General features: G+C 38.9%; 2 protein-coding genes across 5 annotated transcripts in view; both read right to left on the reverse strand.

Moving 5' to 3' along the window:
• Positions 1–344: 344 nt before the first annotated feature.
• On the reverse strand, positions 345–32,471 carry LOC140727596 (T-box transcription factor TBX19-like). Of its 4 annotated transcripts, none has more exons than XM_073045132.1 (8): positions 32,187–32,471; positions 24,629–24,893; positions 14,912–15,046; positions 12,519–12,580; positions 10,377–10,438; positions 7,906–8,049; positions 5,139–5,268; positions 345–2,428 (listed from the first exon to the last, which is right to left on the reverse strand). In XM_073045132.1, the coding sequence occupies exons 1-8, from the start codon at positions 32,369–32,371 to the stop codon at positions 2,188–2,190; spliced, it is 1,224 nt and encodes a 407-aa protein (XP_072901233.1). In that variant the 5' UTR covers positions 32,372–32,471; the 3' UTR covers positions 345–2,187. The 4 variants fall into 4 exon arrangements, with proteins under 4 accessions (XP_072901233.1, XP_072901231.1, XP_072901230.1 ...); XM_073045130.1 differs by having other exon boundaries at positions 5,139–5,256; positions 7,906–8,094; XM_073045129.1 differs by having other exon boundaries at positions 7,906–8,094.
• A 20,627-nt stretch (positions 32,472–53,098) lies between these two features.
• Positions 53,099–61,122, reverse strand: part of sft2d2a (SFT2 domain containing 2a) — a 22,629-nt gene continuing 14,605 nt past the window's right edge. Inside the window, exons 5-8 of the mRNA XM_073045136.1 lie at positions 59,487–59,522; positions 59,340–59,398; positions 57,739–57,768; positions 53,099–56,204 (exon numbers count right to left, since the gene is read on the reverse strand). Coding sequence (XP_072901237.1) covers positions 56,165–56,204; positions 57,739–57,768; positions 59,340–59,398; positions 59,487–59,522 — 165 coding nt within the window. The 3' untranslated portion in view covers positions 53,099–56,164. The remainder of the gene's footprint in view (positions 56,205–57,738; positions 57,769–59,339; positions 59,399–59,486; positions 59,523–61,122) is intronic.

Genomic DNA, 61,122 nt, shown 5'->3' on the forward strand with positions numbered 1-61,122 from the left:
CATGTAACACCATGGTCCCGAAAAACGCTGTCTCATTTTTACTATGTATTGTACCAGCAGTTATGGTCGAAATGACAATAAAAGTGACTTGACTTGATTTGTGAAGTTTGTATGTAGCTTCAAAAGAAAGCATTGTCTATACTTTGTAAATATGGAATTGTCCTTTGTGTTTAGCAAATAAATATCGAGCCCCACGTTGGACCAGCAGACCTTTCCACCAAAAGCGTCTCCATATGATGCCTGCTGTATCTTGTTTTGTTGAATAAAGAAGCTGCTTTGTATCTACCAGTAACTCTCTCTCCGGTGATTTCAATCACACAAGAAAATGGACTTTGAACAAACCCTAAAGTTATTTTACACTGTTTTAATTTAAGAATCACGATTGCCAGTTTGCATATAGCAAGTACTATAAACTGAAATGCATCAGTGACCAGATAATCTGTTTTAAAGAAAAAAATAGACAAAGATTGGCTTTACTTGTCACACATACATCAACACATAGTGAAATGAGTTGCTTGCATCAATGGTCAATGCAATCCAAGGATGTACTGGGAGCAGCCCACAAGCATCAGCACACTTCTGGCATCAACATATCCTGATCACAACTTACTAACAATGACTAACCTGCATGTCTTTGAAGTGTGATAGGAAACTGAGACATCCAGAGGAAATCCTTGTAGTCATAGCAAGAACATGCACACTCCTTACAATGAAGCCTGATCGTTGGCCCTTTAAAGTGTTACACTAGCTGCTACGCTGCCATGTAATGTATAATATTGACTGAGGGATTAGTAATGAAGACAACTCGGCAACTCTTTTGCTCGTCTTCAGATAGATTAAATAAGACCATTGGGTCCAGCAGAAAAAAGGGACAGGACTCAAGCTTAAAATTTCATCAAAAAGTATCTCTGATGGTGATGGACACCTTCAGTGCTGCAATGAAAGCTGAAAAAATATTTATATATAACAGTCAATTTCTTAATAAGCTAAATATCTAAAAAACTAAAAGCATGTTCTGTCAGGCTTAAGTACAATTTATTTTTCACTGTTATAAGATTATCAATTTTTTGATAAGATGGTCTCTTGACCTCACAGTCTACCTGGTCATAACCTTGCACATTCCTGTCTGCTTATACTACACTTACTTTGCAATTGTTACACTACGGTTCATGCTGTCATTGCCTTTCCTTTTACTACCTCAATGTAGTGATAGGATAAAATTATGTATATAAATGGCATGCAAAACAGATTTTCCACTGTACACCAGTACATGTGACAATAACAAATTTAAAAATCACCACAAAAGATAGAAAATTATTTTCTTAACAAACAAATAGATGGGTGTGCGATCACCAATACATTTGATTTGGAGCTGTGGCTAGTTTTGCGGGCACAGCCAGCTATTGCCAAATCCATCTACACCAAATGAAATTTTTTGCCCAAAGTTCAATCCTAAAGTTTATACAAATTATTATGCAAGCTGAACCAGAATGCAAAACTGCAACCGTATGGGGATTTGGGTCTGGATAAACATTGGCAAGGTATTCTGGGGTTAAAATAAAGGCCACTACAAATGGAAGATGAACTCATTGAGACATCAGAGCCTTCACCCCACTGACTCTGAACTGATCAGCATTCTATTTGCCGAACTTGTCAACAGTTATTATCCTCAATTTCAGTATAAAACCAATGCATGGAGTTGAAAAGATTTCATTTGGTTGCACGTCATCCATTTCATTTGTCTTTTTAAGGGTCTTTTAAGAGACTTTTAGATAGGTACACGAAGCTTAGAAAAATAGAGGGCTATGGGGAAGTCTAGTCATTTCTAAGGTAGGGACATGTTTGGCACAACTTCATGGGCTGAAGGGTCCGTACTGTGCTGTAGGTTTTCTATGTTTCTATCCTTCTCCAATTCAAATTTTAAGACATATTTAGTTTTACACTCTGATCATAGGTTTAGTGGAAACTAAAAATTAATCATTCAAGGTTTTGTTTAGGATTAATTGGGACTGGTTGATAGAGGAGTTTACCAAACAAACAGGGCACCCTAACCCAATATGACAAATATCCCTTTCTCACATTTAAAAATTTAAGGCTAAAACGTGACTAGATAAACGTATGCAGACAAAAGTTAATTCTGCTGAAGGAGATGGTGACAATAATCAATCATCACATATAGTAAATTTTTTAGAATGATGGAGATGAACTTGTGCTCCAAGGAGATACCACAAGCCTGGTTAGTGGGGATTCACTGATCATCTCTACCGCGGCTCCGTTTGAACTTGTCACAGCAACAAAGGATGAAGGAGTTGTTGGCAAGCTCAGGTTTCCTCGAATAAATGGACTTTGAGGATTGACAGCAGCTGAGGTCATTTGGTTAGTTGGACTAACTGAATGATTGCCCACGGCCCAGTGGCATGTATACTGGCTGAAAATAATGCACAGACAATTATTACAAAACATTTTAAAAACCACCAAGTAACATTCATGCATTATGTGTAATTTGATCAAAGATTTCAAAACAAGTATTTTTAAATCATTTTCTAGATTAATTGTAGACAACTATATCACAAGGTAATGACTAAGATCATAAATTCATTTCTAGCTGCAGTTATCTTCAATGTGGAAAATGTTTCTTAAATATGGAAGGATTCCAGTTATCAGGTGAGAAAGGGAATTGTACACACAGGTTGAGTTTCAGGAAAGACAAGACCATTTGAATGATTATCAGTGCCCTACTTTAATCAATTAACTTTCACTAGCTTGGCGGCTTGTTCTTTTAGATTTTAAATACCACTGAAGATTCAAAAATTTTTTCTTGTTTTTCTCCGTTTTTCTTTTCTCATTTATTTGACTTTGTTATCTGGGCATTGTCGACAGAACTAGTATTTATTGCCCACCTTGAATTGTCCTTAAAGGTGTCAGTGAACTATCATTTTGAATCACTGCACAAAGTACTCCTATACTGTTGAGGGGGGGGGGCGGTGAATTTTAGACTCAGTGATAATAATGGAACAATGATATAGTTCAAATTCAGGATACTACTCAGTTTGGAGTGAAAGGAGGGAGTTCTCAAAACCCTACTTTAAAAAGTGCAATATTCTCATCAACTCATGAAAATCTTTGGCCTGAATGCTCAAAATGCTGGAGAAGCTAAAGATAAAACAAGTCAAGATCAGTATGGCTTCTGTCATGAGAAACCTTGCCTGACAAATCTTAGAGTTCGTTGAGAAAGGAACAAGCAGGGATGCCATTTACTTGGATTTTCGAATAGCATTTTATGAGGTTTCCCACACAAGGCTGCTTAACAAGACAAAATGCTATGGTGTTACAGGAGAGATACTGGCATGGACAGAGGAATGGCTGACAGGCAGGAGGCAGCAAGTGGAAATAGAGGGCCTTTTCTGGTTGGCTGCCAGTGACTAGTGGGGTTCCTCAGGGGTCAGTGTTGGAGCCGCTGCTTTTCACATTGTATGTCACGATTTGGATAATGGAATTGATGGCTTTGTGGCAAAGTCAGCGGATGATACAAAGATAGATGGAGGGGTAGGTAGTGCTGAGGAAGCAATGCAATTGCAGCAGGGTCTAGACAAATTGGAAGATTGAGCAAAAAAGTGGCAAATGGGATACAGTGTTGGGAAATGTATGATAATGCATTTTGGTAAAAGGAACAATAGTGCAGATTTTTTTATCTAATGGGGAGAAAGATCAAACACTAGATGTGTAAAAGGACTTAGAAGTCCTTGTGCAAGACTCTCAGAGGATAATTTACAGGTTAAGTCTGTGGTAAAGAAGGCAAATGCAACGTTGGCATTTATTTCAAGGGGAAATCGAATATAAAAGCAAGAAGATAATGCTGAGGCTTTATAAGACACTAGTCAGGCTGCACTTGAAGTAGTGTCAACAGTTTTGGGCCTCATATCTCAAGAAAGGATGTGTTGTCATTGGAGAGAGCCCAGAGGAGGTTCACGAGGATGATTCTGGGATTGAAGGGGTTAACATGCAAGGAGCATTTGGCAGCTTTGGGCCTGTACTCAATGGAATTTAGAATGTGGGGATTTCATTGAAACCCATTGAATGCTGAAAGGACTAGATAAGGTGGATGTGGATTGGATGTTTCCTATGGTGGGGGTATCTAGAACTAGAGGGCACTGCCTCAAAATTGATGGGCAACCTTTCAGACCAGAGACAAGGAGAAATTTTAAACCAGAGAGTAATGAATCTGTGGAATGCTCTGCCACAGGCTGCAGTGGAGACCAAGTCTGCTGGTAAATTTAAGACAGAAGTTGATAGTTTTCTTCACTGTCAGGACATCAAAGGATATGGTTAGAAGGCAGGTGTATGGGGTTGAGGGGGATCTGGGATCAGCCATGATGCAATGGTGGAAATAGGCTCGATGGGCTGAATGGCCTAATTCTGATCCTATGTCTTCTGGTCTTATGGTCCATGCTTGAGGGAAGGCAGTAAGCACAAATTTCTCCAGGTGTACATGAATGCAAAATAATCAGCTGGAGAGCTCACAGGTAAGGGGCTTGATTTGTTGGCAGTGTCTTGCTGAACATTGTGGGAATGCCACGTTGATGCTGAATGTATGGCAACACTTTTGGGCATGTTGGCTGTTACCAAAAATTACACATTTCAATGTACCTTTTGATGTACACGTGATGAAAAAAAATCTGAATCTGCTGTAAGAACAGGTGATGGAAGATAGGTAGTTTCAGACTCGAGACTCTTCAAAACTCTAAAAACCTGAAATTAAAGCAGGTCATCTTCAACCCTGAAGGACTGGCTTAGCAGAAGAATTAGGCAGTTGAAACAAATTGTTTTTAAAAAGGGCTTGCCACAGAAAATAGGATGACTTTGGGGATTGTGGGGAGTCACAAGCCAATTGTTTTTGGAACAGTTGAATTTCCACAATGGAGGAACATCCACTTAAAAATGTTAAATTGCAAGCAATCCCTACTTTTCCCAATCACAAGCAAGAGAAAGTCTGCAGATGCTGGAAATCCAAGCAACACAAACAAAATGCTGGAGGAACTCAGTTGGCCAGGCAGCATCTATGGAAGAGTAAACAGTTAACAGTTCAGGCCCAAAACTCATTTTGTGTGTTGCCTAGATTTCCAACCCGTTTTCCTCACCTGGAATTGGATCCAGTTCCAGATGCATGAGTCAGTGGTAACGTGTTGGCATGTGGAGGTGGTGGCAAGGTTGGCCAGTTGTCATGTCCTGGTAGAGCCTGAAGGTTGTTAGTGTTTTCTGCAAAGGGCACTTGTTAGAAATAAAATATTGTTCAATAACCAGAATTTTTTAGCATTATAAAGAAATAGGAAAAACACAAATCCTTACTACCTAGTGTAGTCATTCTCAGAGAAAAACTCCATGATAAACTTTGGAAAAAAGAAAATCCTATTCCTTTCAGTTAAATAAAGAATAAAGCTGGAATCTTTTGCAAGCCTCCATCCTCTAGAAATAGAATTAAAACTGGTCATCTAACTATGATAAAAATTATTTAGATTTCTCCAGTGTACGTTTTGCCTATAATTAAAGTCATTTTCTATACACATAGATTATCCCTAGGGTTTACATCAACACATTAGTTATAAAGTTAGAGAGCATTGAAACAGGCCCTTTGGCCTTACTTGACAATACTGACCAACTTTACTAGCTGAGCTGGTCCTATTTTGCCTGCATTTGGCCCATATCCCTCTAAACCTTTCCTTTTCATGTATTTGTCTAAATGGGTTTTAAAGTACACTTGTACTCAGTTCTAGCACTTCCTCTGATGGTTTATTCCATTCACCTAGCACCCTCAAAAATTAGTCCCTCAGATCCCCTTTAAATCTTACCCTTCACACTTTAAATCTCTGCCTCTAGTTTTAGACTCCCTCATCTGGGGAAAAAGACTAACCATTCATCTTATCAATGCCCCCCATGATTTTATAAACCTCTCTAATGTCTCTGCCAAGCCTCTTGACTGCAGGGAAAACAGGCCTGCTGCCTATTTACCTGCTCTAATTCAATCCCTCCAATTCTAGCAACATGCTCGTGAATCTGTTCTGCACCCTCTCACATCCTTCCTATAGTACAGGAAATTGTCACATTCCATAACTAGGAACTCCTCACTAGCTTTTCACCTCACATATAGCAAGAGTCCTCCCAGTCTGTTATAAAAGAGGGAAATACTCAGCAGTGGGAGATGTGTGGAGTGAAATCAGAATATTGTCATAGAGAAATACAGCACAGAAACAGGTCCTTTGGTTCCTCAAGCCAATTCTGAACCACTTAAGCTGCCAACTCCCATCAACCTGCACCAGGACCAGAGCCCTCTATACCCCTAGCATCCCTGCATTCATCTAACCTTCTCTTAAATGTTGAAATCGAGCTCTCATGCATCACTTGCACTGGCAACTCATTCCACACTCACAACCCCGAGTGAAGAAATTTCCCCTCATGTTACCCTTCAACTTTTCACCTTTCACTCTTAACCCATGATTTCTGGTTATAATCCCACCCAACCTCAGTGGAAAAAGCCTGCTTGCATTTTATCTATAACCCTCAATTTTGTAAACTTCCATCAAATCGCCTCTCAATCTTCTACATTCCAAGGAGCAAAGTCCAAATCTATTCAGTCTTTCCTTATAACTCAGGTCCTCCACAACATCCTTGTAGGTTTTCTGTATTTTTTCCAACCTTATTTATACATTTCCTGTAGGTAGGTGACCAAAACTAGACACAATACTCCAAATTAGGCCTCACCAATTTCTTATACAACCTCAACACAACATCCCATCTCCTGTACTCAATGCTTTGATTTATGAAGGCCGATGTGCCAAACGCTTTCTTTATGACTCCGTCTACCTGTGACACCATTTTCAATGGATTATGGACCTATATTTCCAGATCTGAGTTAACCTTTTAGGTAGAAGATTGCATTATTTCAAAAAAGTCACTGACTATCTTTCTCTCTCCCTGGAGACTCTGAACCTGCTGCACTTTTCCAGAATCGGCAGCACTTGGTGTTAGTTTAGGCAACAAGCACCTTACAGTGGTGCTTGTTTTGTTTTGACTTTGTATTGAAATATTTAGATCAAAATTCTTGTTTGAATTTAATTGGATTCTCAAGCCACCTAATCCACTACAGACTAGTCATTCACCTATGAAAATGCAAATTAATTTTAACTAAAATACCATTCCATAGAGAATCCAAGCCTGTGCAGTTAAACTTTTCCCAAACATCACCAACCCCCACTTTTCCTTAGATAATTGCTTGTCATGCTTGGCCAATTCAACTAACTTGCAACATCTAATAAGCACATACAATGTAGATTAATAATGAGGAAAAAAATCCCTTGTTTAATGTAGTGCTAGATTTCACTTGTGACTCAAATCCATTTTATGATGGGAGTTTAAAAACGCAAACACGAGGAAATCTGCAGATGCTGGAAATTCAAGCAACACACACAAAATGCTGGTGGAACGCAGCAGGCCAGGCAGCATCTATAGGAAGAAGTACAGTCGACGTTTCATCTGACGAAGGGTCTCGGCCCGAAACGTCGACTGTACTTCTTCCTATAGATGCTGCCTGGCCTGCTGCGTTCCACCAGCACTTTGTGTGTGTGTTGTTACGATGGGAGTAACAAGTACATTAACAAAATCAACACTTCATAACAGTTTAGAAATCCATTAAAATCAAAAGTTATTTAATAATTCAAAATTTTTATCTTGTCTCTTATGATATTCATGTTACAGAAGCTGAAATGATTAAAGTTTTAACATGCTTAAATCAGTCATGGATGTTTTGTTTTATTACCAATATACCTTGAAATACAAAACTAATTTTGAAATATTCTGATTTACTGTATATACTTAATATCTCAATTAGAATCTTAACAAATCAGAGCTTACCTGCTGAGTAATTTCTATGTACGTATGATGTTGGATATGGAGTGGCCAGGTGGCTGCATCGGGAGCTATATCGTTCACTGTTGTGGAATGTGTGGGCACCACTAGGAAGTGGCAAGGCAGAATGGTACTGATAACTTGGATTTGCTGGGATACAAATAGTCTCACCATTAGGTATCAACCAGCTGCTTACTGGAGAGAATAAGATCAGTAATAATTCAAAATCATGGAAAATAACTACCAGAATTTATTGACTTATTGTGTGAAATGCCTCACCGACAAGAGAATTTCAAATATCTGGACCATGGTGTATAGAACATTGTCACCTTTTGGCTGACAATGCTGTGTCAAACATTTAACCTACTCCCAGGTCAATCTAACCCTTCCCTCTTACATTGCCCTCTGTTTGTCCATCATCCATGTGCCTTTCTAAGAGTTTCTTAAATGCCCTTAACATATTCGCCTCCACTACTAACCCTGGTAGGATTACTCTAAAATACTTACTTCTGATATCCCGCACTCACGATTTTTATTCCAATCACCTTAAAAACATGCCCCCTTAAATATTAGCCAGAGCATTTATATACTCCAATCGAACAGCATTGACGTTTTCTTAATAGCCAGCAAATCAAATATTTCAGATCACATGTCAAAATTAAAATTTGGTAGTTTCAGAATAAGAAAGTTATGAAAACAAACCTCATTTAGGGGATTCAATAAAGGATTCAAATTTTCTAATATCTAAGAGGTTGCCACTATTAGTGGCAGGATGCTGAATTAGGAACACAAGCACAAAGTAATAATGGCTTAAAAATACATCACCTTAAAAATTAAGGTTGATTACTTCAAGATACAAGTTATTTTATCTATTTAAATCATGCACAAGTACAAATTTGAAGATCAAGGAATAGAAAATAGAGCTGCAGTAGACAGTTCTAGTCAATTAAGCGTGTGCTGCCATTTAGAAGATCATAGTCAATTATGTAACCACATCTCTGCATTCCCACCTACCTCTGGCATTCTTTTAACCAGTATTTTTAATCAAGATCCTGCCTCTACCTTAAAAATATTCGAAGACTCAGTTTCCACCAGTTATCAAGGAAAAGAGTTTGAAGGATTCATTTGCCTTCAAGAAAAAAAATGTAGTCTCATTTGCCTTAAATGGGCAACTGTTAGTTTTAAATGACAACCCCATTCCAAGTTAAATTTACTAGGGGGAAAAAAAATAATAAAATCACTCTCCACGTCCACACTATCAACATCACTCAGGATCCTACATTTCAATCAAGTCCCCTGTCACTGAGCTCCAGTTCACAAGTGTCCCATTGTGATGAATGTTCATCAAGCTGAGACATTGATTCTCATCCTCTATCCACAAATGCCACTAAACTTCTGCATGCCAGGCATTTTCTGGTTTGACTCTGTTTGTATTCTGAGCAATAATCAGAACTAATCAAATCACAGAGTCACTGTCAACAGGGATACAAATCCTTTAAACTCTTAACTACATCAGAACCTTAAACTAAACGCAGGGAGAAATGGCCTGTGGGTAACCAGTCAGCCATTACAAACCAGAAGGAGGTGCAGCAGATGTTTAAACAGCCCATCGGTACTTTTTCCTCATCTGTCATCACACTCCTGTTTTCAGAACTGTGATTCTTAACACATGGTGCATTTCTACACCTTCAAAAATCCTACCATGTTATTTGTGCATCTTTGAAATTTAAAAGCTCAAGTTAATACTTTACAATATTAATATGGTGAGTGTAGTTCAATCGTCAGCAAATATCCCTGCTTCTTACAACTGATGAAAGGACATTGATGAAGTAGCTGATGGTTGACCGCAGGACACCCTGCAGAGATGCCCGCTGGTTGAGATGATTAACCTCCAGCTACCACAGCCTTTGTACTAGGTTTGATTCCAACCAACAGAGAGTTCCTTCTTCCCCCAATTCCCATTGACTCCAGTTCTGACAGGGCTCCTTGAGGCCATAGTCAAATGCCCCCTCTATTCCTTACTCTCAATTCACCTCTGGTTGATTGCCAATGCTTTATTGCATGCTCTATTGTCCACATTAAGCTTCTTGGTGTAGTTTCAGTTTTAACTATAATGACAATTAAAACTTGTCATTTAAGACCTTCGCACAACATCCATGGGAAAATGAAGAAAATATTCAACTGAAGGAGAAAAATGTTGAAAGAGAGGATAATCCTTAAAACCATGATTATTGTAAATGTTTGGGATAATGTTCTCCCAGGATAAAACATGATAAATCTCTCAGTAAAAAAAACATGTATATTGGAATGATATGCACTTCAAATACTAGTGAGGTCCACTTGCACAAAAGTCTAGCTAGTTTCCCCCCCCCCCCCCCACCAAACAGGATATATGCTTGCAGACTGATCTCTGGTCCTCCTATTATTCATCCTCCAGAACCAAGAAACTTTCATTCTATACAAAGTTACTGACTTACTGTGAGAGTAACTCAAGTGATGATTTCCAGGAATGTCATCCGAACTCTCCTTATAACTGACTCTGTAAGAGCACAAATAAAGATAACATCATGCTAAATGAGGGAATTGAGCAACTAAATTATCGTTGTTTTTTTCTAAACTTAAGTATGACTTATTGCGTCTATGTGAAAGGCTGTGGCACATGTTGTATTACCAATCCTTCTTAACTAAAAGTTTCCCAAATTAGTGTTAAGAGTTTTCAGTATCACTTGTGTTCCCTTTTACTTATTCTTAGATGGCTCAATTATTTAATTTGCAGTATACTGAATTTCTTGGGTTGCTGGACCTCAAGTTGCTTCTGATTATCCTGAAGGATTTTGATCAGAGGTGCAATTATATTCACAGCAAGGCTCCAAGATGGGTATTACTCTGGGTTTGCTTCCGGTACAGGAGGTTGTGAGATTCTGGATTGTTTACAACAAAATTGAAACACTTTGCAAATGTGAACCATCTCCAAACCAAGCTAGTAAGGTGGTCTCTCTGAAGCAGAGGTTCCCAAGCTGGGATCCACAGACCCTTTGCTTAATGGTATTGGTCCCTGGCATAAAAAAGGTTGCGAGCCCCTGTTCTAAAGGAAGCTAAAAATCACTCCATAAGGATGAAATTACCAGTCCTACTATCCACGGGTAATTTTTCTTCCTAGGCTTGTGCTCCTGAGAAAAACCATTCAGCAGGGCCAACATCATATTACACTCAGCTTCCATGTGGGTTTAATGCAGCCTCCCCTCCACTGCCTGCCTACTCGTTGCCTCAGCAACCAGCATAATCAAAAACCACACTCACCTCTCTTCTCCCCTCTCCCATTGTGCAGAAAGAACAAAAGTCTGCAAGCACGTACCGCCAGACTGGAGGAAAGCTTCTCTCCCTCTATGATCAGAGACTTGAGTGGACCTCTTGTAAGATAAGATGGACCCTTGAACTCCCAGTGCATCTCATTGAGAGTTCAAGGGTCCATCTGATTAACACAAAACAAGTGCAAATGGTATGTAAAACTGAATTGCATTTTCTCTACAGCTTTCACATTTGTTCTGCATTGTTATTGTTTTACGCAGTTCGATCTCAATACATTGTATAATGATTTGATCTGCATAATCAGTATGCAAGACAAGCTTTTCACTGCATCTTGGTACATGGGACAACAATAAACAAATGCCAGTGAGTCAGGCCCGAACCCATCAGGGCAAAGTAAAGTTAGCTATGACCTAGGACTCTTGCAAAACTTAGTAAAATTAACCAAATACTGCAATGATCTTACACCTTATTGTCTACCTGTACTGCGCTTTCTCTGTAGCTGTTACACTGTATTCTGCATTCGGTTGTTGTTTTACCTTGTACTACCTCAATCCACTGTGTAATGATTTGATCTGCAAAAACAGCATACAAGGCAAGCTTTTCTCTGTACCTTAGTGATGCACCATCAATAACTCTCTCTGAGACGTAAAGGCGAGGTATCGGCTTTTATTGACTGGAAGAAGGAACAAGCAGTGAGTGACCACCATACTACATCCTGGAGACAGAGAGGCCGGGCTCAGACCTCCATCACCTTTATACAGGGGTCTGTGGGAGGAGCCACAGGAGCAGTCATCAGGGGGCGTGTCCAGACAGGTATATGTAGTTCACCACACTTAGTGCACGTGACAATGATAAACCAGTTCATCAGGGGAGTCAAAAAACAACGCAAACCAAGTCAGCAAAACAGTCAGCGTGAGAACCGGAGGAATCACATACACTGGTTTACAGTTAAAGGGAAGAAAGATGAATTATGGAAGGGGAAGGTTACCAGACACATTATACAACTGCATGTAATAAATTGTAGAGTGTACCACGCAATAAAATAGAAATGTATGCAAAAATGCCCATACCTATGTTGGCATTTCCTGAGCTGCCTTCCTTATCTATACTTGGATTTGATTTTTTTTTAATTTCTTTAAGTCAGACCCTCAGTAGCTGCAGCTGAAGGGCTTAAAATCACTACTTCTGCTCACTTTGACTAGCGTGCCAAGTGCAAAAAATGCAACCAATTTCATAACTGCAGTAATGAAGAAGCAACTTAAATCAATCAGCAGCGTGACTTGCCGTTCTGTTGCCAGCCACTGCCTTACCTTTCTTTAGAATCTAGGAATGCTTTGGCGAAGGGATTATTCTTAATCTTCAGTGCTGTAACCTTAAAAATAATTTTGCACAATACAGCTGTTACACAATTAGATTATCTAGACAGCAAAATCCAACTAAATGTCAAAACTAACCCAAGAAGCCATTTTCCCTTCAAAGCTGTTGAAACAGTAAATTTGTGGCTGTGTAAAACAGACAAATTTCAAGATGTAGAATTTATACATTCTTTGATAATAGATATGCTTTGAATCCCTTTTGAAAGTTGTGGCGGTTTTACTTTTCCCACTTCTAGCTGGCCACATTGTGAGGTTGTAAATAACACTATTCCTTGCATTTCTGGTTAGATGCTAATTGCATTTCACTGGCTTTGTATCTGTACTCGCACAATGACAATAAAGTTGAATCTAATCTAACTCAATTTTGAAAAAGTGAGACACATTGAAAAAATATATACTGTGTCCATGCCAAACCAGTAAAGGAAAACTCTGAACGTAGTTACTAATACACCACCAGGGGGGAAGTGACAATTCCACCATCCCTGGGTCATTTTTCTGCCCAAGTTAGTGCTCAGATAGGCACTTGAAAATGCAGAGAACAGATGGATATGGACCATGCACAGACAAAAGGGGCTAGTTTAATTTGGTGTAATTAGTTCATTAGCTTGGCACAACAGCATGGGCCAAAGGGCCTGTTCATGTGCTGTACTGTCTATATTGATGGAGAGAAGAATCTAGCACTCACAGCATTTTTAAGTTCTGGCAGACTACCAGTAAGCCGATCAGGGAAAAAATGGCTTGCTTATTGGCCAGCTGGAAAAGCAGCATAATTCAGAAGGAAGACAATGTAAGTACTATCTGCAGGAAGAAACAGTGGCAATAATATATTTAAACTCCTTAAATCCACCAAGCTCGGGTCCTGGAATTGAATTGACTTTATTTCTTACATCCTTCACATACATGAGGAGTAAAAATTTTTACATTACATCTCCGTCTAAATGTGCAATCACAGTAATTTATAATAAATAGAACATTTAATGTAACATAGATCACACTCAAATCAGTGTGAGTCTGATGGCCTGGTGGAAGAAGCTGTCCCGGAGCCTGTTGGTCCTGGCTTTTATGCTGCAGAATAGATTGCAGTCGGGGTGACTCAGGTCCCCAATGATCCTATGGGCCCTTTTTACACACCTGTCCTTGTAAATGTCCTGAATCATGGGAAGTTCACAACTACAGATGTACTGGGCTGTCCGCACCACTCTCTGCAGAGTCCTGCGATTGAGGGAAGTACAGTTCCCATACCAGGCAGTGATACAACCAGTCAGGATGCTCTCAATTGTGCCCCTGTAGAAAGTTCTTAGGATCTGGGGGCTCATACCAAACTTCCTCAACTGTCTGAGGTGTAAGAGTCGCTTTTGTACAGACCATGTGAGATCCTCGGTGATGTTTATGCCGAGGAACTTAAAGCTGTTCACCCTCTCAACCCTAGATCCATTGATGTCAATAGGGGTTAGCCCGTCTCCATTCCTCCTGTAGTCCACAACCAGCTCCTTTGTTTTTGTGACATTGAGGGAGAGGTTGCTTTCTTGACACTACTGTGTCAGAGAGATGACTCCTTCCCACCTCGTTATTATTTGAGATAAGGCTAATCAATGTAGTGCCGTCAGCAAATTTAATTAGCAGATTGGAGCTGTGGGCGACGATACAGTCATGGGTATACAGGGAGTAAAGGAGGGGACTTAGTACACAGCCCTGAGGGGCTCCTGTATTGAGAGTCAGAGGGGTGGAGGTGAGGGACTCCACTCTTACCACCTGCTGACAATCTGACAGGAAGTCCAGGATCCAGCTACACAAGGCAAGGTCAACGCCGAGGTCTCTGAGCTTCTTGTCGAGCCTGGATAGAACTATGGTGTTGAATGCTGAACTGTAGTCTGAGAACAGCATTCTCACATAAGCATCCCTCTCCTCCAGATGTGCAAGGATGGTATGTAGAGCTGTGGCTGTTGCGTCATCTATTGATTGGTTGTGTCAGTAGGCAAATTGTAGGGGGGGGGGGTCCAGTGTGGGTGGCAGCATGCTGCAGATGTTGTCCTTGACCAGCCTCTCAAAGCACTTGCTTATTATTGAGGTGAGTGTGATAGGATGGCAGTCATTCGGGCATGTTACCTTGGTCTTTTTTTGGTACAGGGACAATGGTGGATAACTTGAAGCAGGAGGCACTCTAACTGGGAGAGGAGGAGATTAAAAACATCAGTAAACACACCTGCCAGTTGTGCTGCGCACATCCTGAGCACCCACCCTGGGATGCCATCCGGTCCTGCAGCCAGCCTTAAAGTAATTAAGAGAAGCTCAATACAAGTTGACATTACAACAATAGCTGTACTGACCTCTTCATTCTGGTATGCAGTCACAGCAATGAACTGAGTTTCAGGGAAGGTGTGATTAGAAATCATTCTGTGAGGGCCTCCGACACGCACTATATGAACTTGGGGCTTGTACTTGTGCAGAGAATTTAAAATCACCTGAAGAAATGAAAATGACATAAAAATTAAGTGCAAACCATATGGATGGAGTTTATCAATAAGTAAAATCACAACTGGAATGATCTAGCTGCACTGGCCGATGATACAAACTTCCCATTCATGTATACAAATTAAAAGCTGCCCCTCATTTTGGCTTTGAATGAGGAATAAGTATGTTATCAGGACCAATATCAAGTGAAGCATACTTTTTTTTTTTAAGTGACCACCAAAGATGACAAATTTCTAAACCAATAAAATCTTTGCCATTTGGACTCACTGCAATGGGCCTTTAAGTGCAATTGCTGTTCTTCTTGTATTTGGTTTGAAATAAGAAACAAAGCAACAGATTTTCAGCATTCTTGTTACCAGATTCCTCATTCAGTAACTCCAGTTTTAAAGATGCTAACATCCCAAAGACCATCAATCTTTAATTTACCTTGGTTAGATAACTCAAGCACAATTATTCACAAAAACAAAAGATCCAAGCTGCTTTCTGCAACAGTGATGCACATTTCAAATATCAATAGGCAGGCTTGCATTTACATCCCCAAAACATACCAAAACTCTTCACAATTTTAAGTGCTTGTTGTTACGAAGGATGAACAGCTCTGATGGGCAGAAGGGTGCAAGGTTGCCCATGTCCCCCTCCCCTGGGAGAATTACAAACCGTTACTGTTGCCAGGCTGCTAATAAGAGAGAAAGAGATGGAACAAAAACATACTGGGACTGGAACATTTGCTTCAGATAAGGGAGAGATAACACTGCTGGAGAGAGACCATATTATGACTCCTGTAAGACTCACGGCTCCGGAGAGGGCTGTTTACTTGGTACTATTCTGTTCATTAAAATTCCTCAGTGGACAGCCGGAGTGGGCTGGTTTGATGGGCTAAGCCATTCAAAACTGATTGACATCTGAGACCCCGTGAGTAGGGATAAAAGTGAGGTCTGGGGAGACACCCCTCAGACACACCAAGAGACACACTAGTGAGCACTGCTTAAGTGTTGGAACCCACGAGAAAGTTTGGGGCATCGCAGACCGAACAAAGGATCAGTCAATTTTAACTCACAGTGTTTATAGCGAGGCCAGTGGGGGCTTGTGTGTGTGTCCGCCCTTGCCTGGGTGACGAGTCCACCATAGAAGAACGGTCTAGCTAAAGGACAGAGGGGTCATACCTGAATGGCCACAACAACACATCGACGGATCAAGAAAGTAAAGGAAGGTTTGAATGACTGTAGCTGTCACTGTTTGCTTGCCCTCTCTCTCTCCCCCCCCCTCCAACGGTTACAACAAAAGAACCAACAACTACCTCAGCTTACATGAACTGAACTTTATACTCACATATGACAATTCATTATCCCCTAGACAACGATAGAGCTTGTTTATTATTGATTATTATTATACCCACACTTTTAGGTTTAGTATTGCTAACGTGTATTATCTGTATATTTGCATTGTTGATATTGATTTGTATATTTTACTAATAAACACTGTTTTGAAAATAGTACCAGACTCCAATGGATACTTCTATCTTTGCTGGTAAGACACCCAGTTACGGGGCACATTACAAATTGGGGGCTCATTCAGGACTTGATACCAAATTGGGGGCTCATCCAGGACTTGATACCAAATTGGGGGGCCAGTGAATCGGGCTATAAGTCCATTATTTGTTCTGGTTGCATGGGTAACCAGACAGGAAACCAGCAAAGATGGATGTAGATGAATTTATAGAAAACCCGACTTTGAAGGCGCTGGAGAGTGCCAAAAAGACGGACTTGGTGAATATTGCAAAAGGTTTAAATCTCACAGAGGTGAAGTCGTCAATGAAAAAGTGGGAGATACAGAGGGCCATAGCCCAGTATTATATATCCGAGGATGTGTTCACACCGGGGGTATTGGAACTTATCCCTGAAAAGAAACCAGTTGTTGGGGTGGTTCAGTTAGAGTTGGAAAAATTAAGGTTGGACGCAGAACAGAAGAAAAGGGAGTATGAGCTCCAGCTAAAGGAGTTAGAGGCACAAAGGGAGAAGGAGAAAGCCAAAAGAGAGATGAAAGAAACGGAAAAGGAGAGAGATAGGCAGCATGCGCTGGAAATAGAGAGGGTAAAGCAATAGGGAAAAGACCGAGAGGAAGGCTCAAGAGAGGAGAAGTTTAGTGTTAATAGAGAGTTTAGGTTAGTACCTCCATTCGAGGAGACAGATGTTGATAGTTACTTCCTGCATTTTGAAAATGTGGCAGTGAATCAGAAGTGGCCCAGAGATCAGTGGGTGGCATTGTTACAAAGTGCATTAAAAGGGAAGGCTCAACAGGCATATGCGGCATTGTCCATGGACGAGTCTGTGGATTATGAGGAAGTAAAGCAGGCTATCCTTTGGGCCTATGAGTTGGTACCTGAGGCATAAAGACAAAAGTTCAGAGATTTAAAGAAACTATGGAATCAGACATATGCAGAGTTTGCCTATGAAAAGGGTGTGCTCTTGGATCGCTGATGTGCTGCAGAAAAGGTGGAGGAGGATTTCCATCGTTTCAGAGAGTTAATTCCAATTGAGGAATTTAAAGGTTGTGTTTCGGATAATATCAGAATGCATCTGAACAAGAAGCCGAATAAGTCTATATCGGAATTTGCCAGGTTCGCAGATGAATATGCCCTAACCCACAAGACAAAGCTTTCCTCTAATAAGAGTTACCAGAAAGGCAGTAGGGACGGTAGAGAAAGTCCACCAGCTAAGGTCGAGAATAAGCCGGGAGCTAGTGGAAAAGGTGAGGAGGAGGAGGAAAGGCTGGCAGGAAGGTTCCTGGCTTGACCTGTTATAATTGTGGAAAGGTTGGTCATATTGCATCCAAGTGCTTTGCTCCGAAGAAGGAGACAGGAAAAGGGAAAACGGCAGACCCTACAGGGTGCATTGAGTCGATCAGCAAATCAACGAGGAAGGCAAAGGTAGATAGAGTACGAGAGGGGCGTGAGAAATTTATTTCAGAAGGGACGGTGTCTGTGAAAGAAGGAGAGACCCCAGTTCCAGTGAGAATCTGGAGAGATACTGGGGCTGATCAGTCATTGATCCTAAGTAAGGTGCTAGATTTTGGTCCTGAGACTGGAGAGGTAGTTTTAAGAGGTATAGGAAAAGGGACAGAAGCTGTGCCTTTGCATGGGATCATTTTAAAATGTGACCTGGTATCTGGACCAGTAGAAGTAGGGGTGCGGTCAGAATTACCGAGAGACGGCGTGGACGTCCTGCTTGGTAATGATTTAGCAGGCAGTGACGTGTGTTCAGCAGTGAAATTAACGAGCAAGCCTGTGAGTGCTGAGGACCCGCCCCTGGATTCTAAGATCTATCCCGCATGCGCAATCACTTGCAGCATGTCGAGAAAGGCGGCTGAGAAAGAGGACAGTTTAAACGAGTCCAGTGTTGATTTGGCTGAGACATTTTTACCGACCCTGTACCAAGAGGGGTTAGGGGATGGTAAAACGGAGAATAGGGAGGTGGAAGAGAGTAAGGGAGAGGAGGTGGACCTACCCTTAGCCAAGAGAGAATGTATAGAGGCACAGAGTAAAGATGAGAAACAGATGAGGCAGTTAGAAGATCCAGGGTTGGACATGGATGATCTGTCTGTCTTGACAGAGCAGTTTGAAGTTGAAAATTTTAAATGTGTTCCCGTTAATGATATAAGGGCAGTCCTAGATGAAAAGGATGCCACTACCTTGAGGGAGTCTGCTGGGTTAGCAGATGAAGTTGTTTTAACCCGCAGGGTTGAGTTTACTCCAGATGGGAGTTGCCCAGAGAGTAACTGGGAGGATCAGGGGAACTTAGAATTTGAAAAAGGGACTGGTATTGAAAGCCTGGAAGAGGTAGATGTCCCATTTGAGTGTGTTAAGGGTGTGAAGGGTGTGGAGTCACAGGGTACTGAACCTAGTAATGAAACTCAGGAAAAGTCTGAGGTATCTGATTTAGTTGAAAAGGAATGCAGTCCTTTTGGGTCAGATGGACTTGGTTCAGTGAAGAAAGGGTTAACCTTGGTACCAGTGGAAAGTGAGAATTTTCAGTTGTTTGTGTTAGAAGGTGTGTTAAAAGCTAGTGAGGAGATGAAAGCTGGTGATGTGAATATTATTGAAGGAGAAGGGAAAAGTGATGTTCCTAAATTGAATAAAGAAAATTTAAAGTCTGGATTGGTTTTGGAAGCAGTAACCATGCTGAAGGAACAATGGCTTGTTAACAAGGTGCCTGTGAATCAATTACAGTTTGTTTTGGAATTTAAAGGTAAACAACTCGCTGATGTTATTCAAGGATGTGATTTGGAGGGACAGAATCAAAAATGTTGTTTTGACAAAGAGGGATCACTTGCAGATGTTAAACTGAAAACTAATGGAATGAAGGGTCCTGAAGATAACATTAATGACTTGCTCAAAAATAAAGAATTGTGTGGAAGTTCAGAAAATGGGCTAAGTTTGGAAAACATTGGTGATAAGATAACTCCTATGAACGGAGTATGGGAAAGCCTATACCACACTGGTGAGCAAACTAACCACGTGAGAGTTGTGGAAAAGGGGCAAAGGTTGATCAAAAGCCATGTTTGAATAACAGGATCTGGTTTTGAGGGAATTTGACAAAGCATGTGAAAGATAAAAACACCATGGAAGATTGACTGTTTGAATGTTAAGTTTAAAAGTAAAATAGAGATTAGTATTTGCACAAACTTTTGTAATGTACTACAGTATAACCACACATGTATTGGTTCACATTTTGTAATATACACTTAAGCTAAGATCACAACCCTTTAGTTTTTTTTTGCGGACGAAAAGGAATAAAAATAGGAGATTATTAAATTGGAGTCTGATGCTACAAGAGTTTGATATTCAGATACAACATATTAAAGGAAGTGACAATGTAATCGCTGACTGTTTCTCTAGATGCTAAGTGAAGGTATATCTGTATTGCTTTATAGTTAAGAACACTTCTGTATTTTTTTTGCTAAACTCTGTAATCCTGTAAAATGCTGTACTAGTTAATTTTCCCCTATGGTGAAAATTCCTAGAAGGACGGGGGTGTTACGAAGGATGAACAGCTCTGATGGGCAGAAGGGTGCAAGGTTGCCCATGTCCCCCTCCTCTGGGAGAATTACAAACCGTTACTGTTGCCAGGCTGCTAATGAGAGAGAAAGAGATGGAACAAAACATACTGGGACTGGAACATTTGCTTTAGATAAGGAGAGATAACACCGGGGGAGAGAGACCATATTATGACTCCTGTAAGACTCACGGCTCCGGAAAGGGCTGTTTACTTGGTACCATTCTGTTCATTAAAATTCCTCAGTGGACAGCCGGAGTGGGTTGGTTTGATGGACTAAGCCATTCAAAACTGATTGACATCTGAGACCCCGTGAGTGGGGATAAAAGTGAGGTCTGGGGAGACACCCCTGAGATGCACCAAGAGACACACTAGTGAGCACTGCTTAAGTGTTGGAACCCACGAGAAAGTGTGGGGCATCGGAGACCGAACAAAGGATCAGTCAATTTTAACTCACAGTGTTTATAGCGAGGCCGGTGGGGGCTTGTGTGTGTGTCCACCCTTGCCTGGGTGACAAGTCCACCATAGAAGAACGGTCTAGCTAAAGGACAGAGGGGTCATACCTGAATGGCCACAACAACACATCGACGGATCAAGAAAGTAAAGGAAGGTTTGAATGACTGTAGCTGTAACTGTTTGCTTGCCCTCTCTCTCTCCCCCCTCCAACGGTTACAACAAAAGAACTAACAACTACCTCAGCCTACATGAACTGAACTGAACTTTATACTCACATATGACAATTCATTATCCCCTAGACAACGATAGAGCTTGTTTATTATTGATTATTATTATACCCACACTTTTAGGTTTAGTATTGCTAACGTGCATTATCTGTATATTTGCATTGTTGATATTGATTTGTATATTTTACTAATAAACACTGTTTTGAAAATAGTACTAGACTCCAACGGATACTTCTATCTTTGCTGGTAAGACACCCAGTTACGGGGTATGTAACATTGTTAATTATGGATCTGATTCCCTCTTCTCACAAAAACACACTGTCACAAAAACCACAAAACTTCTTCCTAATTCTGTAGTGTATTTAACATTTCCAAAACACTTGAGTAATATTGTAAGTATATTGTTCAAGTATTATTTGTTTACACAATTCATTACGAGTTATATGTAAAAAGAGCATGAATGACATAGGCCAATATGCCACCACATCATATGCAAGGCCTCACTGAAGAAAAAGTAGATCCTGACAACCATGTTTTCCTTTCATAAAGTTTCTGGAGTTGCAAATTAATAGTGGTGATGAGCAAGTCTTAAAACAAACTGAGATGACTACCTCCTGTTGAAATGCAACATGTTTTTCTTCACAAGAAGAGAGACATCAGAGTTTTAAAAAGCGCAGCGCATTTCTTTGGAAGGGAACAGAGATGATCAAGGTTTTGTTTAAAAGGCAGAAATAAAATGAAATCTGTTCATAAACAAGTAGCAGGTGATAATATTCAAATTTTTATTTTAAGAAGAGCAGAAATGGCTGGCTCAAAAAGATAGATGTTTTTGATTGCACAACAGATTATGTATACTGAACGAATTGAGCAGTGGTTTGAAGCAAATCAAGTAGCCAATGAGAAGCCAGTGCAACTGAACACAAAAGATGGGAAAACACACTTAGAAGTCTGATTGCTCCAACCAAACCAGCTGAAATGAGCTTTGCTTATATCATGAACATAATGCAGGAATATTTAGAACCAAAACCGTTGTTGATTACAGAATGCTTTATGTTTGATAAATAGAACCAAAAGGAAGGGGGGTCCATTAATTGGCTGAACTGAAGAAATAGTCCGAGCATTGTCAGTTCAGTGATGAGCTTAATGATGCACTAAGAAATTGTTAGTTTTTTGGAATCTTACAAGAAAGCATTTAAAAACAGGTCCCAACTGAAGCTCAACTCCATTTAAAAGAGCAGCTGAAATTGCTGTATCAATAGAAACAGCAGCCAGAGACACAGTTTAACAGCAGCCAGAAATTGAAGTGTGAACAAAATTGCAATGTCTGAACAGAAACCAGCCTGGCCAAACAAATTGTGTAGCCGCTGTGACACAGGCTCACATACAACAGACCAAAGAAGATTTAAAGGTGAAACTTCCAGAAAATACAACAAAGTAGGACACATACAAAGAGCATACAGTAACAGTGAAATACAACAACCAACTAGCCACATTGGGCTTGTCAGTGGTAAAAGCAGGAGAGACAGCATCGTGGGGTTGAGAGTGGCTGAGACAACCATAACTTGATTGGAGATCCAACCAGCATTTGCGTGCCACATCCCCTGCAATAGAGTCAACTGAAAGTGAATTAATAAAAATACTGGATGATGCCGCAGCAGTTTAAGGACTCAAACAGAAAAAGGGTAAAATAGTGCAGAAGGAGAAAGCAACACACTAGTTTACAAAGCTGTCTGGTTCTGTATACCTTCTGTGATAAAGTAGCCAGTGAGTGAGCTCACATGGAGGCTGAAAGAATTAGTTCCAAGTTTGAGTGGAGCTCATGGAAAATACCAGTGGTCCATTTTCAATCCACAGAAGGGTGTTCCACTAATAGCAGTAGCACAAGTGCAGAGATGTGCTGTTTCCTGGAGGAAACAATTACAAGATAGTATTCATGAAGACAACTAATCATAGAAATCCTGATGGATTGTCCCATTTACCCTTGGAAAAGGAAATACCTGAAAAATTTACCAAAGAGGGGACTCCTCTCAATGTATTCTCCCTATTACAGCAGAGATGATTCAAAGGGAACTGGAAATGTACAGTACAAATTCTAGTTCCCTCATTTCTACCAGTGCTAAGACGAACTTGCTTTATGTGGGTATTTAAAGTTGTTGCACCTTCCAAGCTGACAGCTAAATATTGGAGGAACTACATGCCGGTCATCTGGGTGTGGTCAAAATGAAAGCCTTAGCTCGAACGTTTGTCTGGGGGCCTGGGATAGATCAGCAGATCAAGCAACTTGCCATGCGCTGCTCAGGATGTCAACACATCCAGGAGAAAGGCATTCAGAGCTATCAGAACCACTTCCTGCAGTCCCAGAATCAACTCCTACAACCACCACGGAGGAGGGCCCAGAACCTGAGAATATTTTCACAGCCACAAATCTCACCTGCCAAGCAGACTGACCCCTCTTGTCAGGAAAGACATTATCCCACAAGAGTAAGGAGTATGGTATATTTAATATTTCAGTAATATGTATTTGAGCAATATTGTAAATATTTGTTGGATTAAACATTCTTTGTTTACACAATTCCTTATGCGTTATATACAAGAAGCACATGAATAGCACACTTCTTTATGCCACAACGTCATATGAGAGCACCTCACTAAAGAAAAATTAAGTAGATGTGTTTCCTGGCTCCAGAGTTGTTCTTTCACAAGTTTCTGGAGTTACAAAATATAGCATAATCCCCACATCCGTTGATTAGATAACAGCCTGAAGATTAGAAGAAAATGCATTCACCCAAGACACTTCTTACACTAGGAGGATACATCAAGCAAAAATCCTCAACAGTAGATAGATGATTTAAACCTCAGAGGGTTCAGGTAGTCAGAGAGAAATCCAGCACCTGCAACAATAACACAAGGAAATTTCCAACTCTATGCAACAAAAGAACTTGCACCTAAACAAGAACAGCTGTTGTTACCCAGCAGAATGCTAGCTGATACCAGCTAAATAATTCTTTAGTAAACAAAAATGTTTTCTCCCCCCCCCCATAGGAAAGGATCGATGCTTTCTGCTGATTAATGGAGAAAAGCTGAAAAGCCTTCCATTACATTACTGTAAGTTCATTCATAATAAATTACAAGAAATGCCAGTTTATTAACAGGAGTCATAATTGATTTACTTGTTTACAAGAAGCCTTTTGAAACAGGGTTTAAAAGGGAAGGCACTATGTAACATTTTGAAATATTGAAGATGTCATACAAGGCTAATCAAGGCTTAAATGACTGTCATGGATGTTGATCATTTTAAAAGCAGCCTTGCAACTTTGTCCCAGAACTAAAAACACCATAGGCTTACCACCACCACACCCCCCACAAAGTAAATTTGTATATTCCTTAGTGTGATTTTATTAGGCTTTTTTTTAGGCATTCTAAAAGATTTGCAATTAATTTCATAATTACAAAACAACTCCAATTATGTAATTTTGCATAAAGCACTTACTTTTGTTTGTGTCAATTTTAGAAAATTTTGTGCCAAGAAAAACATAAATGACTGAATTCATTACAAATGCTTTTACATGAAATTGTATTCATAGGGAGATCTCTTAATGCTTACTGGGCTGCATCAAGCAAACCCTTTTTCCCCCTGACTACAACATGATGTCCATTAAACTCTGAATATGCCAATTAGTCCCGTTTATTCTTGTTTACATTTGGTTTCCTTTCAAACAATAGCCTATATGAGGAGAGCAGGATGAGTGGATTGCTATAATTACATTAATGCACACTTGATATTTCACAATTGCCCTGCTTGTGATTACTAAATGAGAGGGAAAAAAGAAAGCCTTACCTGTCCAGTGGTGTTTGCTTTATTCGTCAACTTGACTTTACTGAAAGATATTGGTGCTTTCATCCAGTGTGCGCCAAAGTTGGGTGATTCTGGGTGGATGTAGACACAGCTTTGTGTCAGCGGTTCCAGTTTACCAGCTGGGATCCATTCTCCATTCACGTATTTCCAACGATGACTGTCAGCAGCAACAAAGTCGAGCAGGAATGAATACATGCCATTTGGATCTAATCCAGATACACTTATTTTCAGAACTGGAAACATCCGCCTGAAACAAGGAAAGAAGTGGGTTGGGAGGAGGGGATAAAAAGAGTTTGTTGGGGGAAAGGAGGAGGAATATCAATCTTTGCTTTTGGGAAGTGCAAAGATAATTCCAGAAAAATACCAAGAAAGCGTAACAATCATTTCAAAAAAAAGGCCTGACTAATATTCAGGTGCAAATACTCATTCTCGTGTTAGTCCAAGCACATATTTAGGCAAGTAGGGAGTCAATGGTTTCAAAAATGGTGCCGTCGGGGAAAAGACACTGAAGCATTCGGGCTCTCACGACCAGACTATGTAACAGTTTCTTCCCCCAAGCTATCAGACTCCTCAATACCCAGAGCCTGGACTGACACCTGACTGCCCTATTGTCCTGTTTATTATTTATTGTAATGCCTGCACTGTTTTGTGCACTTTATGCAGTCCTGGGTAGGTCCATAGTCTACTGTAGTTTTTTCCTGTGTTGTTTTTACGTAGTTCAGTCTAGTTTTTGTACTGTGTCATGTAACACCATGGTCCTGAAAAAACGTTGTCTCATTTTTACTACCGGTATGTACTGTACCAGCAGTTATGGTCAAAATGACAATAAAAATGACTTGACTTATCTTGAGAAAACCATGGTAGCATAGCGGATAGTGTGACACTATTAATGCTCAAGGGGAGTAGATTTAGGACAGAGATGAGGAGGAACTGCTTTTCCCAGAGAGTGGTGAATCTATGGAATTCTCTGCCCAGTGAAGCAGTGGAGGCTACCTCAGGAAATATATTTAAGACAAGGTTGGATAGATTTTTGCATAGTAGGGGAATTAAGGGTTATGGGGAAAACAGCCGGTAGGTGGAGAAGAGTCCATGGCCAGATCAGCCATGATCTTTGTGGTAAACTATGTATACCTGTCTGGACACGCCCCTCTGCTGACTGCTCCTGTGGCTCTTTCCACAGTCCCCTGTATAAAGGCGATTGGAGGCACTGCTCTCCCCTCAGTCTCCAAGATGTCGTGGTCTCATTTGCTACTAATAAAAGCCTATCGTTCACCTCCCGTCTCCGAGAGTTATTGATGGTGCATCAATCTTATCGAATGGCAGAGCAGGGTCGACAGGCTAGATAGCCTCCTGTTTCTCCTGGTTCTTATTCTGGAGCTTGGAGATAATTCCAGCACCATCCTGTAAGGAGTTTGTACATTTGCCCCGTGGATTTTCAACTGGTGCTCCAGTTTCCTCCCAGAGACCAAAGATGTACTGGTTAGGGTTAATTGGCCATTGTAATTTGCCCTGAGATTAGGCTAGTGTTAAATAAGTGAGTTGTTGGGTGGTGTGACTTGCTGGGACAGAAGGGCAAGTTCCACTCTTTATCTCTAAATAAATAAACTGTTCGTCAAATCAAAGGCAGATGGAAGATAGCGGGTTTAAAAATACAAGCTGCTGAATAGATTTTTCAGCACAGGTGTAATTTTACTACATCATGGAACAAACCAATACAGTGAAAAGAATTAATATTTTTCAAAGCAAAATTGATCAGTTCAATATTAGATAATAGATACAAAGAGTGCATAATCATTTGCAACTTTCAGCATGTTATCTAAAACGCTACATACATTTCAAACAATTTATCAACATTAATCCACTGTTGCATTATGAGCCAATGACCATTTTGTTTATGGACCTATTACATAAAAATTCAGAAGTATCACGAGACACCATGTGATGCACAAAAGCAAGCGTTCTCATTAAAGGAAGCCAGTTTGGTTTGGAGACAAAGTGCAAATGGGTAGTTACAGAGTGCTACAGCAAGACCACGGTAGTAAGCAAGAACTGTGGGGCTCAAGTTTTATTGGAAAGGGTTTCCAGTACAGCAGCTGTGGAAACAGTGAAGCAGGAATTTACACATACCATTTTAATGTCCATTGCTCAGAATGACTGCTCTTCTGCTATGGAGACACTGAAGCGAGGATGACCATTTGCAAAACTTCCCCAATTCATCTAGAAGTGTGACCGCGAGCTTCAGCCCCTTACACTATTCCAGTGAAAACTATTGTGTGCCCAGGGATCATCATCTATCTGGGCAAATTGCAGCCACCAAAATTCAATAATATTGGGTTGTCAGCAATTCAGCCTTTTATCTCTTAATTCCAATTTCATTTTTCCTCCTTCAAGTCCAGTTAATAATTCATTCTTAATGCATGCATTACTAAATGACAATAATCTATTCTCTCCCCTTTACTATTCCTCCAGGCCTACTTTTGTTATGCACAACTGACTACGATTCTTTCACTTTACACTGAAATAGCATTTGTCATTTCATCTCTCCCTCCCTTGAAATGTACATAGGACTTTAGATGTGCTGAAAATTGTGAACAGTTGTGGATATTCACTGAATCCTTTTCAAAAGTTCAAAGTTTCTGCTCATCTTAAAACTTATTTTACCTCTGACTTTAGTTCTAAAGGAAGGTCATCAGCCTGAAAGATTAACTCAATATCTTTCTGTATAGGCATTACCCAACCAACTCTTTGCTTTAACTCCGAGCATGTTGAAATTAGTAATAATAAGGCTTCTCCGAGGATTATCACTTTGTCATGGAGTGTGAGTTCCTCGGATCTTGAGCGTGATGTGGTCTGGAGCTCAGCTCCTGGTTGGGTCGCACGTGGTCAGGGGAGAGGTTTCAGACAAAGTGCAATCCAACCAAGACCTCCGTAATGGTAGAAGGTGATACATCACAATGGTAGTGAAAGCGATACATCACAATGGTAGTGAAAGCAGAGGAAGGCTGCAGCTGTGATCTTGCATTCCATGAAACCCGACCCTGACTCCGATCTGTCAAGAACTGTGGTGCCTCTGTCTCCCTATATTAAACAAAGCCAAGCAAGGCTGTTCTCCATTAATAGTTTAAAAAAATAATCACTATTTTGCTTCAGTACATACAAGGCAACGGCCTGGTGATAATTCTGGGAATGGTGTGAATGATAAGAGTGATGTGTGATCCAGAGATTTTTTTTGTTATTTAATAGATTGGTCTCAAATGTTTCCTCGTGTGGAAAGACTCAAACTCAATGTTGTCAATGTAAACAGAGAGATGAGAAAGTGTAACTAGCTGCCAAGGGTGATTTAGGTAAATAGCTCAGATACTAAGAGAGGATACTTGATAAGTATATTTTAATGAGAAAGAAATAGAGGATGATATTGATACAGATGTTGTGGGGTGGCACAGTAGTGCAGTGGATAGCAGAATGCTTTACAATACAGGCAACCCAGGGTCAATTCCCACCACTGCCTGCAAGGAGTCTGTACATTCTCCCAATGACCGCGTGGGCTTCTTCAAGTGCTTCAGTTTCCTCCCACAGTCCAAAGACACACTGGTTGGTAGGTTAATTAACCATGTAAATTGTCCCATGATTAGGACAGGATTAAACTGGGGGATGGCTCGAAGGGCTGGATGTACCTACTCAATAAATAAAAATAAAATGGAAGGAAAGCTCATTTTAAACATAGTCACATTGTGTGGTACCGCATATTCCACATCCTCTCACAATAAAAAAAATTGTCATGGATTATAATATTTTGCTATGATAGGCAAATGGATTGCATTATAAACACAGCATCTTGTACACCAAGGAAGGATTTCAAAAGAAGAGATTGGATCAATGGGGATTGGATCTGCACAGTACCTCCAGCAAGATAACATTCAAGTAGTTGGGTTTCAACTTTTTCTAGGTAAGAGTGCCAGCAATTGCAGGCCATGGCAGGTGAGATAGCACAAAGAACACAAGGTCCCTTTCACAAAAGTGGAAGATGACAAGTCCCAGAGCAGAGAACTAGTGGGACAGGGGTTGGAGGAATTGACTGGGCAACACCAACCACAGTACTGCCACGGTCCTCAGAGCCGCAGGTGGGAACGCCAGCTGCCAAGACCCCGCCTTGCCGTGGGCAGGAACACCCGCCGCCCAATTTATTTCTTCCATTCCCAATTTCAGGCCATTCTCCATCTCAATTCTCAGCAGTTTTCACCAGTGAAAAGACAATGAACTTTCACTCTGTTATTTACCAGGTCGTCAGCAGAGCCTTTCAGTGGGAGAGAGGGAAACAAATAGTCACTAGATTTCTTTTATCTAACAGTGCCAATAACATTAGTTTTATTTTTAGAAACAGCAGGCTTTGAAAAGGCAATTAGCAAGTGCCTTGTTTGCTATATTACATTCAGTGTTAATGCCCATACACTCCATCTCATTGAATAGATAGATAGATAGATAGATAGATAGATAGATAGATAGATAGATAGATAGATAGATAGATAGATAGATAGATAGATAGATAGATAGATACTTTATTCATCCCCATGGGGAAATTCAACTTTTTTTCCAATGTCCCATACACTTGTTGTAGCAAAACTAATTACATACAATACTTAACTCAGTAAAAAATATGATATGCATCTAAATCACTATCTCAAAAAGCATTAATAATAGCTTTTAAAAAGTTCTTAAGTCCTGGCGGTAGAATTGTAAAGCCTAATGGCATTGGGGAGTATTGACCTCTTCATCCTGTCTGAGGAGCATTGCATCGATAGTAACCTGTCGCTGAAACTGCTTCTCTGTCTCTGGATGGTGCTATGTACAGGATGTTCAGAGTTATCTATAATTGACCGTAGCCTACTCAGCGCCCTTCGCTCAGCTACCGATGTTAAACTCTCGAGTACTTTGCCCACGACAGAGCCCGCCTTCCTTACCAGCTTATTAAGACGTGAGGCGTCCCTCTTCTTAATGCTTCCTCCCCAACACGCCACCACAAAGAAGAGGGCGCTCTCCACAACTGACCTATAGAACATCTTCAGCATCTCACTACAGACATTGAATGACGCCAACCTTCTTAGGAAGTACAGTTGACTCTGTGCCTTCCTGCACAAGGCATCTGTGTTGGCAGTCCAGTCTAGCTTCTCGTCTAACTGTACTCCCAGATACTTGTAGGTCTTAACCTGCTCCACACATTCTCCATTAATGAATGCGCATAGAGAAAAAACTGCAATCCAGGAATTGCATTCAAAAGTTTTAAACTCTGATTTAACACACAGTAATTCCAATAACTGAAACAGAAATGTTCATTCAGCCAGTCCTGATTTGGCACAGGTTGCGATTTGTGTAACTTAATGATATTGTATATGCAACCGCCGGCCCTCCACAACTAGAGGTCAGAATTCAAAGGATTCTTTGGGGAAGTTTGTACTCCATTGAGGGTTAGAACATTGACACTGCACTGCAAGATTTACCCTTTTTAAAAAATATACTTAAAATTTCCAGGAGCTATTGTAGTTTTAATAAGTTTTTCGCTGAATGGAACTGGGTTCCTTTCCAGTACTCTCTCACAAACGCCACATCATCTGTGCCCTTAACCAGGTCGTGGTGTCCACCCACGAAGGCCATTAAAGTGGTCCAAGCTGGGTTCGCCATCAATTGTGTCCGGGTGAACCGGGGTCACTTTCAGCCTTGTGGTAGGCTGCTGAATACTGTACCCGGAACGCACCCGGTTGCAGGCGCTGCCTAACCAACCAAAATTGGCGATATACAGGCATTGATTTAATCTTTGCCACTTTCTAAGTTAATTCTATCATGCCTTCTACAATGGGAAGCACTGAGGATTCTCTCTCCTGACCCAGAGCTTTGAAAGACATTGAAAAACTGACGAGAATGATACGATTTTCCCCCGGGACCCCCAACTCTGCAGCCTTTTGACAGCTCGCTGATACTTTTCTGAAACTAAAGACACGCAAAAAGTTCACGTAGAAACAAATAATTTCAAAATAAACATGAAAATGAACATCTTGAAATAATTTAATTGTGATTTTTAATGGCATGCCGACACTTACTGTTTTAATGAAGGCAGCCAACTCTACAGGGCTGCCCTCCTCACGGCTTAGCAACTCACGTGCACGGAAGTCACGCCCGTACACAGAAGAAATGTTACGATCTGGCCCACTCTCCTTCATTTCTTTTCTCGCCATCACTGCCATTAATATTCCAGAGATTCACTTTGCTTCTGATCAGCCTCGAACCCTCGCTCGGTGAAAGCTGGTTTCCACCTCCCCCTTCTCTCTAACATCACCTTCTCGGTTTTGTCATTATTTTGCAATTCTATTAAGCCCCGTCTTCACAGGTGAACACGTTTTGGAGTTCATCATTTAGTTTGATGATTTCCTTTACCTCTTAAGGAAAGGGACATACATAACTGAATTCTCTTCTCTTCCCCAATCGTCACGAGGGTATGAACTGCTAACATAGTACCAAGTCTTCACTTTTGAAGCATCTTGTTTTTTTGGGGGGTATTTTTAATAATTAGTAGATTTCTCAGAACAAAATGCTAGATGAACTGAGCAGGTCAGGCAGCATCTATGCAGAGGAATAACCAGCCGACGTTTGACACCGAGACTCTTCGTCACTTTAAAGTTATCTGCTTTTGGTGCACATTTGTCTAAACCCTACACCCATCCAGCTGGCCACTGCAATGACATATCGACACGGCTCCCATAGAATCTCAATTCCTTTTCCGTTTCAAATAATAAAATGAAGAAATGCAAACAAATGATAATCATAGGAATTGAACGAAAGAGAAAAGGCAGAAAAACAAATTAACTGAACTAGGTCAGAGTAAAAATAGTTTTGTGTACATCTCTTTAACATCCTACGGGGGGGGGGGGGGTAACAAGGACTTTGTTAAGCAAGGCAACAGCTTCTTCCGCCAAGGCTGTGAGACTTTTTGAACACCCAGTACACATTATTTATAACAGCGCCAGTAGCAGTAAAACTGTTGCATATTTAACTATATGCCTTTTTGTCAACTTGAACAGCATCTCCATGGAGTACGTTTTTATCTGTTAATGATATTTTCTGTGCTGTGTGTTGCACAGTGGTCCCTGAGGAACTTGGTTTTCTTTAGCTGTTTACATGTGAATGTTGAAGGACAATAAACTTGAACCTAGAACAAATGTACAATAAGCAGTGTGCCCACTAAAAATAAAATTTCACAGAGCATTTGAAAATGTATATATAAAAATTGAACTTTAGTTAGCAGTACCGCTAAGTATCATGTAGAGTATGAACATTGTAGAAGATATGCATAAACATAATGTATTTCATAAATACTTGAGCCATACTTTTTTCAATTAAATGGTTGCTATTAATTATTCAGTGTTATTAATAATTATTTTACCAACACTATTTGACTGAAGTTATCTTATTCCAGTAACTTAAGATTCTTGAATCCTAATGATCTCAAATCTATTAATGTATTCTACATTTAGCTGGTTGATTAACTAACCTTCCATTCTTGGTGACAATCATTTCGTTGGTGACTGCTTTGAACTTTTGCCAAAGATTTGCATCTTCCAGGACCACCTTCAATTGCTTTTCGGTGGGATCTCCCTTCTCACTGCCCGCCACCAGGTCACACTCAACTGCGCTGAGCAAACGGGCCACGCTGGTCTTCCCCTCAGCTTCATTCATTTCAGTTGGACGAAGTTCTTGGAAGGCCAGTCGAATTTAAAGTGAAACGAAGCCAACATGAGCATTGGCTGTTGAACGTTCCGATTAAAAATAAAATTCACCATTGGACGGTATTCAAAAATAATCGTAACACAAACGACTTCTCTTGTCACATGACTTTGACCCGATTTGCTATTGGTTTGGTTGCAATATCAGGTGTTGCAGAAACCGTTAGTTAAAACCTGGTAGTCTGCCACTGCCCAGTCGCCCGTTAAACATTGCGAGAGTAATTAGAGGACTTACCGTTGTTAATTATTCCCAAGTTGTTTTGACAATCTTTTCTCTAACTAAAAAAGTGTTTATTAATTCAACATGTAGTTAAATAACCTGCAGTTTTATTATAAATGTAAAATGATAGATTATAATTCTAAATGATAGAATGGTAAGCTGCTCTAAGCTGCTCTATTTGCTCTAAGATAATGTACCTTTCAAAATAAAAAAATACTTAAGATGACTAGCAATGAGTAATAATGCCGCTTTCAGACCACACTTTTTATTTGCAAATTTGACTTACTTTGTTTTATAACTGAAGATACTTCAATTTCTGTAAAATGTGGGCAATTTTAAAGTATCTTTGACTGTATTGGGTCGGATTCTGACGCTTTTGTATATTATACATAAATTTTAAACGAATAAGGCACGTACGAAGGTAATAATTCTCTCTCTCACTCACACACACAAGCTAATGTGTCCTCTCTGCTATTAATTACACGGCTATGTTCTCTTCACGGGGAAGAATAATTGAAGATATGTAATTGTAGTTAGACCTTAAATTAGGAACGATTTACAAATTTGAGTATCCACCTTTATATGGACGGGCCTTTGAATTTATAACTAACAGCGAATTGAAACAAATTGGCGCCATAAAGATCAACGGAATTTAGTCAAAAGCAAATAGCTGGTAATCAAACAAAACACATTAAAGGGAAGAAATTCTATGAGCCGTAACAACCAGCAGTTTCGCACAATATCAATAACTCGATTATTCCAAATATTATTCCTTGACGCTTTTCCTGTCAAGATTCATGAGCGTGTAGCGTGTTGGTTGTAACCATATACAGTTGCTTTAAAAGGTGGGATTCTCATCACTTGTCTGGCAGACATCGTTATAACAACGATTTTGTAACAATTGGAACACACATTGCGGTGGAGTATCTGGGCAAGTCAGACAGCATCTGAGGATGGGAATAAACAGTCGACAAGGGTCTCGGCCCGAAACGTCGACTATTTATTCCCATCCATAGATGCTGCCTGGCTTGCTGAGCTCCTCCAGCGCATTGTGCATAGTATTATTCTAGATTTCTAGCATCTGCAGTACCTCTTGTGTCTATGAAATCTGAGTGTACGCAGTGTCCTCCTGAGGCAAACCTTTTGATTATTATTGTGATATAGCAATATCAGTGCAGCCAACTGGGACATGACCCATCGAGGCCTTGGTCTCCTCTCGCTGCTGCCTGCAGAAATGAGGTACAGGAGCCTCAGGAGCCACGCCACCGGGTTCTGGAACAGTTTTTACCCCTCAACCATCATTCTTGAAGCAGAGGGGATAACTTCAGTCGCCCTAACACAGAATTGTTCCCACAGTCTATGGACTCAATTTCGATATGTATTACATATTTCTTTATCATTAATATTCTTTTTGTATTTGCACGGTTTGTTGTTTTTTGCACACTGGCTGTTTGTCCGTCTTGTGTGTGCGGGGTTCCTTTGATTCCACTGTGTTTCTTTGTATTGACTGCGAATGCCCGCAAGAAAGTGAATCTCGGGTGACATATATGTACTTCGATAATAAATTCACTTCGAACTTTATTCTTACTGTTCCAAAGGAAACGGCGCTGAACCGAGCACCGTACCCTTTAACCTCGCGCTTTTGTGATGTTTTAAATCAGAAGCGAGTCGCATTAGGCTGCGCGTTTCTATTGCTCTTGTATTAATTTGAGAACACTATAGCTGCAGAATATTTTAATCGCCCCTAAGAAAAAAAATTAAAGTCGTTGTGTTCAAAAGTAACCACATTGTCTGACCTAATAAATATTGGGACTCGTTCTATTTACCAAAACATACTAAACATGTAAGTTGTAGCCATTATTCCCTCAGTTCAGTTCTGTTAGGATAAATCAGTGGTATCACTATATCTTTTATCTTTTGGTGTAGCAGGGAATGGCATTCTATCTTTGTTTTCTTTTTCATATCTATCTTAGATTGAAATAATCTCTATGTGAGATTTTGTTTTTTTGTCCGAGTCCTGTTTATTTTGCACTTCTATACTGCCTTTAATATAGTGATCATTGCTCCATAGTCCAGCAACCGCAGTCCTTTGTGTCTCCACTGACTTTAATGTTGCGATAAAATGCAATATAATGTTAACTCCTCCCTCCCCCCCCCCCAAGACTACGGGGGAGCGTAAATCGGGATACATTCTTTTATTTACCGGTATACATTGGTATAGTTCCTGCTATATTATCATCGTAAATCAGGATGAAATGTGTAGCTGGTTTCTGACACTGGGCTGGCTTCAGGCTACAATTCGATTTTAATTATCTGCGCCAGGTTATTAAAAGAGCATCTGGCGACTTTTTTTTAAATTTTCTGACACCGGTGTTCATTTTCCTCTCTAGGTCACCTATGATTACTTTACCTTTTCCACCCCTGATCTGCCTTATTGTTGATTCATTTGTACTGGCAGCTCTTCATTGTTTTGTCACAAAGCTAGGAGATTATGGAAAGAGCGAGTGAAATGGGATTTTTTTCCCTGCAAGTCACCAATTAGATGCTTTAATATTCTGATCGATTTCTGCACGTTAGTGTAAATTATCTCTAAGAGTTAATATAAAAATGGAAATATTAAGGAAAATAAAAATAATACGCATTTATTTTAAATGAAACACACAAATACTCCTTCAATCGCGAGAGAAATTGAGTTGATAGTTAAATCAATTTATCTTCCAGCAGAATATAAATGAGTTCTGCCCAGCACAAGAAAAGCATTGGGTTGAGCGCCCACACTTATATTTTTGGGTTATGTGTCCAGATAATACTTTAGAAAATGCATTTTTGCTCTAGATTTCTGGTCTATCAATAAGGATCTGCCCGACAGGATTTTCTTTGCAAGATATTCTAATTCCTATACACGCATTCAACTGTGACTTGCAAATATTGTAAAAATGTGTGAAAAAAACATAACCGTGTGGGAAAAAGAAACGGACAAGTGATTAATTCATATACAGCTCTTTGTGGCCCCTCACCTTACCTAATTGTATTCACTTATCACTAGCCTGACGGTGAATTACGAACTATACAGCGGGAAAACATGAAAACAGGTGCACAGAATGCCATGCTTGGCGGTAAACTGCAGCAGACACTTCGAAATATCTGTCGAGATTATGGCGGCGCGCGTGCACACCAGCTCCAAGATTTGTCTTCCGGATCCAGCTGAATCCAGGGCGAAGATCGCAGAGATCTCAGCGGCAGATAGTTGAAGAACGTCATACTGCAAGCTATATTTCTCACTTGGTGATTTGACTTGCTAGTTAGTACCTTATGGTGGAGAATGAACGTGGTTTAACGTTTTTTTTACATATCACAGAGTGAATGGAATATTACACATGGATGCAGAAGCTGAGGAGGAACATAAGAGAGTATAACGATCAGTTTCACACATTTTTATAAATCCCGTTTAGTATTTAATATAAAGAAATCATTCAGAGAGATGCTATTTAAAACTTACTAGAATGCTTAAGATGCAAATGACAATAGAAGACACAGATTGAAGAGCAGCAGCGATGATATAAATCCTTCTGAGATCTGACTTGGTATTCCACGAATTTTCAAAATACTTTTCCTTTATACCATTAAAATTAACCTGTCAAACAATAAATTGAAAGCAATTAGATCCACGATTAGAACAGCTTTTGCAACTCAATAAATTCCCATGCAGCTTGGCTCTGGTGGACTCAGGTGCTAATTACTGTTGTTACGGTTCTGGGTTTTGAGTAATTATTGGTTGCAAATCTGTTGAAACAAACGCTTTTAGGGTATAGTTAATATCTAATAATTGAATGTATGCTTGTAGTCATTACCAAACTTAACCCCGTTGTAATTTGTACTGGTGCGATGAAATGATCGGAAAGGATGCCGTGAAAAAAAAAAAATTTCACTGTTTGTGTGACAATAACATCCCCATAAATATTTTAACAAATAACAGCTTTAAGTCGGATCAGGGAAACGGAATAAATACACGAGACGCCACAATGCCTGGCATAAAACAGCGGGAACTACAGGTATGGTCAACGTTATTTATTGGTGAAATATCCCGGTTCATTCTCACACCGTTAAGCGTTCTTTTTGCTTTTGACCGAAAAGAGTTTGAATGGGTTAAGGTACATTAAAACGATTGGATGATTTATCAGGCAAAATAGTTGGAATGAAAAATATGAGAGACACATTTAAATAAATGCGTACGGAGGGCTATAGTCCGGGACTAGGCAGTTTAAATGGTTCGGCACGGACTAGATGGGCCAAAGGGCCTGTTTCTGTGCTATACTTATGAGTCTATAAATCACAAATGATCATTGTGCTTTCCAAAAATCGATCAATTCAAAGTTCAGCTTCTTAAATCCCTATGAATTAAATATATCAACATTTTATTTTTATATTTTATTCTCAAGATGGGGTTTATTGATACAATAACCATTATATTCCGAATATCTGGTTCAGCTAAAGTTAACGTCACATGTTTTTCCCCTCTGGATATTTGGTTTCCAAGTAGAAAGTGATTTTGTTTCCGCAGACTATTGACAAACGTACGTTTTCTCCTCTCTTTTTCATACACTGTATCATTTATCCGGTCATCCTTCTAATTAACTAAATGTTTGTCCCAGTTGGGTGACGAAACCAGGAATTAGGAATGTGATATTCTGTTAAGTTTCATGCAAGAAGTAATGCAAATCATGAGATGCGTATGCAAGTATACATGACTCAGTTCAAAGTAATTACATTTCGTGACATCTTTCCAATAAAGCTGCTCTGAATAACGTATTTAAGGTCAAATAGATTGCAGTTTGCCCCAAAGTTAGACTGGGTCTTCTGAGGTAACTGTAGGCACGCATGATCAATTACTGAGCTGAATAAGGCAGTTCCAATGCTGATAAAGTAAAGCAACGTGTCAGATTTGAAGGATGAATGTTGATACTACATTGCAGATACTGCCCTCAATCACCTTTCGCAATTAAATTTTCTATAACGTTCTCTTAGTGGTTACATTTCTGGTTGGAACCCACAGCAGGGCACGCTGTAGGTCAAACATGGAAAGACTTGATAACTGAATGGCCCTCACTCCATCCGAGCATCTTTTAATGCTTAATTGCCAGCTCAGTAATTGTACCCACTACTAAGAAGAAATTTGTGCCCCTGGGTGGTCTGGCAAAATCTACATGAATCCTCTGCCAGGACCATGCAGGCCATTCCTAGGATTGAGAGGCACTGGTCTTGACATCCTCTGGATGTGTTGGCATCTCGAGCAATGCATGACAAGATGCAGATCAATCCCAGGCCACCAGACAACATTTCAAGCCAGGGCTTTCATTTTGACCAAACCTGTGTGACCGGCTTGTAGCTCCTCCAACACTTTTGTTCTCAGCTTTAATGGTACAACAATTCTCAATCCCCACAGAAGCCATCCTCTGTCAAGGGCAAGTTCATCCTGGCACTGATAAAAAATGTGGGAACTAGAATTTTTGCAGCACCTTCTAGCCATTTTGGGTTGCCATGTAGACACGAGGCAGTGTGGAGTCTTTTCTGGTTTTCTTTTAGGTAAGTTCTGCCGTAATAGGGAGACTTTCAATTTACATTAGGGAGAATACGTGAAAGGAGTGTACTCTTTTGTAAATTTTTCAGCTATTTCCTTTTCCGAGGGTAAATGGGACAATCCATCAGTACTTCCATGATTAGTTGTCATCTTGAATTTAGTCTTGTAATTGTATCCTCCAGGAAACAGACTTAAGGCCGCTCTGTAAATCTATGTATAATTTTTCTCTGCAGTAGTATGTGATGCAAAGGCTATGGGCATACACTTTCATCACTCATAACTACACCTACGCTGCAAGGTGAAGTGTCACAGGCAAGCTTCACTGGACAATATGGATGATAATCTGTGGGTACAGTGTCCGATGGCCACCTGCTCCTTTGCCTTTTGGAAAGCCACCCCGCTCTGCTTTCTTCCCCATCTACAGTAATGAGATCAGCGTGTGAAGCACTGTAGTGGGTTTGGCAGGAACCTGTTATGGTAATTGACAATTCAAAGTTCAAAGTAAATTTATTATCAAAGTACATATATGTCACCATATACAACCCTGAGATTAATTTTCTTGTGTGCAAACTCAATAAATCCATAGAATAATAACGATTGTCATCATCATCATCATTACAGTGCCATATCAGAACAGAGTCAATGAAAGAACGCAGCAACTTGGGTGTTCAGCCAATGCACAAAATACAACAAACTGCAAATACAAAAAGAAATAATAATAATAATAATGATAATAAAGATATAAACATGAACATTGGACTGGATAAATGCAGAACATTAAACCTAAAAGAAAGGTGCAATAGAGCTAATAGAATACAGGATACAATACGACCGATGAATGAATATGAAATGTGGAAGTATCTGGGATATCAACAAGGAAAGAAAATAGACCACAGTCTGATAAAGGATAACCTTTTGACAGAATTTACTTCAAGGCCTAAGAAAATCTGCTAAACAGGGCTCAACAGTAAGATATAACAAAGGCAATAAACACTTTCACTATAACTATATTAATGTATTCTTTTGGTATAATATCTTGGTCCAAAGCCAATCTGGAAAATTTACAAAGAAAAATAAGAACTGAAATGACAAATTGCAGAAAACGTTATGTACATTTGAATGCACTTAGATTGACACTACCTAGGACAGAAGGGGTGAAAAGTATAAGAGACATTAAAAATCTTCACAACAGTCAGATAAAACTTCTAAGAATATACTTGCATCACCGAAAACAAGAATCAGCACTCCAAGTAAGCATATGATAAGAAGTATACACCACTAACCTTAAATGACAGCACAACCCAGAAAAATGACATCATCACTGATGAAGAAAAAGTTAACCAATGGAAGAGCATGACCCTCCATGGAAGACACCCCCACGATCTGAGCAGACTAGATGTTGACAAGGAAGCTTTGAACACCTGGCTCAGAGTTGGAAATCTCTTCTGAGAAATAGAAGGGTTCCTTGAGACAATACAGGACCAGGTTGTTAACACAAAAAAAAAATCAAAAATACAAATAAAAGACCAACAAATTCAAGATGATGAATGTAGAAAATGCCAAGAGAACACAGAAACAATCCAACACATTATAGGATCCTGTAGCAGTTTAACTCAATCTGATTTCTTACACAGGCACAATAAAGTGGCAAACATCATTCATCAAAATCTTTAAAATACAAACTAAGTGCAATCATACCTTACTATAAATACAAGCCTGATCCAGTTTTATGACCAATCAGTTATTACAGAAAGGACAATCCATAATAACTGTCTGGATATTATAATACAGGATAAACAAGCAAGAACAACTTATTTAATAGATATAGCCATTCCAAACACACATAACTTACTGAAATCAGTAAGTGCAAACTCCAGAATTGTGCTAAGTTAAAAGAGGAAATTGCAAGACTTTGGAACACAAACAAGGTGCCGATAGGAAAATGTGCAACTGATGTCATCCCAAAGGTACTACACAATAGCATTAAACAATTAAGGGTACACAGTAATATCTACAGATCTTCAGAAAGCCACAATACTGAACACTACCAGAATAGTCCGCAAGTTCCCACCAATTGACAAATGAGTGTGCTTTGCTATGCCCATACCTCAGGTTTTACCAGATTCAGCTAAGAAAAAATAATAATAATAAATAAATAAGCAATAAATATTGAGAACATGAGATGAAGAGTCCTTGAAAGTGAGAGCATAGGTTGTGGGAACATTCTGATAATGGGGCATGTGAAGTTGAGTAAAGTTATCTCCTTTGGTTCAAGAGCCTGATGCTAAAGGGGTAATAATTGTTCCTGAACCTGGTGGTGTGAGTTCTGAGGCTCCTGTTCTTCCTTCCTGATGGCAGCAACAAGAAGAGAGAAATAGACAGCAACTGCCGCATATGCTTTTGCCCTGTGGCATCCACCACTGCTTGAATTTTCTCAGCACACTGGTGCAAGTCTTGTACATCAATGGTGTGACTGCAATAAGAGGTGTTGGTTAAAATAATTCACACTTGTCCCATTGTGCTCTGGGCCCATAATCTTCTGATCTTTTTAACACTGTGTTGAGATTTTGGAGATGTTCCCTGTCATCCTCACTGATAACAATGATGTCATCGATTAACACAGAGTGCCTGGGCAGCCTTGTTGGTCCATCACTTTCTGCCAGAGTGCAGGTATGGATGCAACTCCAAAAATAAGCCTATTATAGCTATTAAGACCTTTGTGAGAGTTTATGGTGAGAAACACTTTGGACTTTCCTTCCAAATCCATTAGGTAGGTCTCAGCTAAGTCCGCATTGTTGCAGTGTTGCCCTTCAGAAAGGTTTACAAAGTTATCCCTGATCCTGGGCACAGGATATTGATCTACTTTCAGTACTGGGTTGATGGTGACGTTAAAGTCACCACAGATGCTGACAGACCCATTCTTCTTGGCCTCTGGGACAGCTGGCATTGCTCATAGTCTCCACTCAAGCTTGGAAAGAACTCCTTCAGCCTCCATGCAATCTATAGTAGCTCACTGGCTATTTATCACAGATGGGCTTTGTAAAACTTGGGTGTGGTATTTTCATTTAACATTATTTTACCCTTAATATATTTGAGTTTACCAATGCCATCTTTGAACACTGCTTTACCAGCATCCAGTACCTTTCTTAATTTGCTTTCAGTTGACTCTATTGTAGGGGATATGGCATGCAAGTAGTGGATGGTCTCCAATCAAGTTGTAGTTGTTTCAGTTAATCATGGCCCAACAATGCTGGTCTTTCTGCTTTTACCACATACAAGCCCAATGTAGCTTGCTGGTTGTTGTATTTCACTGTTAGGAATGTCATTCCCACAGAAGTTCTTAGTTGATACCTTCAGTCTTCAGTTCACTATCTTTGAAATGCTATTCAAACTCATTTTGTGGAATGACTGAAACAGCCAAGCCAGTCTCCAATTCCATTTTAATTAATTTGCTGTTCACTTCTGGTGTAAGCCATATTGCTTGTCTCTTGTTAGTTTTCACAATGTAATTCTTAAAGCTACTAAGTCTTGTGTCACTCTCATGATTATCAGATTTTTCATCAATAGCGTGCAGATTAGTGCTTTTTTTGAAACTGCAATTTGACATTTATTAATCTTTTTCTCTTCTTTGTGCAGCCCATTTATTTTTGTCTGTCCAACATGCTCTTTGTATGTGTCTTACTTTGTTGCATTTTCTGCAAGTATTGCCTTTAATCCTGTGTTTGGTCTGGTGTTTGTTAGCCCCTGCCACAACAATAACACAATTTGTTTGGCCGGGCAGTTTTTGTTTAGATATTGTAACTTTGTTCATGCTCACTTTCATTTCTGACTGCAACTCAATTGTTGCTCTGGCTGCTGTTTCCATTGATATAGCAATTTCAATAGCTCTATTAAATGTTAGTTGTACTTTAGTTAGAGCATTTTTTAATGCTTTCTTGTAAGATTCCATAAACTAAACAATCTCTCAGTTCATCATTGAACTGACAATGCTTGGCCAATCTCTTCAATTCAGCCATGTAAGTTGAAATGGACTCCCCTTCCTTTTGATTCTGCTTATGAAACCTAAAGTGCTCTGCAACCAACTATGGTTTCAGTTCTAAATGTTCCTGCATTACATTCGGGAGTAAAGGAATGCTCATTTCAGCTGGTTTGGTTGGAGCAGTCGGTCAAACTGTATTCTTTTCTACCTGTTGCACTTAGCAATACTGACACTTGTTTTTCACTTGCTTTGAACTACGGCTCAATTAATTCTGTGTACATCATCCAGTTATCTGATGTGTAATCAAATATGTCTATCATTACAATTTAGCCAGCCATTTCTGCTTTTTTTTTTAAATGTATTATTATTATCACGGGTACTCACTGTTTCTAAACCTGTCGCCATACTCATTGCTTGTTAATTTCATGTTTTCTGCCTTCTTTAAAACTCGAACATCTCTATCTCCTTCCGAAGAAAAACATCCTGCACTTTTTTAAACTTAAATATCTCTTACCTGTTCTACAGAAAAACAGACTGCATTAATTTTAACTTGAATGTCTCTCTCCCTTTCCAAAGAAAAAACATGCTGCACTTCAACAGTTTCCTCAGGTTTGTTTTAAAACTTCCTGATTGCTGCTGTTATGTTTTGAAGCTCCAGAAACTAATCAAAAGAAAAACACAGGAGCCAAGATAATTGTCTATGTAGTTTTTTTTTCCTTTATTTTTAGTGAGGCACGTGGAGGGATAATGTTCCATTTATGTACTTCTTACACATAACATAATTATGTAAACAACAAATGCTTAATCAATATAACCATATAACCATATAACAATCACAGCACGGAAACAGGCCATTCCGGCCCTCCTAGTCCGTGCCGAACTCTTAATCTCACCTAGTCCCACCTACCCGCACTCAGCCCATAACCCTCCACTCCTTTCCTATCCATATACCTATCCAATTTTACCTTAAATGACACAACTGAACTGGCCTCTACTACTTCTACAGGAAGCTCATTCCACACAGCTATCACTCTCTGAGTAAAGAAATACCCCTTCGTGTTTCCCTTAAACTTTTGCCCCCTAACTCTCAAATCATGTCCTCTCGTTTGAATCTCCCCTACTCTCAATGGAAACAGCCTATTCACGTCAACTCTATCTATCCCTCTCAACATTTTAAATACCTCGATCAAATCCCCCCTCAACCTTCTACGCTCCAATGAATAAAGACCTAACTTGTTCAACCTTTCTCTGTAACTTAAGTGCTGAAACCCAGGTAACATCCTAGAAAATCGTCTCTGCACTCTCTCTAATTTATTGATATCTTTCCTATAATTCGGTGACCAGAACTGTACACAATATTCCAAATTTGGCCTTACCAATGCCTTGTACAATTTTAACATTACATCCCAACTTCTGTACTCAATGCTCTGATTTATAAAGGCCAGCGTTCCAAAAGCCTTCTTCACTACCCTATCTACATGAGACTCCACCTTCAGGGAACTATGCACTGTTATTCCTAGATCTCTCTGTTCCACTGCATTCCTCAATGCCCTACCATTTACCCTGTATGTTCTATTTGGATTATTCCTGCCAAAATGTAGAACCTCACACTTCTCAGCATTAATATGGTTACAATGTTACTCAAATATCACTGAAAAAATGAATACACTACAATAAGCAACTGCAACTTTTAAGCAACCGTGGCATCCGTCCCAACAAAATTTATTCCACCCTGCATCACATTTGGAAAAGTAAAAATACATCAACCTGAATTATTAATTCTCTTTTTACCTCTACAGGCATTATCTCATTGGAAGACTGTTTCTAACTAAAACTTTCAGTTTTTATTTTTGCTTTTTAATTACGGATACTGGTTTGCTTGCTGTCCTCGCATCCTGGGTGGTAGGAGTTTCGAGTCTGAGGGATGCTCAGGAAGCAACTTTGGGAAGTTGCTGGAAGGCATCATGTAAATGATACACACTATGACTTTATGTATCTCAGCATCTGTAAGTGATGTATATTTATTTATAATTGATGCAATGATACCATTCCACTCAATGGAGCATGATGCATATCACATGCCATTCATTAGATGGTGCAACTTTACTCTTGTGTAGTTTAACAACATTTGACCAAAATGTCCTGCCTTATGATATCATCTCATATCTGTTTTGTCTCAATGGTGCAATTACCTTTGGATGTCCAGTGCAAGTCACAATCCAGAAGAACTGTTAATTTTTAAATTAATTTTAGATCATTGGTCAACTGACTCACAGGCTTCAGGGAAGGTGAAGGTAGAAAACATAAATAAGAAATGGCCAGCAGTTTCATCAAGCACACCCTGCTCTAAAATAGCCAGAGCTTCAAGGAGAAACATTTCTTTCAGCTGAAATTTTTGGCCACTTCTCCTGTCATGTAATCTCTTGGGAAATGGAAGAGTGCCAAAAAAATTATAAAAAAATAAAAATCCTCTGGAAAGTACTTTTCCGATTATCAGAAATAGTCTAGGAGTCTCACAACCTAATTATCAACATTAAACAGTCATGGATTTGTTGAAGCACGCCTTTTTGAAGGACTACAGAATACACATCGCACCAGCTGGTTATGTCTATCAGTGCTTCCTGATCCACTGGGTAACATGAAGAGACTAATACACTTGCCTTTGGTCCCTGAATGATACAGTATACCAATTGCAATGCATTACTGACTGTTATTTATATCCTAAACCCTAATGAGGCTGATAAATAAATACTGTTCTACAATGAACAGACCAAATTTAAAGCTGAGGAGAAAAAATATGAAGGAATTATGCTTATCCCTTCTCTATTTGCCCACAAGGCCACCATGTAATTCAGTTTGAGACTAAAATCAGCCATGGCACCCAGTCAATCTGATTGGTGGCCATATAGCACCAAAATAGTGTCCTTCGATTTACTAGATCCATTGGTACAACTGAATATGCAATTAACTTTATCTACATTTACTCTACATTTTGCATAAGCCAGAAGTGATCTCTGACTTACTATTGAACTGTTTTGGTTTTCTCACAGAAGTCTCAAGCCTTACTCTCCAATACAATTATATTGAAGGAGGTTCAAGAAAGAAGAAATAAAAATGGTAAAACAACCCCAAATCCAGGTTCACTTAAAATCCCAGGAAACCTTTGTATGCTGTAATACCAATCTTGGTTTGTTGGTATGTTGTCCCTGCTCACCAAGTTAATCAAATTTAGTTCTGAATTTACTTAGTTTTCTTCAGTTATTTTAGTTATTTATACATTCAAAATAATACTTCATTATAAAGCTGGAGAGCCTGTCATATTGTTGTAACAAAGGCAAAATAAATTAATTTGAGAACCATAATTCAAACCATTAGGAATATGAGAAATCTTATCTGTGCATTACTGCTTTGTTTCCAAATCAACTGGGAACAGTCTCTCTAACCTGCAAAGCTGTATCACCCAATCTCATCAGCCATGTAGCACCTGTACCTACTTAGTGGCGTTTGAATAAACTAGTACATTGTTTTAAAATGTGCAAAACAAAATTAAGTGATGCAATTATTCAATTTTATTTCAAAACTCTTTAAAAATCAACTGCACATTCTTGCATGTGTGAATTGTCTTGTAATTATCACAAAGATAAACTCAGTTGAAGGTTGCATTAACTTCATGGCATGTCTTCCCAACATTTTGATCTATCTTGATTTTATTTTTTCACAGTGTGGCTACTAATAAATGTATCGTGTGAGAGATTGGAAGCAGCAGCCAAAGCCCAGAGTAAATTAGCTTTGTAAATCCTGACTATATATTGTTCATCATATATGACAACAGCTACTTGGTGTTCTGAATCCAATCAAATTAGGAACTTCGTGGAAAAAACCTGTCAAAATCTTATTTTTAAACAAGTAACATTTTGATTAGAATTTACATTCACTAATGTGCTTACCTGTACTAAGTTTTGTATTTCTTCACCTCAGGTTCTCATCATTTAAACTTCTTAATTTAAAAGTGTTGACAGGTGTTTTACATAACTAAGGAAAGGTATTAACTGTCAGCCTCCCAGCTGACATCTGATCATTCTGTTTTGTTCCTTGTCCGCTCAGAATTCTGCACAAAATCAACACATCAGCCAAAATCTAAATGAGACAGTTGACTAATATTTCCATCTCCTGTATATTATCCAAATCACTTGAAGCAGAAAAGTGTCCTCAATGTACCAGAAGCCTGCAGAAATCTAATCTCCGAGAAACTCAATCTCCTACTCTGCACACTATTGTCGACAACCTCAAGCAGCACGTTGCTTTAGGCAAGGCGAAGATATAATTGAATTTCTAAAATAGCCATCTGTCTACTCATGCTTTTAATTACTGATAGGTTGTGCTTTAGGATTATAAAATTTTAAATGGCTTACCATTGACATTAAAAATTGAGATTGGTTCTGTAGAATAATGGCTAATTGAACCAATCTCTTAGAACAAGTTCAGGTGGTGAAAAGACCAAACTACAAATCTCTATTTTATTTGGCACTAGCACTTTAACAACCCCCCATCGATCTACCTAATAAATATGGTAAGTTATTTGTTTTTGCTATATCTTTCTTTTAAGAAGTGTTACTATTGTACTATTTATTAAACTGTACACAGATCCCATTTGCTCACATTAGCCTATATTCCTCAGCACCTTTCTTATCCAAGTACCTGTCCAAATAATTTTTGAGCATTGCAGCTGTATCTGCCTCAACCACCTCCTCTGATAGCTTGTTCCAGATATTCACAACCTTCTGCATAAACACATTACCTCTCAGTCTCCTTTAAATTTCTCTCCCTTTCATCTTAAACCAGTACCCTCTAGATTTACACTCTGTTTCCTGGGAAAAAGATTCTGACTATCTATCCAATCTATGGACCTCTTCATTTATAAATTTATATAAGGTCATGACTTGGTCTCCAAGGGTTCAATAATAACCCTAGCCTGTCTGATCTTTCCTTATAACTACAGCCCTCTATTCCGGGCAACATGCCTGTGAGCCTCTTCTGCACTATTACTACCACATCCTTCCTGGAATGTGGCAACCAGAATTGTACATAACATGTGGTCTAATCAATGTTTTGCATAAATGCAACATGATGTCCTAACTCTTATACTCAGTGCCTTGGCCTATGAAAGCAAGCTTACCAAATGTATTCCTCTCTACCCTATCCACCTGTAGCAGCACTTTCCGGGAGCTGTAAAATTTGCACAAGGTCCCTCTGTATATGAACACTGAGGCCTCTGCAATTTCCTTTGGCTGTCCTAACATAATTTGACCTCTCAAAGTACTTTATCTCCCATAGGTCATGGGCAAGCAGCCCTTTTGATGGTGACCATTGGAGTCACTCACCCCGAGTATCCACTCCTGCATTGGGCTTCCTAGATTACGTGTTACACTGTCAGATCACAATAATGTAAAAGCTTGTGCTTACAACTGGACTTATTGTTACTCTCTTTCTCCACCAGGCTGAATAGTACATCTCTGCAGCAGGGGTGCTGCATGGCCTCAGTCAGTGAGTGCTAGGCCTCAGGTTGCCCAGTGCACTCTGCCAGGATGCCAGGGGCAGCATGGCATCCAAGCTGGAGTTGGTGCTACCACCAGTGTTTGCTTGGCAGAAGACAAGCTGATATTGTTTTTGACTGCAGACTGCTGCAGCATTCAGACTTGGACCATTTTTTTTGTGTGACTGTAATTTACTTATATCTTATATGTGCCTTGTGCTGTGCATGACTGTTGGTACTGTGTTTTGAACCTTGGTCCCAGAGTAACACTGTTCAGTTTGGCTGTATTCATGGGTATTTATGTATGGAACAATTAAACTTGAACTCCTGATTACTGCATTGTATTCACCATAGGAAAGTTTACAACATGAATTTCAGGCAAAACAAATACAACTCTGTCATCTCTGGTCTACAGAGTATCACAGTCAAGGATAATGCACAGTATAAGTGAGGCAATGTGAAGTCTACTAAAGAATGCAGTCACTCCAAAGGATAGTTTTTAGTTGGGGTTCCCAATTATCAGTCATTTATGGCAGCTGATTCTCAGCTTAGCAGTCACGTTGAAGTGAAGCATTCTGAGGAAAGGATTTTGATCTGAAACACCAACTCTTGTCTCTCTGCAGCCTGACTTGTTGAGCAATTTCTGTTGTTAATTATTGAGACCAAGAAGAAGAAAGAAGAGAAGAAAGCCTTTAACTCCGAGTTGAGTCATCGGGATCGGGACACCATCATGACAGCGTTTTTTTTAGCAGGCTTTCTTATTTTTACGAGGCCGAGTTGCTAGCTCGGCACTCAGCCCGGCATGGATGGAAAGCGTGCAAGGGAGCCGGCTGGATTCAAACTCGGGAGCCTTCACTCTGAAGTCCGGCGCTGATGCCACTACGCCACCGGCCAGCGTAACAGAGACCAAACTGGTGTGCAATTTGTGGGTGCATACAGGATAACGTTGCACCCAGTATCAATTTTTCATGTGGAAAATGAATGTCACTTTGAGAGTGAATAAAAGTTGCTGTACAAACTAGATTGATGGTTTTGGCCAAGTTTGTGGACAATAAGTGGTTGGCAGGTAGTGTTGAGGAAGTAGGGAGATTGCAGAAGGACTTTGGCAGATTACAAGAATATGCAAAGAAGTGGCATATGGTATAGTGTAAGGAAGTGTATGGTCATGCACTTTGGTAGATGGAATAAAGGCATGGACTATTTTTTTAAATGGCGAGAAAATTCAGAAATGGGGGTGCAAAGGGACTTGGGAGTCTTTGTGCAGGATTACTTAAAGATTAGATAGTAAGGAAGGCAAATGCAATATTAGCATTTATTTTGAAATTATGAGAATATAAAAGCAAGAATGTAATTCTGAGGCTTTATAAGCATTGGTCAGACTGCACTTGGAATATTGTGAGCAGTTTTGGGCCCCATAATCTAAGAAAGAATGTGCTGGCATTTGAAAGGGCCCAGAGGAGATTCACGAGAATAATCCCGGAATGAAAGGATTAACATATGAAGAGCTTTTGATGGCTCTGGACCTGTACTCGCTGGAGTTTAGAAGAATGAGGGGTATCTCATTGAAATGTATCAAATATTGAAAGCCTAGATAGTGGATGTGGAGAGGGTGTTTCTTATAATGGATGAGGGGTGAGTCGAGGACCAGAGGGCACAACCTCAGAATACAAGGACATCCCTTCAGAAAAGAGAAGAGGAGGAATTTCTTTAACTAGAATATGGTGAATATGTGGAATTCATTTCCACGGATATTGCCCATGCCAAGTCATTGGGGAGAGTTAAAGCGGAGGTTGATAGGTTCTCGATTAGCAAGGGCGTCAAAGGTTAAATGGAGATGGCAGGGGAATGAGGTTGAGAGGGATTATAAATCAGCCATGATGGAATGGCAGAGCAGCTGCAATGGGCTGAATGGCCTAATTCTGCTCCTATGTTTTACTGTGCAGAACACTATCTGTGTGTGCATTTAATAGTAAAAATTGTCCGAAAATGGAATCTAGTAGCTATACTACAACACATAAGCATTACTATTTCTTAATTTTCTCACAGAGTATTTAATTGCAGTTCATTTTTAAGAAGTAATTTCAGTTACTGATCATCGGTTCCAGTAAGGGTCTGAACTATTTCAAATGTTACAAGCAATCTACAGTCAATGCCAAACACACTAGTTAACCAGTGTCACAGATGTTTGCTTTGTACATCTTATAATGCAATATGGAAGCAACATCTTACACTATTTTAAATTAATAACAAAAGATTATAATATAAATCTGATAATTAGCATAAAATGAAATAAATTTAGGGGTTGCAATGCAGAATTTTATGCTGTGGATTGTATTTTCATAGTGCTGCCCTTCCACTTATTAGGAAATGATTGGTTATAAAGAAAATCACCGCCAAGGTAAAATATTTCCAAAGATAACATTTTGATAAAAAAGACATGTAATACATTTTCCCTGAAACTGATGCTCCCTCCAGTGGTAAGATTGGATATAAAGGATACAAAATATTCAATTCAAGATCATCCCTAAAAAGTTAAAGGTTCAAAGCAAATTTATTATCAAAGTACATGTACAACCTTGAGATTCATTTTCTTACAGGCATACTCAATAAATTTATAGCATAATAACCATAACAGAATCGATGAAAGACCGCACTAACTTGGGCATTCGGTCAATGAGTAAAAGACAACAAACTGCAAACACGAAATAATAAGAAATAAATAAGCAATAAACATCAATAACATGAGAAGAAGGGTCTTTGAAAGTGAGTCCATAGCTTGTGGGAACATTTCAGGGCAAGTAGAGTGAAGTTATCCCCTTTGGTTCAAGAGCATGATGGCTGAGAGTAATAACTTCCTAAACTTAGTGGTGTGAGTCCTAAGGCTCCTGTACCTTCTTCCTGAAGGTAGCAGTGAGAAGAGAGCATGTCCTAGCTGATGGGGGTCCTCAATGATGGATGCTGCTTTCCTGCAACAGAGTTTCATATAAATGTGATCAACGGTGGGGAAAGCTTTGCCCATGATAGACTGGGCTGTATCCACTACTTATTGTAGGACTTTACATTCAAGGGCATTGGTGTTTCCATACCAGACTGTAATGCAGCTGGTCAATATACTCTCCACTACATATCTATAGTGGATGTGTATTTGAATGCACATTCAAATGATTGTATTCAAATACTTTTATTTGAATACAAGCTCAAATGTCAGGAATGTTAAGTCTATTGAGAACCACCTATCCATAATCACCAGTAACAGGGTTTTTTCACTACTTAAAGACAGGTTATAATTGGCAAATCCATTGCTTATCTCCCATCTCTGGCTAGTTATTAACGAATCCTCTTGATCTGCTACACATAAAGAAATTAGGTACAGAGTTGCAAGATTTTTCCTGTAGGAATAGGGTCTAGCAGTATGTACTCCGATGATAATGGCAAACAACTTGAAGGGGAAATTGAATGTAGTAGCCGTTAAGGCTTGCTGCCTACAGGTTGATAGAGCGCCCTTTGTAATGCTACGCCTTGGAAATATTTGCTTGATGGCAGGGAGGGTGTTAATGTTTAACCTGATTATCATACTTCTTATTGACTGCTGGAACTACACATAGCCAGGGGATTGCAGAGTACTTCCTCACACCTCTACTTTATGATGGCGATACCCCCAAGATATTCTGAATGTTGAGTAACTCACACTGAATTTATAACCCTTGATTCACACCTAGTGAATTTGGTCATAGTATTAAGAAAGCTCTCCTCCTGTAAGCTGTATGGAGGGGTGGGGGAGAGGGCAAGGTTGCATATCTTAGGGAGGCAGTTAGACCCTCTACTGGCAGAAAGTAATACTTACTGGCATTTAGAATATTACAGTATTTGATACTATTGAAATCAAGCAATGTTAGCTAGATGCTTTGAGATTTACAAATGGAATATTGTGGAATTTTAATTATTGAAAAGGGAAGGTCATTGAATAAAGAACTGAATGATCAGACCTGAGAGACTGTTTGGGGAACTCTTGCAGCGACAGACTGGGGCTATAATGATCACCCTTCCCTTTTTCAGATTTAACGAGCAACTTCCATAAAGCTGTTTGATCTCATTCACTTTTATTTCAGGACAACTCCTCTTCACGTTGTGGCAGCACAATTGGTCTGATCCATCAGCTTCTGATGTTTAGGATGCAATTGTCATGTATCAAGCTTCAGGTTACTATCTTACTATTTCAATATATATACATCTGATGCAGAAGTGCTGGAATCACTTTATGCCAATGAGCACTGGTAGGAAGGGAAACACTTCGAATAGCTCGGATGAAAGACCTTTAGTCAGAACTCTCGTACTGAGATGGAATGGGAGGAGAAAGAAAACAGAAGTATAGAGGGGTAGGACAAGTAACAGGTAGAACAGATAAAAGGGAAATTATGGAGGAAAGGTGAAGAATGGGAAAGTTGTGGTGGGGTGGAGTCAGAATGGGAAGGGACAGAACATACAAGAGTTTTATTGAGGATACGTGCTTTGTCTGCAATGGCCACCTTGAGCTTCCACTTACATGCCACTTCGTCCCACTTCCATTCCCACACTGACCTGTCCCTCCTTAGCTTTCTGCACAGAGGTGAAATCCTAACTACAAGAACACCACCTAATTTCACTGTGTTCCTTACTCACTCCCACTAATCTTGGCTTCTCTCCCCTTTTGCTTATTTTTTTTCTATTTACCTCACTTGGTCTCATTTGCCTGTCATTTCCCTCTTCATACTGCCCACCACCTCCATTCTGCTAAGCTTCTAGATTCTAGCCATCTTTCCTCTTCTTCCCCTATCCTGACCTGAGGCGTCAACTCCTTCCTCTCTTTTGCCTCTACAATGGCATTATAACGTCAAAATCCAAAAGGAGATAATTAAACCAGATCATTTATCTTTCCGCAACTATACAGAAAAGAAATGGACTTGTATAGGCCTAATCATTAACAATTTCTAAACTACTACCTAGCTTCCTTATATACATGCCATGCTAGTTCATGAGTTAGAAACGAGTAGCAATGACATGATTAAAGAATATGGGGCCAACATCATGAACAGCAAAACTTTCCTTTCACCATCCTGCTCTACCTCCCAGTGTCATTGGAGCTTCTGTATTCCCCAAATCACAAGAGGAAAACAGAAGCTGTGTTTTGTCAATGGAAACACTTCAATTGAAAAATAAGCTGTGTTCAAGAATTTGATGCAAGAAGACTTTAAGAGGCATTGACCCTAATAATCTCTTTCTGTATTTGAAGATCATTTTGTTTGATAGAGAAGCTTCAAAAGAAACTGAAATAACTATTTTGTTTCTTTGCAATTAAATAATGTTTTACAATAATCAGAAGCCAAAAGAACATTTTAGTGAAAATCTACAGCACAGCATAGTACCAGTTTATTCTCGTACATATAAAGCAATAAACACCAGTAAGCAGAAACTCTTCAGAGAGCTAACAGGCACTTTGCTCTTGGTTTACTAAACATTAACCTATACAAATCAAAAATCCAAAATCTATTTCAATATTTGCTCAAGTACAGAATTAACACTATATAACTTCTATAAAAATATTAATTTACATAAAGTATACTACACTTCCATCATTTTAAGTGTGCAAAATCTAGAACAGATGCACAGTTATTATTTAATACAATTATCTCTATGTGCAAGTGCCAATGGAGATGCAGGTTCATAGCTTAAAAATACAGATTCAAAATTTTCTCTCTTCATCTTTTTGAGTAAGTGTAGAAAGAGAGACTAAGACACGCTCCATTTTTTTTCTTGAAACTGGTTAGCAATAATTACTCAGTTTGAAAAAAGTCAAATGGAAATTGAGTTGGTAAAAAACATGCAGTCAAATTTAATTCGCTATCAGTATATATTATTCTCTGAAACTTCATCACAACAAACAACTCATTCAGAGAAAACAGCAATTTTAACCAAAAATTATTTCTCATTAGAAGATCAGATACAAGACATAGGGAATTTAATAATAAAGTCAATTTCACTCATAGGTTATATAGATGCAAATTTTGATTTTGATAAGTGAAATTTGCACCAATATCATAATCAAACCATCTTTGTATTACACAAGAAATCTCAAATGGGAGTACGTAAAGAAAAACAAAGGGATTCTTTTTTCTTTGTCCATCAACAAAATAACAATTCAATGTAATCCACCCAATGGACACTGATCTAAATGAGTGACTCAAATTTAAAATGAAATAGAAAATGCTGGAAACACTCCGGACGTCAGGCAGCATCTGTAGAAAGAGTTCTACAAATAGACCTGGGCCTGAAACATTAGCCATTTCTCTTTCTACATAAGCTGCCTGAACTGCTGCGAGCTTCCAGCATATTCTTTGTTTTTATTTCAAATTTCTGGCACTTGCAATTTTTTCCCCTTTTATTGACTCCAGAGTTTGCTCTCCATTCTATACCAAGTTCAACTGAAAGGGAAAACAACTGGCTTCAATGTCCTTGAAAAGTCAATCTGAAAGCTGTTTTAATGTTAATTAATTTATTAGTGATGACTGAATTAATTAATACAAAATGCAGTTTAATCTTCAATGTTTAAATAGAAAATGCAAAAAAAGTATTACAGTAGATAAGACTAGATTCTAACATCAGTTATAAACAAAGTAGATAATTAAAGCACATAATTACAATCCCACAATGCATATCTGCTCTAAGGCACTTGTTGCTCAAAAGTGGGCTGTGTATACTATTGTTACAGAATTGACAAAAATATTCTGATCATACAGAGAAAATTGTAGTCTGCTCACAAAACTACATACATTAAAGATCATTCAGAATGAGGGGAAATCCAATTAGCAAAAGAAAAAATATATACAAGCATAGATTTCAAAACCAGAAAGCAACTTCCAATATCTGATGTATTATAAGCACTGATGGAAGTAACTTTATTAACAGCAAGTACTTTATACTAAAATATCATCCTTTCATCCTAGGTCTCAAATATTACCTTCAATAATGATTTTGATAAATACTACAATTGGCCAAAGTAAAATCCCTAGAATAAACCACATCCCAATCTACAGAATGGCAAGCATAAATTGGTCCCAAAGATAAATTTAGTTTTTGCCCTCCATTCAACCTTCATCCATACTTCTATAAAGTTGAAACTTCATAATCAAAATGGAAAATCTGAACTCAACACCACCTAACATTCTAAAACTATAGTTACATTTAACTGAAATAGCTTTATAAAGGCTAAACTTGCAATAAGCTACACTTCAACATTTGTATTGAAAAATGGAAAAAAAACAGAAAAAGACATGTCATTAATGCAGTTCACCATAATAGAAGGTTTTATAAGCATTAGTGATTTACCAAATTATTGATAAACTGTTGAAACATCTATATTAATTTTCCTCTAATGATTTTTTACATTGCAAGCAGTTCAGATGCTTTGAAATAAAAGTAATCATAAATCCTATATTATCAGCTTTCATTTACCATAAAAAGATTGACAATGTTTGGTGAGTGCATCTAAGACCTACATCATATCGATCCAAAAGGCACTCTTGTAACCTGCAGCCCCAAATATCAAAGTGTTGTTACTTGGAATTCATCAGACACCTGGATAATAGTAGATTGAAAATTGTCTGATCATTGTACACTGCAGCTAAATTCCCAAAAAATAAAGGCACTGTTGTTTATACTTCTGGTGTAAGCCCTTTAAAAATCATTGGATTTGTACTTATAGGAAATAAACTGGAGCATCACATTCGACAAACTGTTTTTCCTTTTGATGATTCAGTAGAGAAGAAAACAAAAGCTTGTTGTCATGAAGATCCATAATAAATTAAAATTAATGAGTTTTGTAAAAACTATACTTTCCCTCCAAAAAATGTCAACACCAAAAATATTTTGTTTCAATCAGAAAATTAAGGTAATAAGGCTACAAAACTTAGACTGTGGTCAATATTCAAAATGGTTCCGCTTAATGAATCACCATGTGTTTTCAGTTTCATAAGATCTCATTGTCACAAAAACCTTGATGCATTTGCAGAAATTGCAACGTTTCTGAAATCCCTACAATCCATGTTCTGATGGTCATTTAAGACTAACACTTAGTGATCAAAAGACTAAATGGAATAATGACCACTGGCCCCCTTATTACAAAAGGACTAAATGGTCATTAAAATGTAATTATTAACATAACATTAATAATGACCATTTACCCTTTTTATTATAATTAGATGATCAGGTCAAGTGGACAATAATTTTCTGAGTGATAAACAAGAATTCAAGAAGTATAGATACAATTATTGTCATTACTAAAGCACACATTAAGATATTTAGCACAACTTGTGATTCTCTGTAACAGACACAGAAAAACGCAGAATGCGAAATCTGCCTTTAACACGATGTTGCTCCTTTCCACCTTCAGGCAAGTAGTTTTCACGCCAAGCATGTTGTAAAGCACTTTATCACTGCATCTCTGCAAACAAGATTAGACATCAAAACAAAGCTGGCATTTCTCAAACACCTGATGGCAATATTTCAATTATGTAACTTTTGTACTAAAACTGGATAAAACACTACTTCAGATGTCAGATGCAAGGGAACTCCAGTATAATTTAAATGTATACAGGTCAAAATTTACAAAATAATAGGTTTTGTGTTATACATTCAGAGAAAACACCATGTCAGTTTTATGTAAGTATAAAATCTCCTTTAGCAGTGACAGTGACTGCAATTCACTAAGTTAGAGTAGCATGGTGATTAGGTAGAGAATTGGCAATCATTAGAAAGGAAGCTGTGTGTTCAATTACGCTGAAACAACAGCCAAAGGAGCCCAATGATCCATGGACCTGACAAGAATACAGGAAAAGCAGATACTGGGATACCAACATAAAACTAATAACTTAATTTGACTAATTTGGCAACTTAATTTGACTAATAGCATGCAAAATAAGAGCTTTCATACTAACTGCAATGCGAAGATTGTTTTGGTAGTGCATTCACTGTGACACAGGAAAATACATCAACCGACTTTCTTAGATTAGGACAATACAACAAATAGCAGTGGTATGGAGGGCAAACTAAACAGTATTGATTTAAGATGAATATTGGCCAAGACATCAAGACAAGCATCAACCTCAAGTGAAACTGAGCGTCTGACACAGCAATGTTCCTTCAGCATTCCACTGAAGTGATACTTTAGAATGCCAACTTTACACCTAGAGTGAAACAACAGCAGTTCTTCCAAACACGAGGAAATCTGCAGATGCTGGAAATTCAAGCAACACACACAAAATGCTGGTGGAACTCAGCAGGCCAGGCAGCATCTATAGAAAGAAGCACTACCGACATTTCAGGCCCAGACCCTTCCTCAGGGTCTGACGAAGGGTCTTGGCCCAAAACGTCAACAGTGCTTCTTCCTATAGATGCTGCCTGGCCTGCTGCGTTCCACCAGCATTTTGTGTGTGTTGCTAGCAGTTCTTCCAACATTGGCTGATACAATATTTTCTCAAATACGTTTTATATAGGATGTATGATTGCTAAATATATCCTTAACAGAACAGATTTTGTTCTCGTTTTCAGTACTCTAAACGATTAATGTTAATAACACTGCTTAAATGCCTATAGCTTGTAAATAAATTGCAGTAATCTGAGGGATTATCAGGTTTGCGTAGGAAATAATACTTAAATGATATTCACAGTTCTGTTGGAAGATGCACCCAAAAGAAATAACACACTTTTTATTTTTTAAGAACAGCTAATTACCAATGTACTCCTTAAATTCCTCTTTCTATTTCAGATGGCTGTAGAGGACAAGTCATTGGATATAGTTAAGGCAGAGGTTGATAGAGCCTTGATTAGTCAGGGCATGAAGGGATACGCAGAGAAGGCGAGAGATTGGGGCGAGAGATAATGAAATGGCGGAGTAGACTCGATGGGCCAAGTAGCCTATTTCTGCTCCTATATTTTATGATCTTATACAGATTCTTACATTTGTATTAAGTACTCACCTTGCAAATGGAATATATGAAATACTATACCTATTAAAAAGAAGAAACAATTATTACTCACTTTTTTTAAAAAAAAACACTAACTGCTGTTGTCAAAATTCAGAAACAGCCCAATTTTAGCTAAAAGATGAGGGACAGGTCTGGCCACAGACTTCTTCACATCCTCCTTTAACACAACTAAAATCAACTAGTAACTACAATATAGTTCTCTTTTAATATTGTGACTATCTTTTGCTTATATCCTTCTTCACTCACTCAAGAACAATTTCCTATTAATACTGAGCAGAACGAAAGCAACTAATTATAAGCACAACACGAGTGAATCTGCAGATGCTGGAAATAAATAAAAAAAACACGAAATACTGGCTTCCTACCTGCCAGCATGAACATCCAACTCACTGACCTCCGTTGATACCCCTGCCCCCCACCCTTACCCCCATCCCTATCTATTATTTTAGTCTGGTTCTCTTTCTCTCTCTTTCCCCCCCCCCACTATAATCTCTCCCCCCAGCCCTACTTTTCTTTCTCTTTTATTTCCCATAATTCTCCACCTTCCCCCAGCCCATTTCCCTCCAGCCTACCACTTCCCAGCTCTCTACTTTATCCCTCCCCCCACTTCTTATCCCCCCTCGACCATCCCATGTTATTTCACTCCTGATGAAGGGTTTCGGCCCGAAACGTCGTCACTACCTCCTCCCATAGATGCTGTCTGGCCTGCTGAGTTCTGCCAGCATTTCGTGTTTTTTTAATTAGAAGCACAAGATACTTATGTTATGATTCACATACAATGTATTATCAAAAAGAATGCAAGCAAATAAAAAAGTTGGCTCATGGTTGAAGCCAAGGAATGCGGAAGAGCAAGTATTCTTGTATCTACTGATGACAGTGTGTATTGCTGAAATTTCCAGCATTTTCTGCTTTCATTTGGATAGTTAGTACAAGAAGAACCAGGAACTAAATTTTCTTCTTACAATATGCAACATATACATATTATGTTTGATAGTGACAAGCATTTTTTGCTTAGTAGTGCTCTAAAAAAAAAGTGCTTGTTAAAAATTAATCCTTTGGTAGGTTCAAACAATTATAGCTTTCAGATTCTGCCAAAAAGGTCAAGTTTATTTGAGCTGAGTCTTAAAAGATAACTGATCATTTAAAGTGGATCATTAACTTTGTGTTAAGCAAAAGCTTCCCATGTTTAGACTTTCCTCTAATTTGCCCAGAACTTACTTTGTCTTTTTGTGAATTTTCAACTTGTACTCAATCAAATTATCTTCTCACTTGCATAAACTAGTGAGAACATCTGCTCCCTTTGGGGAAACTATCTTTGAATCCAGCCCTTTGTTATAAGGCTCTTGAAAAAAAGATTCAGAACGTGCCAAACCCACTTTTGTGTCCACCACTGCACAGCAACCATTTCAGTAATTGTACTGGACACATTTGATCTCTTTTCCTTCATGGTTCATAGTAATTTGAAAATTTTATCAGCCAGCTTATTGAGCCATTCAATAGTCATGCAAAGCAGCAAATGTCATGCATGTTAATTGACACACTTGCAAATAAAGTAAATTTGAAGAACTTCCAGTATAAACTTGTTTGCCTACCAAGTCATGGCAAAGAACTGCAACACACAGAATATCAAAGCAAGTCCTGCTTTCTTCCACTGCAAGAGAAAATACAAATGGGTTTCACTTTTTGAATAATTTTTTCTAAATAATTTCCTTTTACATTTTTAAGAAAGAGAGACATACCCAAAACGCAGAGCACAGTGTACATGCAAGGCAAACCTGTAGAAAGAGAACATTTCACACTTTGAGATAACATCACTAAAGAAAGTGACTATTTCAAGATTTCCACACATCTACCCAACAATAGTTGGTGTCAGGAATACTGTAACACTGCCAAATTCTGTTCAGCACTATTCAATTCCAAATCTGTAATTTCAAGATTAAAAGGCAAACTCAACTAAAGGAACTAAATAACATTTTCAGATGTTGTAATATTTAGTTCTTGGTGAATGCCTAGACTTATCGGAAACTTCACCATTTCCACTTCCTCTCTTAACATCTATCCAACTGCTTTTGTAAAATGCCTAACACAAAAATAGTGTGATGGAAAATTTTGTTGCAATGTGGTAGACTTCGTCATTTTTAACATAATGCAAATACAAGCTCAAATAAATATCCTTAAAAATGAGTAGTGGTAGCTGTAAAAAGAGGTAATTCTAAATACATGAAGATAGCTTTGTGCTATGTACACATTCGAATACTTAATTGTTTGAATAATTTTGAACCTTCAACCAAGAGACTTTTTTTGTACATGGAGATTCCTGATTCTTTGAATATACTGTACAGTATTTATCATTGCCTTATCGAGTCATGGAAACATGCAGCATTGGAAACTGACCATTCAGGTCATAGCATCTTCATCAGTCACTGGGCACTCATCTGCACTAATACCATCTCCATCAACTGATCCGTACTCTTCTACATGTAATTGATTCAAGAGTTCATCAAAAGCCTTTTTAAATGCTGTCAGTTTCTACCATTTGTTCATGACTAAATTTCAGGTACTCACCACTCATCTGGTCACACGAGTTACCTTCACTTCCCCGCTGAATCTCTTCCCCCTTTTTCTACAACCACATCCTTTGTGCTTACATCTGATATGCATTAAGGTTCAGTGAATCAACTCACACCTCTTAAGGCAAACTAGAAATTCTAAAGAATTCTAAATTTCTATTTAGAAATTTCTAAAGAATTCTAAAGAAATTTCTAAAGAATTTCTAAAGAATTTCTATTTCTAAAGAATTTTAACATTTCAATATCACAATATCACTTCTCATTGTTTTAAACATCCAAACTCCCGAAGTATCTTATCTTTGGAATCAACTTTGTGAATCATCTCACCACTTACAACCCTTCTATCTCCTCTTCTTTCCATCCCATCTCACGAATGCCCCGCATAATTGCACTTACCATAAAACTCAAATACTTGTATTATCATTTAAACACTTTATTTTCTAATCAATTGCTGTACCTGCATGTATACAGGAACAGTTAAATCCTTTCAAAATATCATGTTACATCATTATCTTTCAAAATAATATTAACATTTATATATTTTCTAACAACTGGATACTTGCAATAGCCCACAATTACCTCCACCTACCGCCTTTTTGCCCAATCATTTAACTCTGAGACATCTCCCTATGTGATCTCATATCTTTATGTAGCTCTGTTTAATATGCAAATCTGGTTAGATTTCTCACAGCCAGCTCGGTTATACCTGGATGAACCATCTTTTGTAGCACTACACAAGACACAACTCAAACAGCCAAAAATGAATGGTTTCAAGATATCCAAGTTAATGGACTTGATTAGTGTT

The sequence above is a fragment of the Hemitrygon akajei genome, chromosome 5 (genome assembly GCF_048418815.1).
Source record: "Hemitrygon akajei chromosome 5, sHemAka1.3, whole genome shotgun sequence".
NCBI lineage: Eukaryota > Metazoa > Chordata > Chondrichthyes > Myliobatiformes > Dasyatidae > Hemitrygon > Hemitrygon akajei.

What these genes read in the sequence shown, in the direction of transcription:
- LOC140727596 (XM_073045129.1), bottom strand. Translation starts at nt 32,371, where the DNA reads ATGAATGAAGCTGAGGGGAAGACCAGCGTGGCCCGTTTGCTCAGCGCA. An exon ending in ACATAGAAATTACTCAGCAG is followed by an intron (nt 5,269 to 7,905) that starts GTAAGCTCTGAT and finishes ATTTCTAACAAG; the next exon opens with TGCCCTTTGCAGAAAACACT. An exon ending in GGAACTGGATCCAATTCCAG is followed by an intron (nt 2,429 to 5,138) that starts GTGAGGAAAACG and finishes CATTATTTTCAG; the next exon opens with CCAGTATACATGCCACTGGG.